The sequence below is a fragment of the Podarcis tiliguerta genome, assembly GCF_965153285.1.
Source record: "Podarcis tiliguerta genome assembly, chromosome: 13".
Classification (NCBI taxonomy): Eukaryota; Metazoa; Chordata; class Lepidosauria; order Squamata; family Lacertidae; genus Podarcis; species Podarcis tiliguerta.
Window position 1 is genome coordinate 33849740 of NC_139546.1, and position 54811 is coordinate 33904550.

The following is a 54811-nucleotide window of genomic DNA, read 5'->3' on the forward strand; positions in this document are numbered from 1 at the left end:
AAAATACCTGGAGAGGATTTGCCTAACAACTGGAGGGTGAGAAAAGAGAGAAAAATGAATGAATCTGGGTGCTGCCATAGAAAGTGTCCTTTCCCTAGCGGCCACCTGCTGAGAGGGAAGGAGGGAGACCCCTGGTGGTCAGGCTGCAGTCTTGCATGGTCCATTGTTTAATACAGTGGTACCTCAGGTTACAGATGCTTCAGGTTACAGACTCTGCTAACCCAGAAATAGTACCTCGGGTTAAGAACTTTGCTTCAGGATGAGAACAGAAATTGTGCTGCGGCGGCAGCGGGAGGCCCCATTAGCTAAAGTGGTACCTCAGGTTAAGAACAGTTTCAGGTTAAGAACGGACCTCCAGAACGAATTAAGATCTTAACCTGAGGTACCACTGTACCATATTGGCTCGAATATAAGCTGTACTCCCTCCCCGCCCCCCAATTCTAATTGTGAAAAGTTGAAAGTGCGGCTTATATTCGTGACCTTACAAAAATTGGCTTGGAGCGGGCTTGTCCCCGGATGTTGCCTGGTTTCGGCTGGGCCGGCTCCCAAGATGGCGGTGCAGTGAGGGGGTCCCTGAGAGGGAGCCAGAAGGCGGTGAGGAAGGGAGGAACGTGGGCAAAAGAGTGAGAAGGTATTCTAGGTGGAGTAACAGGAGATGCAGCCCGTGTGCTGGGACTAGCACTATCCTGAGGTGCTGCCTGTCTTTAGCCTGCCAAGGGCCGCGTGAGCCCCATCAGCCGCCGCCTCTCTCATCCCATTGGGGGGCCATGGTGGTGCTGACCCTCTGGAAGCACTGCTGCCAGAGTGAAGGCGCTGCCTCCTTGGCCCCCGCTCCTCCTCAGGTATTGTCTTTTTTTCTTTCCCCTTTAATTTTACAGATATGGCTTATATTCAGGTGCGGCTTATATTTGGGCCAATACGGTAATATCTCTGTAGTCCTCAATCCAAACTTGGGTTTTCCATTTACCAAGCAAGCACGCACACTCAGGATCTAACACAGATAAAGCATAACTAATCTAGGTTAAGTGAAACTGAGTACAGTGGTACCTCGGGTTACATATGCTTCAGGTTACAGGCTCCGCCAACTCAGAAGTATTACCTCAGGTTAAGAACTTTGCTTCAGGATGAGAACAGAAATCGTGCTCCAGCAGCGCGGCGGCAGCTGGAGGCCCCATTAGCTAAAGTGGTGCTTCAGGTTAAGAACAGTTTCAGGTTAAGAACGGACCTCCGGAACGAATTAAGTTCTTAACCCGAGGTACCACTGTATTATGTATTCTTTATGTAAGAACACATGAAAGGGTTTGCTAGATCAGATCAAGGCCCAGCAGCCTTTTGCAATAATCCCAGAAATCAGCAGGGACCTTGGTGGTCCATCTTATATTAGTCAGTTGGCAGGTACTCATACAGTTTGCTTGTCATTTCTTCCCTTAAGACCCTTTCCCCCCCTTTATGAATAACTCCCAAGACTTGCAATTTAATTTTAAAAAATCTTTTAATTCATTGCCACACACCAACAAAAAAACTGTAACTTCACAGTTAACAGATCAGAAAAGATGTATCAAACTTTTTTTCCCCTTAAAAAAAATTATAAAATGGGTAATTTGATTTATATTAAAAAAGTACAGAAACTATTGCATCGGTAAGGGGTCAATTGCATAGAAAGAGACATGTGAATCAACTTCAACTGTTAAGACAGCTGCCGCCACCCTTCAAGTTACAGTACAAGGCTGGCTTCATGGCAGCCAGATGAGATTGCTGTTGGCTATACCCTCCATTGGGGCCTATTACCCTCTGCTATGCTCCAGGGCTGTGGCTCTCTTGCAGTGTATGCCAAAACACAGAAATACGCACTGTTAAATGTTTATTTCCCAATGAAATAACACGGCACTCTGCAGAGATACAGAGGGGGCAAACCTGCTGACAAATTCTGAGGCCTTGCTAAGGGACTTGTGTCTCCCCTGTCTCAACGACATTATCACTTCACCCCCCTCACTCCCTCCTGAAACAAAAGCAGCCATTGCTGAAGGCCTCAGGTCAGCCTGAAGCAGATTTTGTAGGAGGGTGGAGTAGGAGAAGGCTGACCCACTGCTGTTTGCTGGCCTGGTCGCTTTAAGGACCTCTGCCAACAGCTCACCTCCATTTCAGAAGCAGGTCACCGCTCAGGAGAGACTGATTTATGCCACATTTGCAACATACACTTAAAGTAATGCTATGCCACTTTTAACACACATGGCTTCCCCTAAAAAATCCTAGGAACTGTAGCTAGTTAAAAGCACCGAGAGCTGTTTGGAGATGTGTTTTCCCCCTCACAGAGCTACAATTCCCAGAGTTCCCTGGGAAGAAAGATTGTTAAACCACTCTGGAAACCGCTCTGAGGGGAATAGGTTTCCTAGCAACTCTTTAACTCTCAGCACTCTTAAACTACAGCTCCCAGGATTCTCTGGAGGAAGCTGTGGCTGTTCTAACATGATTTAAGAGAGCTTGAAATGCATAGTGTGGGCCTGGTCCCTTGGCACGAGTGCCTGCCTCCATATTGGAGACAGCCCAGCCAGCAGGACCATTTGTGTGTTCAACTCCTCCACCACCATGAGATTAGCTGGCAAATGTGGACACCCAGAGAACCTCTCAGCAGTTGTTTGCCACAGCCCCTTTGGCACTTGCCCAAAGAGATGAGCAGCAAGTCCACTGGGCACCAAGAGAACAGCTGAAGATGCTGGTAGAAAAAGAGATTAGTCACAAAAAGAAGAAGAAAATAAAGAATGATGCTGGGTGGGGCTTCGGGAACAGAAATACAGGGCAAGACACATACCCAAGAAGGGGGCAAACCCAGGGTCACACACATATACAGGTCTTGGCATATTTGTAATGCAACCCACAATTAACAATCAAGGCTGCAGAGTAGCTGACACAAAACCTATCCAGACATGAACTGCCCCTCAGGTGGTGATCTTTAAACCCAGGAGTTAAACCCTCCAACGTTTTCTTGCACCATTAACCACGCTTCCTTAATACCCCAGAAGCCCTTAGAAGAGAAACAAACAGAAAAAAAAACACACCCCACATATTGAGATTATCAAAGCACTGAAAACCCATTATTTCAGAATCCTCCCCTCCCCAACCTCCCAGTTCAATTCATTTCCACTTCCAGACTCTACAATCCCCATCAAAGCCATGACATCAAAGACTCCAAATATAAGACTTCAGATGCCCATCATCCCAATCCCAACAGCAATATGCATTTTCCTGTCTGTCCCCCCACCCCACCCCAATGGGGAAAAACTCAAGCCCCCCCCCCAATGACGTTACACTCCCGCAAACCCAACCCCTGAGGTAACAAAATCCCCCCTCCCAATATAATTATTCAAGTACATTTGGTTCTCCCTGACCCGCCTCTCCCACACCACTATGGGATATTTCATGCTCCAAATCTTAAACTTCCTCCTCCTCGTTTCCTCACCAGCTTCGCGACGCAACATCGGGCTGAACCAATTTGCCCAATGGCTGTAAAGGAAGATTATTGGGGGCTTCTAGGTGTCATATCCTGCGCCGATTGTATGTGCTGTCAGATATGTGTACAGCTGGGGGTGGGGGAAGGGGTGTATTGGCTGCACCATCACTTTCTGCAGGAGGCACTGTGCGAGTTGTGGGGAACGAGTGACCTTGCGGATGTTGTTGCATTCCTGTCATCAGCCCCGGCCAGTCTTGGCCAATGGCGGAGGGTGATGGGAACTGCAGCCAACAACACCTGGAGGGTTACAGGCTTGCCACCGACACTGCACAGGCCTTGGCAACCACATGAGCCTTTTGCCTCTGCTTATGGAATCACCTAGCCTTCCCTTGTGCTTCACCAGCACACCCTGTTGGCTGAGGGGGATGGGAGCAGTAGCTCAGAACATCTGGAAGGCAGCAATTCAGATACCCAAATGCCATTCTCTGTTGGACCCTTCTTTGCTGTATGCCATCACCCTCCCTTCCCAAGATGGGCTCCGAGAAGCATCGGCTGCTGGAATCGGGGACAGAAGCTTCTTTGCCAGATTTGATGGTCTCCACCAGTATTATCTGGTTCCTCAGCAAAGTTAAACAGTTGAGAAGGCCAAACTGCTCCAGCCATTCACTTGTGCCTTATTTTGAGCCCCTGTGCTTCCTCGAAGCGGGCACATGCACCCAGCTGTCTCCTGGCACCCACGCAGCAGGAGGGATGGCTTGGTGACTGAAAGGTTGCCTAACAAAGAAGAGGACTACAGGAAGCGGATTTTGCCGGTTATGGGGCAAAGCAGGCCCCAAAACCACCCAATACATACCTCAACAGTTCCAGCAACATAGCTCTCTGCCACCCTTCACCCCCTTGTGCCAGACAGCCCTGCACCTGTCTCCATCTGCCATGAACAACTTTCTCCAAAACATCAGGGAAGAAGCTGACTGGTAATGAGTATTTTTGAGAACCCATTACAATGAGCAACTGATGAACTGGAGGAAAGGGGAACAAAGAGGCAGACACCCAAGACTGCTAGGCAAGGACAAAAGCTCTGCCCCCTTACAGTAAGTAGTTAAGTTTCCAAGCACCTGTGGGCAAGAAAGTAAACGCCATGTGTTTCAAGGTGCGCTGCCAGCACAGTAGCACAGGTTTCAGGGTGTTATGTGCTGATATGCAGTCACAATACCTTATCATTGTGCATGTGGGGGAAAGGAGAGAAAGAGGAGAAGCCACACTGAGCCAAATGCCCCCATCACAGGTAGGATTAAGATATTCCACACTGGCACATGGAGTAGGAAGATTTGCCAGAACAGTTTGGTGCTTTTCTTCTTCTTTTCTTTTTGCCTAATAAACCCCTGGAGGACAATTAATCCATTAAAATACAGAACGGAGAAGAGATGAGCAGTGAGATGAGAAAACTCTGTCGGATAGACAGAAACCCAACCTGCAAACCCTCCTCACTTCTTCTGCTTCCTAAGCCACCAAGGCTCTCTCCAGCTTCTGAAAGCTTTTTCCAGGGGACAGAACAAAGCAGGTGAATTTCCTTCTTGCAATGTCTTCGGTTCCACTTGGAGAGCAATTGCTTTCTAAAAGCACTTCTCTTGCTTTCTTGACTTGGGGCATATTATGCATGAGTGCCTCTCTTTAGCACCACCTAGAGTTTTTCTCTAGAAAAACAGATGGATCTGGTAGAATGAAACAAGGCTCTGGAATTCCTACTGTTTTAACAGGTATGGAAGTTTCCTCAAAACAAGGACAGGCAAACAGAAAAACGAAGACCCAACACACAAATCGGTTGCTGCAGAGTCTCTGCCTAAATTCACTTCCTCGGCAGTGCTGATTCTTAGCCGGGTCAGGAAGTTGCCTTGAAATCCTGAAATCCAAACCACTATCATCTGCTCAGACAATTTCTCAAGTTCTGTAGGGAAAGAATTCACTTCTCTCCTCTTGAGGATTTCTCAATCTGCATTTCTAGAGAGTGGTCTTACTTCAGTTTGAGAGATGCCACCTGAGAGAGTCATCCTCTTCTTCAAAAACTGAACAGGAATTCAGCAGCGTCGACAGACCCTCCAGCAAACAAGAACAGCTACTCAAATCCTTCATTTCATAGTCCAGACACACTCCATGTCCTCTGACCCTAAGAGGCACAGATAGGCAAGAAGCAAAGCCAAATAGTACACATTCCTTGGGTGAAAAAAGGGTGTGCACTTAAAAAGAAAAAAAAGGCACCAAGATAATGACAGCATTTGTTTTAAAAGCTCCCCTGCCCATAACAGGAGGGGGAAAATCCTAGCCAATTTTCATTCTTTGATTAGAAAAAAAGAGGGGAAAGTGACTCCCCTGCTTTGTCATCACAATGAAAAGGCCCCCCTTTGGTGGGGGGGCTGAGGATTAAGACATTTTCCAGAAGGTCAGCGAGGCAGTCAAGACACCTGCGGCAAATACAGCGATGGTCTGCCAAGTGGGGGTGCCAAAGTAGGACAGGAGACCTTCCTGGAAGGAAAAGAAAAAAGGATGGCAGTAGTGAGAAAACACATGCAGAGACATGGCACAGTCAGAGGCAGTAAAGTCCCACTAATGGCAACTGCACCACTGACTGGTCCAGCAGGACACTCTTAGCAAGTTCTTAAACTGTAATGCTCTGTGTTGGGAGAAAAGCCCTGTGTTGGTATTTGGATCTGCTCCAATCACATGCAGAAAGGGGCAGAAGAGGGGTACAGTTTTAAACAGCAAAGGGGGGGGGGGTGCCAGCAGACTGTGTTAAACATTCTCTCCACTCACAAGTTACTGCCCTGCAGCCTCTGCTCCTTCAACACCACCCCCACTGGCCCAACCAGGTACTCTTCTCTCCAGCTAACCTGGAGGAACAGAGATCAGTCAAAAGGGGGGGGGGGGAGTATTGACTGGGGTGGGGGGAAGGGCTGCAGAAGGTAAAATCTAGGAGCAAGAATTGCTTGGTTCTTATCACCAAAAAGACATCAACAAAAGACAACATATATTCAGATTTCCATAATATGTAAGCTTTTTAAGGTATGATAAACTAATCAGCGAGAAAGGCAGCTGAAGTTGTTACTTGATAGCCATACTCACTAAACGGGCCACTCAAATCATGCTGACTACCAAACAGCCTTGCAAGGCTTCCCTCACTGTTCACTTTTAAGATGTAATAATAAGAAGAAGAAACAGCAGCACCCTACAAAATTAGGCTGCTGTAAATGAAAAAGCATTGTGGAAAACCAGGAGTGGATTTGCTTGTGTGTTCACTTTTGGTACTGAAAACACAATTCCTGTGCTGAGCTTCATGTACACAGAGACACACTGTTCCTTCATTCCAAGTGTTTTCCACCTGACTGGTATGGTTCTCATGGAAAAAAAACACCAAAACCTAAGCAGATTCTATCAGCCTGAAGTCTGCCCACTCCTAGCCTAAGATTTTCTATGCCCAAAAGCATCACTGTATACTCACCCATCCTCCCTGGGCTTGAATCCAGGACAGGACATGATTCTGGATATATTCCATGGTCCAGCTGATGATCGTCCTTATGAGCTCTGGTAATTTAGTGCAAATTGCCTGCCCAAGGGTGAGGAAAGGGGAAAAGAGGGAAGAGCAGCCTGTTATTAGATGCAGTGAAGGAGTGGCCAGACCAGCCGGGGTGGGGCTGGGAACATGACACACCCACCTTGAGGACCAGCTTGCAAGCGAAGTAAAAAAGAGCCACCACACGGCCCCAGTTGAAGGTTCCGTCTGAGAACATCTCTGCAGCCACTCGGAAAAAAACTTCCTTGGGAGGATACATCTGAACTTGCTCTATCATTCTGCAGGGGAAACAGGATAAGGAGTAGCTCAGGTTAGGCATGCTTCCAGCTGCAGAGAGGATGCTGGCAACACTGAGGTTTCCTCCCACACAAACCACAAAGTGCTTGGGCTCAGTGCAGACTCGGAAAAAGAGACACCTAGCACTGAGCTGAGGCTTCTGTAAAAAGCTAATACCATTTAATAAGTTCGGCACACATGCATCTGACAAGGCAGAAAGTCAACCACAGAGAAGAGATCAGAAAGTCACCCAGCCGAATTTTGCCCTCTAGACTCCAACCCCATCCGCATCAGCAGCAGTCGAGGAGTTGTAAGTTCAGCGACATCAGAAAGACAACCAGTTTCCCCATCCCTACTCCAAAGCAAGATAGCCCACAGTGGGCACCCGGCTTCCTTTGCATGAAATCCCAATGAGAGCATATTAGAACCCGGGTGTAAATGTGCACTCCGAAAAGAGCCCCGGCAAAATTTGAGGATGCCAGAAAAGAAATGCAACCATAGCCAGATGCCTAGCCTATGTTATGAGAAGCGAGGGAGCAAAAAAAACAAAACAAAAACAAAACCCCAACACATTTATTTACAGGTGGAATATGAAACAAAAGCCACCCACAAAGTTCCCCAAAGGGGCAGAAGCACATTCTAATCAGCACCCTGTCTCCCGTTGCAGGAGTGTTTGATGTCCATGAAAAAGGAGTGGAAACACTTCTATTTTACTTGGTCTTGTCTGTCTTCAGAAGCCCCATGCAGTGATGCAGTAAGTTCTCTCTCTAGGCCAGCCTCAAACATTTCATCACACACTAGGGCCACTGAGAAGCAGAAGCCAGGAATGGGTGATGCAGAAGGACAGGGGAAGAGGGAGGAGGTGTCAAAGATGAAAAACAAGCTAGTGTCTCAATAACCACTTGGTGAGGAGGAGAATTAGCCTAGCCTAGCTGGAATCACAGCAAACCCTGCCTTCTACCCCACTTTTGACACTGCGTCACCTGGAGAGGATCTTGCAGGTGTGCTCTCTCTCTGTGCTCAAAGCATGCGAACATACACAGCAAGAGGTTCTTGGAATAGAACTGCATTTTATCTATGCATATCGAGCAGGGGAATCACTTCCAGCTGGCAAGCCAGATTCATTGTGGCCTCTGTGGGTCACATTTGACAGGTGGGTGGGGCCATCTAACCTGTCTAGCACCGGATCTCATATAACATTAGGCGGGTTTGACTCTTGGCTGAAGCAGCACAGCTTGCACTCAGCATCAGATTTAAACGCGGCCAAGTACAAGTCGTGCTGGAAGAGGAAATGGGGAACCTTCCCTGAATAAAAAGGAGTGGTATTTTGGGCAGACGTCCAAATTCATTTAGAATCCCCGGAGTGAACCAAACCCTGGTGGCGAGGTTTACATTCGGCGCAAAACCTAAACAGCATCCCCACAGAGAGCTACAACTTCCAGAAGGTTTAGAAATCCTTCCCTCTTACCAGAGAAATACAGTGATACCTCGGGTTACAAACACTTCAGGTTACAGATTCCGCTAACCCGGAAGTAGTACCTCGGGTTAAGAACTTTGCCCCAGGATGAGAACAGAAATTGTGCGCTGGCATCACGGCAGCAGCGGGAGGCCCCATTAGCTAAAGTGGTTAAGAATGATTTGAGGTTAAGAACGGACCTCCTGAATGAATTTAGTTTGTAACCAGAGGTACCACTGTATGGGGATTTTAGGTCTGTCAGGGGAACGAGGTCTCGTAATAACTCTCAGCTCCCTTAACAAACTATACTTCCTAGGGCCCTTTGGGGGAAGCCATGCTTGGTTAAAGTGGTATAATAATAACTGTACACTGCAGAAGTGGACAAGGTGGCTGCAGCAGGTAGCTTTTTTTTTTGTCGCCACGACACCTTGTATGAGGTATGTCCTCTCCAGAGATGCTCACTGAGTGCATGCTTTAATCTCTTTGCTGTCCCAGGCAAATGTTTATTTTTTGTGATTCAAATAACTTTTTACAGATGATGTTGTTTTAGTGCTCTTGTTGCTTTGTGTTGTTTTTTTAATCCTACCTGCGCTGTTTTAATCCTGCATCTTTCCAGGAGCTTATGGTGAAGGACAGTTGACAAGTTAAACTAAGAAAAAGCAAGTTCCTCTTCTGTACACACAGCCCAGGGATGGGCATTTCCCCTTGCTATCAATAAAGAGGCACAGAATTGGTAGAGGACAGAAAGGCAATTGTGCTTCCGCTGGTTCTACTCCCATTTGCCGATAAACAATACCAGGAAGAAGGGCCTATAACCCTGGTTTCTCGCCCCCACGTGATAGTAAAACGCACCTCTGCAGCTCCATGTTCCCGTCCAGCTCGTCTCCAATTCGGCGCAGGCATTCGCTCAGCTGCTTGGTTTTCGGGTCACAAGCCTCAGACTCGGAGACGCCGAGCTCTGCCATTGTCGCATCAATACGTCCCGAGTCTCCACAGCACTGCACTCGGTCCCTGATAAAGCTGCCACAGGACGCAAGAGAGAGAGATCATAGGGAAGTCTTCAGCCAGAGAGAGCTAAGCCCATTCCCACTACTCCCCAGAGGAAGCCCCAAGCACAAAAGTCAAGGCTTTATGTCCTCCTTCCCTAGAAAGCTCTGCTATAGTAAGGGAACCTGCGCTTCTTCCGATGTTGTTGAGATTATGACTTCCACAACCCCCAAAAGTGCTACTGGGCTGATAAATGCTGGCAGTGTGAGAACACCAGGGTGGGGCACTGGTCCCCCACCACTGCTGTACAAGTGAGCTTCCAGACATTTCCTGCAGATATGTTTCCGTTCTGAGCACTCACCCCTTGAGAAGAACAGTTCCCGTCTGAAGAATCTGATCTGATCTGGAGCCTGGAAGGAATAGAAGCATGATGTGAAAATAAGCAAGGCAGAGGAGAGATGGTCCCTAGGTTTAGAAGGGAAGCCCCCTTTAACAACACCAATCTGAACCACATTTCCGCTTCCCACAGCAACCAATCAGATGCCCCTCAAAGCCCACAAACAGGGCACAGGAGCGAGAGCCTTCCTTTATTATCCTTCTTTATTAAATCTGTACACCACCCTACATCTCAAGTTCCCAGGGCAGTTCACAACAGCAAAGCACAAAATACATAATAAAACAGAAACAAAGACAGAACAATAACACCCCCTCCCACAAACACATTTTAAAAGCCATAGAATGTTAAACAGTCAAATTCCTGGTTGAAAAGAAACATTTTCGCCCGCTACCTAAAGATATGTAATGAAGGTGCCAGGCAAGCCTCCCTGGGGAGAGCATTCCACCAATGGGGAGCCACCACAGAAAAGGCTACCCTCTGGACCTCTCAGGAATCACATGAAGAAGGGCCTCAGAAGATTATCACATGGTCCTCTGGATGGGTTCATTCCTTGAGTGTCACGTCCCAGCAACTAGTACTCAGCAACATACTGCCTCTGGGCACATAGGTTCCATCATAATGAAAAGCTATGTATCCTCCGTGTATTTGCTTTCTTGCGCTTTAAAGCCACAGCAGACATCATCACATCTTACAGCAGTGAAAGGTATAAGTTAATCATGCACTGTGTGAAGCTGTACTTTTTGTCTGAATGTTCTTTTTTCCAAAGCATTTTTTACTTTTCAGTTTAATGGGACAACTCCCTGGCCGCCTACTAGAGAAAACAAGAGCCCCAGATCCCACCTGTTCTCACACACTGGGACCTCTCCCCACTTCTCCTGGAGATGGCAGCAGGAGACTCAGTGAAGCTCAGGAGAAGCTCACAAGACTTTCCTCCTCTACTGCCCCAGGTAAACAAACCCATTTGCCTTTCGTTTCCCTGAGCAGACTCCCGTTTCTCATAAATGTGTTTTTTTACCGTTATGACTAATCATTTGCGTGGCACTTCTTGTTTTTTACTGCTCTGTCATTCATCTTTACAGTGGCTGACTCAGGTGACAGTTTTTGTTTCTCATTTAAAGCTTGAGACAAAAGCGTTGGGCCCAAGACTGAGAAGAGGTCTACATGTTACACCCATCACAAGAAGCTGGCTTGCAGCAACCTTCCAGAGTGATTTGGAAAAAAGCACAGAGCAACTGCAGGCTGATTTTTAAAATCTGGGTCCACATGGCAAGTATATTGTATAGACTGGCCTGTAGTCATTAGCTGAAATAGGATTTGAAGCCACCTCTTGAGTCACCACTTTATGTACAAGATTAGGATGCAGCAGTCTGAGCTTCTCAGCCCCTTTCCTAAATGCGTTGTTTGTATTCTACAGCACATTTACACAGATAATCATTCCACGCTTCCTTAGCTATCCCACCACAGCTCCCCATAAGGCAGCCTAGGCAAACTCCCTGGCCTGAAACCAGACAATTTATCCACTCATCTGCCTGCAGAGAATCATAGAATTGTAGAGTTGGAAGGGACCCCAAGGATCATCTAGTCCAACCCCCTGCAATGCAGGAATTTGCAGCTGTCCCATAAGGGGATTGAACTGGCAACCTTGACATTACCAGCACCACGCTGTAACTAACCGAGCTCACACAGAGCAAAGAGTTGTTTGACTAAAATATAAGAAACCTCCTTTGCTACACTGAACAATTCCGCTACTCCTCCATAACGGTTAAGCCTGACACATTGTTCAATGTGCATCCCTGAACAAAACAAAGCCTGTTATATGCGAGAGCATTTTGCTCACATTCCCTGCTTGCCTCAGCCACCCCCACATGGATCTAAATTTAGGCGGTAAAGTTCAAGGAGGCATCTACTTGCCTTTCATTATATAAATTTACACAGAAGCCCCATAATGCTAAGTTGTCCAGGCACCCCAGAAAACAAACAAAACGATTAAAAGGCAACACAAAACAATTAAGAACATAGGCTTTAAAATCAAGAGGACCAGACACTAGCTGTTTGAAAGGCCTGGGTGAAAGGCAAAAAAGATGGTGTTAGGCAAATGGTGGTGGCAAATGCCACACTTTGTTTGACCAGGGGCACTTGGCTGGTGACAAGGACCACCAACTTGACATGAATGACTCATTTATCAGGGATAACACAAGGAGTTAGATAAACTCTCACAGAGGACAGATCTGCCTACAACTGCGATAGCTAGGTGAAATACCAGCCGCAGGGGCGGAGGGGGGTGGTGGGAGACAATACAGAAGATCAGATCCTTGTCTTCAGACCCTAACTTTTGGGCTTCCCAGTAACAACCAGTTTGCCCACCGTTGGGCTGGAGCGCGGGGTGGGGGTAGGAAGAGAAACAGGTAAGCCTCCGCCACGTGCTTCTTGGCGAAAGGGCAGATTTAAAAAAACAAAAACAAATCTGAAATAAAATCGCCCCCCAAATAATTATATAAATAAATGGAGTACAGCTGCATGCCCTGGCATGCCCACGGACTTCACTCAATGGGTGGACCACTACCGGAAGCGGGATGCTATAACACACACACACCCCGGACCCGCATACCCCATGGTCAGTGCATAAATGAGCAAAACCCTCATTTAACTCCGTGGGGGTTTAAGTCTGAGCAGACATACAGAGGGATGGGCGCTGGGTGGGTTCTCTCTCTCTCTCTCTCTGATCCACCCAGATTCTCATGCTCTCCCACTAAAGAAGAGGCTTCCCGCCCCCGCCCCCAATTTGCAGTGCTTTGCCTCTCCCCATAACAGCCTCCTCCCCATACCTCGGGCAGGTTCACCCCCTTTCCGCGGTGGGGGCTCCGGCGGCTGCTGCTCCTCTTTCCCAGGGCCCGCCGCCGCCATCTCTCCTCCTCCACAGCCACCCGGCTCTGCCCAACCCGCGGCCGGCAGCCTCCCTGCAGAAAATCACGTGACGTAGTATATTTAGGAGGGGCGGATATATAGAGCAGCGAGCGCCGAGGGCGGGAGAGGCCTGTCGCCGGCCACGTGACGGGAGGCAAGGCAGCAGAGAGGCCGAAGGGGCCGGAGAGGCTCGCGAAGTTTCCGGGGTGGAAGGACGTGGGGTGGGGGTGAGGGGTGAGGAAGGAGCGCATAGAGTTAGAAATAGCGGTAGAGGGATACATGCAGGGCGAGCTTCCGGTTCCAGGGGGGCCTTTCCTTTCCCCTCCAAAGACAGACCTCCCCAGCTCTAGAGATGGGTGGAGGTTTTGGCGGCAGCGGTGTCCGTAAGAAAGAAGGCAGTGGCGGAGCCAGGGCGGCTCATAGTCTTTCTACCTCTGGATTTTGTTTGGTGGAGGTTTTCTCCTCTGATGCTGAAAATAGAGACTTGTTGCCTTTATTGAGGAAACAGGCTAGTCTCATCTGCAGCACTTATGGCTAACATTTATTGGGGCATAAGGCTCTCTAATCCGGGTTAGAGGGAGCAGTGCTTCCCCCTCCCTAAAAAATACTTAGGGGTACTCTTAAAAAGCAGAGACATCACCTTTCCGACAAAGGTCCGTATAGTGAAAGCCATGGTTTTCCCAGTAGTGATGTATAGAAGTGAGAGTTGGACCATAAAGAAGGCTGATTGCCGAAGAATTGATGCTTTTGAATTGTGGTGCTGGAGGAGACTCTTGAGAGTCCCATGGACTGCAAGAAGATCAAACCTATCGATTCTTAAGGAAATCAGCCCTGAGTGCTCACTGGAAGGACAGATTGTGAAGCTGAGACTCCAATACTTTGGCCACCTCATGAGAAGAAAAGACTCCCTGGAAAAAATCCTGATGTTGGGAAAGATGGAGGGAACAAGGAGAAGGGGACGACAGAGGACGAGATGGTTGGACAGTGTTCTCAAAGCTACCAGCATGAGTTTCACCAAACTGCGGGGGGCAGTGGAAGACAGGAGTGCCAGGCGTGCTCTGGTCCAGGGGGTCACGAAGTCGGACACGACTAAACAACAACTCTCATTTTCTTACTCATATTGAAATACTGCCCTTCAATGAGGCCAAAAAACTTAGATTCACAAAATGTTTGGGGGTATGCATACCCCTGTGTCCCTCCAGAAAAAAAGCACTGGTTATGGCTGTGAGAGAGTAGCTGTAAGCACAGTGGCCTTTGTCAGCACAACAGGCTATGATTTTTAAAAAGGGGTTGTATTGGTGACTGTATTGGTCAGTTGGAATCTAATGGCATCATCTGAAACATTAGCAGCTGATGCATCTGCTCATCTTCCAAAGTGATCTATGCCATCATCTGCCAGCAATACCCTTCTGCGGTCTACAAAGGACAAACAGCAAAGTCTCTCTCTCTGTAAAATAATAGGAAAGGCTCTTTGTGAAATAATAAAAGGACACCAGGAACAGCATTATCCAGAAAGCATTAGAGGGATATTTGAAACCATACAGGACACTCTTTAAATGAGCTTAATGCCACCATCCTTGAACAAAGGAACTTAAAAACGAGACTGCAACTTGAAACTGCTGGGCTACAGTTGGAACAAAGGTGTTTTTTCCTCTTATACTACACGATCCAACTATACAATTCTATGATCTACATGTGCTTATTTGCTCACCACTGCCAGGATGCCTATTATCAATAATTTTTTGTGTGAAAGGTTACCATTAATAAGGTAATTATTACAATCTGTACATTATTTCTCCCACCAAATGAAAATATACTGTATTTCTGTAACTAGAATAACCATGCACCTGATGTAGTGAACTGTAGTCGAAAAATTATGCTATAACAACAAAACTCTTTGTTGTTTTAACATTTAGGAAACATTTGAGAAACAAATGGAGCAACTTGACTTAATAGTTGATTCCCCCACCTCCAGAGTTGAGATCGTAGGACAAATACTTGTTTCTACTAAATAGCTTTTATTGAAAAGAAAAAAACAAACATTCTTTAAAAAGTTGTTCTCCTGTGTATGACTCACTTATGAGCTACAGCAAGCTGTGCTCCCCTCGTCTTGTAAGAAACTCAAACCCAACCACCACCAACAATTGGTTCCTTGCTTTGCTTGAACAGAGAAGTCCCAGAAACAAAATAACTGCATTATAAAGTTCATTTACTGAACCATTTACATGAACCATCCTCATGGAGAATAGTTTAAAAACAGTCTACTGACTGCTACCTTTTAGCCTTGAGTTACAAAATCCAACTGAGTGTTGAAAAATTACTTGGCACAGTCTATTCTTGCACTCAGAACCAACCATAAAATGTCATCCCTCCCCCCTTGCATTTACAACAGTGTAACTTTTAAGACAATGTAGACCACATGGAGTTTTTCTTTAGTCCTGTATCTCATACCAGTCTAAATGCTCAACCAATTTCTTTCTCAACATCACCCTTAGTCGGGTTGTGGGAAATACTGACTTCCATTGAGGAATTTTGCTGACTCCTGCCCAAAAACATGTAACAAGCAGATGCTCTTTCTTGCAACTAAGAAAGAGATATTTACTCAGGCCAATAACTGTACAGGCTCAGCTGCAGATGCAGAGCTCAGGGTTCATGAGCAGGATGAGAAGTTTAGAACCGGACAGAAGCAACCAAGATGTCCCAACGAGTTTCCATGCTCCACCTGCCATGTTTTTAAGGACCCAGCATGGTGCACTCACTCGTAACACTTGGCTCACTCTTTGAGGTCGGGATTGCAAATGTGCACTCTTTCAGGGTGGGTTGGTCTGTTCCTATCAGTGAAGGTGCTGCCTGGTTCTAAGCGACAAAACTGCACCTTCCTGTTAGGGCTCCTGTTCAGTTGTTACTGCCTCTGGCTTAACCTTCAGCTTTGGCTGCTCCAAGCTCACAGTTCGCAGGAAAGTTCCCTCGCTCCCTCTTCCCAAGTGCCTGAAGTTGCAGTGGAAGGAGTGATCCCTTCACCACCAACTCTGGTTCCCACTATTCAGCCCCCGCCCCCTGTTGCTTCCTCCTCCTGCATCAGTCGGCAAACCCAATCCTGACCCTAACAGTACTGCAGGGCTCTTGACAGAAACTGGCCCTGGAAGAAGGGCGTTTTCATGCCAGTAGCAGCTGAGCTTGAACCATCTTCGGGTGAGAATGAGCAATATGGCACCCAAAGATTCATCAGGGAAAAAAATAGGTCCTTGCCCTCAAGAGGCTTACAATAGTGGGTAAAACAACGGGAGGGAGAGAGACATGGGATGAATGTGAAGGAGAGCGGGTGGATCCTATAACTGAGTCAATGCCTCATCAGATCTCAGGCTTTCCTTTACTATTGGAATCCCGAGAGTTGTCACTTTTAGCCTCTGGAACATGCGTGGCCTTCCAAAATCAAATTAACTTCAGCTCTCAAATGTTCCTGCGCCATCATTTTAGTGGAGGCACTGCAACAAGGCATCGCGATTCTAGCGAAGGGAAATGGGGCTCAGTGGCAGCAGTGAAAGCCACAAGGTGTTCTTTAAAAACAATTAGTAATCCAGCAGCTTTTCTTGGATTGCCCCCACATCACTTCTGAGCTCCTCTTTCATTCGTCTCTTTCATCTCCTTGGTTGCGGCAGGTGTGAAGGAGGCATTGGGGCCAGCTGCATGAAAGTCTTCATGCTCACATCGCTTCCCCCCCCAAAGCTGCACCAGCCTTGTAAGCCATAAATAGCACACTGGGGGTGTGGGTGGGTGTCTAAACAAACATGGTCGCCGCTATCAGAGGCTGGAAAATATAGCCAATGGTCAGGAGGATCGAGGAGCCGGAGCAGATCAGATGTCCTCCACATGGTACATTCCTGCTGGAAGTGCCTCCCGTCAGTCTTGCCCATCTTCTGCCTGGACAAGCAAGTACCCGTTGCCTTGGTGTTCAGTATCAGCGGGGCTCTCTCTTTCTGCCACCTCGTCATCATCCTCAGTGGGTACAGGCGCCATCACCATGCCAGACCGGCTGCCACGCTGGGCAAACCAATCCTTCAAAAGCTGCCGGAGAAACATCACTGGGATGGGGAGAGCAGCCAGAACAATGAGGCCTACGAGGAGGCCCAGGGCCCAGGGAGGGTATTCCAGCATCTGCTCCTCTGCCTGGCAAGGGAGACAACCAAGAATTATTACTGGTTTTCAAAACTGAAATTTACTATCAACCGTATAGGAATGGAAATTTAGTGGGCCCATCTGGACTCTGAATCAGGCTTCTCTCAGTACAAGATGCACTAGGCCTTCAATGGCTGCACAGCCAGAAAATGTCCCCATCAGCCCTTGTCTTTGCTTAGAGAATTGACATTATCAGCAATATGGCCTGTGGTATTAAAACAGTTCTCTTTTTGAGCTGAGAAAAGGTTCAGGAAGGGACAACCAAAAAATGATCTAGGGGTTGGAGCAACTGCCCTATGAGGAAAGGTTACAAAAATTCTGTAACATTTAGCGAAAAGGCAAGAAAAGGGGTGTGGCAGGATGGAGGTATATAAGTGCATGCATGATATGAAGAAAGTGGGTAGGGAAAGATTGTTCTCCCTCCCTTGAGGCCATCCAAGGAAGATGACTGTTTCAGGATTAAGGACAGAGAGAAGAAATATTTCTTCACACTGTGCATAGTTAAAACTTAAGAATCTGCTCCCACAAAATGTAGTGATGGCTTTAAAAGAGGATTAGACAAATTCATTGAGGGTAAGGCTGTCAGTGACTACAAGCCATGGAAACTATGATCTACCTCCACTGAAAAAGGCAGTATGTCTCTGAATATTAGTTTCAGAATCACAAGGGGGGGGGGAGTGTTGTTGTGCTGACATCCTGCTTGCAGGCTTCCTATAGGCACCTGGTTGGTCACTGCGAGAACAGGATGCTGGACTAGATGGGCCACTGGCATGATCCAGCAGAGCTCTTTTCTTACATTGTTAGGCCAGTTGGGTCTCATGGTTGGCTTTCCTAAACTAACCCAGAGCAAAACCAAAACACTCTTCCAGATCCAAATGGTATGGAAAGATAGTGCTGGTAATGGAAGACCTGGTACAGTGGTACCTCGGATTACAGATGCTTCAGGTTACACACTCTGCTAACCCAGAAATAGTACCTCGGGTTAAGAACTTTGCTTCAGGATGAGAACAGAAATCGCATGACAGTGACGCGGCAGCCCCATTAGCTAAAGTGGTACTTCAGGTTAAGAACAGTTTCAGGTTAAGAACTGACCTCCAGAATGAATTAAGTTCTTAACCCGAGGTACCACTGTAATCAAGTGTAATCCATCTCTTTAGGAAGCTTGTCTGCTATTACTGAACAACTCAACACATGTTCAAAGAGCCAGAGGGCTGAAAAAAATACTGCATTTGTGGATTAAAGCAGGGTTTCCCAAACATGGGTCTCCAGCTGTTGTTGGACTACAATTCCCATCATCCCTGACTCCTGGTCCTGCTAGCTAGGGATGATGGGAGTTGTAGTCCAACAACAGGTAGACGCCCAAGTTTGGGAAACCCTGCATTAAAACTTTAAAACCCCTAAATCTTGACTCTTCAGCAACCAAGAAATATATCACCATTACTGTTTTGTTACAGAGAGTGGAAAAGAGGCAGTGGATTGGAGAAGGTCACCTAGTGAATCCATGGCAGTTTTCAGCCCGTGACTTTCAGATCCAAATCAAAACACCTGTTGCTTAGGATATGCAGCAGAAGCACCCATGGGGACTATGTGCAAGTAAAGTCATTGCCACATCTGGGTACAGAGGGTACAGCTTGATAACCTGTTGGTGGAAGTTGGGGAGCAGGACTCCGCCACTCAGTCCCCTCTTGCGCTTCACCCACATTGCCACTTTTATCCCCTTCCTGCATGCACAAAAGCTCACAGTGATGTAGGCTTTAGGGTCCCACAGGACTCCTGGTTCTTTATACAGTGGTACCTTGGGTTACATACACTTCAGGTTACATACACTTCAGGTTACAGACTGCTAACCCAGAAATAGTACCTCGGGTTAAGAACTTTGCTTCAGGATGGGAACAGAAATCGTGCTCCGGTGGCGCAGCAGCAGCAAGAGGCCCCATTAGCTAAAGTGGTGTTTCAGGTTAAGAACAGTTTCAGGTTAAGAATGGACCTCCGGAACGAATTAAGTACTTAATCCGAGGTACCACTGTACAGTGGAGCGGTCCCCAGACTATGCTTACTTTTTTAAAATGAAAAGCGGCAGGGGCAGCTGCTATTGGTCAGAAACCTGAAGGGATGCGACTAGGTGGGGTGGGCCTCTTACCTTTTCTCTATTCCAGGCCTGGTAGGTGGGCCAGTTCATAGCCATGTTCACCAGACTCGCTAGCAGCAGGCACAGCATCGCTCCCAGACTGACAAAGCGCCACATGTAGCTGTAGATCCTCCAAGGCCGCCAGCCCAGCATGTCTTCTATGTCACTTAAGAACCTGCGGATGAAGGGAAAAGGATCAAGATGGCAGACGAGGCACCTCAGGTGTTAAGAGACCCCGGAAGCACAGGGGAAGAAGAGAAACAGGCTCTGCCCAAAGCCACAAGGTAGACATTCTCTCCCACCTGCCCACCCCTCCCTTGAGAAAGCAGGGTAGAGAATTACCTGTCTGCTCCGTAGATCCAGGCCACGGCAAAAGCTTCAAAAGCCACAACAATAAGCAGGGGCAGGGTAGCCGAGTAGTCGTCAAACATGGACACAAAATAGCTGCCAGACCGTTGCACGAAAAGCAGGCCCAGCAGGAATCCAATAATACAACACAGCACTGTGGGGGGAGAGAAAAAGGAGAGCAGGTTGGCTTGGCTGGACACCTGCTGGACCGCAGGGGCCCCGGTGTAGTGGTCAGGCAGGATTGCTATGAGGAATTATGAAAAATGAAGAAAGCCATTGTGTCAGCAGTGAAAGCATTGCTTTGACTGGCTTTGAGTCATTGACATGACTTCTCATCAATCCCACAAGCCTCTGCCACATTTTCTCTATGCCTGACAGTCACGTATAAAGCATTCTATACAGACCAGTTGCTTCACCAGGCATCCTGGGTACATAAAGATAAGGAGGTAGCTTTGATGTAGCTTTTTTTAATCTTTAGGTAGATTTTAGGGCTAGGAAAGACTTTACGTGAAGGTGATAAAATGCCTGTATTTCCTGTTTCCTGCCTGTTTATGACTTCTGGGGTTTGCTAAATGTATTCCTCCTTGGCTCCTGTTTTATTTAGCTTGAACATGTATGCATGCTCAAATAGGAAATAGATCTTTGTAGTTAAGAGGCTATGATCTGACTTTGTCCCCACGTGGGAATTTTTTGAAATGATCAGAGGAAATCTGATTGGTTCTTACAAACGCTGTGTAAGTCCTTTGGTTATTAAAAACGCCTGGGCCAGGGAGTGGCATGTGCACTTTCTCCCAGGTCTTGCTGGTCAAGCCTCGTGTCTTTTGTATTAATCAGGGTCCAGTCCTTCCTTTGCCTTCAGAACGCAGCACCCCGGTCTAGACAGGAGACACAGGGAAATATTACAAGAACTTCATAAACTGAAAACTAGTGTTTGAGTTTGTATTTTTCCTCCTGCCTGCCAGTCCCCTTTCTTTGAGCGCTGTGCCTTTTAGATAGCAATCCCGAGGGCAGGGACTGCCTTATTACTAACCTTTGTAAGTGGGAGCCTTTTTCAGCTAAAGAGACGGCAATTACTTATTTGAAGTCTTTTTATTGTGCCTTTGTTGTTGTACCTTATTTGATGTTTGTTTTCCTCTGTCCAACACTACAGAATTTTGTTGTTTTGCAAAATAAAACCCATCCACCTCACTCTTCTGCCCCCTGATGGATGTTGTTCCGTCTCTTGGTTTTGGGTTCTGCCCTACCTGTGAAGAGGGTCCGCCGGCGCTGGAGGCTGTGGAAGTTGTCCAGCAATGGAGTGATGATCCCTTGCATGTTCCCCAGCATAGTGCTCAGCCCCAAGTTCAGCAGCATGAAAAAGAACAGCACCGACCAGAATGGGGAGGTTGGAAAGAGGGTCATGGCCTCCGTGAAGGTGATGAAAGCCAGTCCTGTGCCTTCCACATCCTGGGAGTTTGAAAAGAAGAAATATCTGGGTATCAGCCACTGAAATGGGCAAGTGACAAGCTTACACCTATCGGAAAGAAATACCTAAAACCTGGGCAATCTGCCATACAGGAAGTAGCAGTTTGTGGCACTCCTAATTGAATAGCAACAGGGACTATGGCTCTGTTCATGGCATAGGCCACGGTTTCTCCAACCTGGGTCTCCAGCAGCTTTTGGACTACAGCTCCCATCATCCCTAACCACTGGTCCGGATAGATAGGGATGTTGGGAGTTGTAGTCCAACAACAGCTGGAGGCCCATGTTTGGGAAACCCTGGCATAGACTAAGGGTGTGGAACATGTGACCCTCCAGGTGTTGTTGGACTCCAGCTCCCATCAGCCCAAGCCAACATAACCAATGGCCATGGATGATGGGAATTGTAGTCCAGCAACATCTAGAAGGCCAAAAGTTCCCACACTAGGTTTATGGGGCGTCATCTATTTAAGTGCTCACTCCTTGGTTCGGGTTTTGTTTTGAAGGCTTTCCCCCTGTACCTTAAAATTGACTCCAGGAGGCTTTGTGATTGACACAAGGGCCAGCCAGCGCTGTACAGAGCTCTGCTTTGAGAAGCTGGTGAGGCAGCTTCGTGATTGGTTGCCCTTGCGCCAATCAACCCAGTATACCTGAAGAAGCATCTCCACCCCCATTGTTCTGCCCGGACACTGAGGTCCAGCTCTGAGGGCCTTCTGGCGGTTCCCTCCCTGTGAGAAGTGAGGTTACAGGGAACCAGGCAGAGGGCCTTCTCGGTAGTGGCGCCCGCCCTGTGGAACGCCCTCCAGTGTCAATGAAATAAACAACTATCTGACTTTTAGAAGACATTTGAAGGCAGCCCTGTTTAGGGAAATTTTTAATGTTTGATGTTTTTAATAATTTGATATGTTTTAATAATTTGATATACAGTGGTACCTCGGGTTAAGTACTTAATGCGTTCTGGAGGTCCATTCTTAACCTGAAACTGTTCTTAACCTGAAACACCACTTTAGCTAATGGGGCCTCCTGCTGCCGCTGTGCCACCGGAGCACAATTTCTGTTCTCATCCTGAAGCAAAGTTCTTCAGAACTATTTCTGGGTTAGCGGAGTCTGTAACCTGAAGCATATGTAACCTGAGGTACCACTGTATTATTATTATATAATAATAATATTCTTTTGGGAGCCACCCAGAGTTGCTGGGAAAACCCAGCCTGATGGGGGGGTTTAAATATACTACGACTATGATGATGACTATTTAATAATAATAATAATAATGATGCAGATCTGGCTTCTCAAAACAGAGTCCCTCAAAGGTGACTTTTAAACACTTTTAAAAACAACTATGAGAGTTCAGGCACAGCTCATACATGCCTCATTCACACAAACATAGCTCGCCAGCCATGAATTGTGGTCTGCTTGATCACCCTATGTATACAGTGTGTATCTGTGTGTTCGTAGTGTGTGTGTGTGTGTGTGTGTGTGTGTACATACACACACACGCACACTTCAATTCCAGGGAAATTCACTGAGTCCCAAACATGTTGCCACACTAGGCCGGAGGCTACATTTTGACTGACATGGCACAAGTTATGCAAGCCCATCTCTTGCCCCTCGGACACAACCCCAAAAGGCAGCTGCTTCTGACGGCTTTCCCCCCTTTCGCAGCAGCCCAGCCTGCCGTCCTTCCTCCTCCCCAGTCACCTTGTTCATCTCATCCTCTGTGCGGCAGTCACTGATCTTCCACATCTGCAGCCACTCTGCTGTGTCGTTCTGAAGACCCTGATACCAAGCGCTGTACTCAGCAGCCGAGAGGTCAGAAAAGTTTCCAAGGTGGGGCAGCGTGGCAGGGAGGGAGCCGTTTGATGCTAGAAGAGACAAGGTTTTTGTATTCCTGGGGGGAAAGAAAAAGAATGGCAAGCAGCGAGGCCATTAATCAGCAATTACTCCAAATCTGAAAACACAAAGCCAACTAGCTGGGTAGAGCATGAGACTCTTAATCTAAGGGTTGTGGGTTTGAGCCCCATGTTGGACAAAAGATTCTTGCATTTGTGGGGATTGGAATAATAATAATAATAATAATAATAATAATAATAATAATAATAATAATAATAATTTATTATTTATTATTTATACCCCGCCCATCTGGCAGAGCTTCGCCAGCCACTCTGGGCAGCTTACAAACAAATATTAAAATACAGTAATACATCAAACATTAAAAGCTTCCCTAAACAGGGCTGCCTTCAGATGTCTCTTGTGATCCCTTCCAACTCTACAATTCTATGATGTGGTATCCCAGGGCGTCTGGTGCCCTGGACTATGATCCGTCTCCAAGCTTGCTCCTTCCATCACGGAAGGCAAGCAGGAATGTAGTCAACACACAATTTCCGAGTCTCTTCCCTTTGCTCCTCTGAAGGACGGAAGCTTGGGAGCATGTAATGAGCCTTACTCAAACTGAATGGATCCCTGGGTGATGCCAAAATAAGTTTCAAGTGAGTGAAGAAGAAGAAGAAGAAGAAGAAGAAGTTGTGGGTGGGGATGACTGGTTTGTTTTTGTTCTTGCTTTTATTATGTACAGCGGTACCTCAGAGGTGACATACGCTTCAGGTTACAGACTCCGCTAACCCAGAAATAGTACCTCAGGTTAAGAACTTTCCTTCAGGATGAGAACAGAAATCGTGCTCTGGTGGCGCGGCAGCAGTGGGAGGCCCCATTAGCTAAAGTGGTGCTTCAGCTTAAGAACAGTTTCAGGTTAAGAACGGACCTCTGGAACGAATTAAGTACTTAACCTGAGGTACCACTGTATTTTGTGTTTTTTATCTTGTATTTTTATGTTGTCAACCACCCTGACATCTGCAGATGAAGTGTGGTATACAAATTTAAATAAGAATACAGTCGTACCTTGGAAGTCGAACAGAATCCGTTCTGGAAGTCCATTCAACTTCCAAAACGTTTGGAAACCAAAGCGCAGAAGGTCCTGCAGCCAATCGGAAGCCACAGAAGCCTTGTTGGGCGTTCGGCTTCCAAAAATAGTTTGCAAACTGGAACAGTCACTTCCAAGTTTGTGGTATTTGGGAGCCAAAACATTAGAGAACTAAGCTGTTTGAAAACCAAGGTACGACTGTAATAATAAGAATGGAATGGAATTTCTCCAAAACAGCCCTCTAAATGGCCGTGGATGGGTAAAATTCTGAAGACTATGGTTGGATACAATCCTAACTCAGCAAGGGAGCCCCTCCAGGAATTCCCGTATGTGTCTGTGTCCAGAGCTAAAAGTGGGTTGGGGGGAGCAGGACACAGGCAGGCAGCTACTCACCTCTCCACACAGTCCTGTGTGATCATGTTGGCACGGAAGCCCAGCACGGCAAACACCACAAGTGTGGCCAGCACTGAAGTAAGGAAGTTGATCCCAGACACCAGCAGCCCGTCGATGTGGCAGTTGTTGTGGCGCGGGTTATAGCTGGAGTAGGCAATGATGGTCCCAAAGCCCAGTCCCAGGGCAAAGAACACTTGGGTGGCTGCCTGGCGCCAGACCTGCATGTCTCTCCAGATGGACAGCTAGAGGTTGGGTAAAGAGGACAAGGGTACAGGATTCATCCTCATGAATTCATCCTCAGAAAAGGAGAGGGGTTTTTCCAATGGAAGTAAATACTGGCAAATTAGAACTTGTCAGGAAGTTTGATTCTATGCATTTAGGCCCAGATCAAGATAATGGTCTCCTCTCACACAACAGGTTTTACCACCTTTGTCTTATTTGTGCTTTGTCATCTTAATTTTGCTTTTTTTCTTCATTTCCCATTGCCGCTCTGGCAAATAGCCACTGTTTGTTTAGTAAACATTTAATTTTTACATAGGAATTTCACTTTTCACAGTGATTTACCTCCACTGTTCACATTTTTTCCCACTCTCTATGCCCATATATGCACCTACTTGCCAATGCAAGGCTAGTACTTCATGCATCTGATGAAGCAGTCACTATCTGGCAGGAGTTTGCAGCCCAATCCTATGCATGCTTGCTCAAAATGGGTTTCACTTGTAAGTGAGAAGGCCGAGTACTGCAGGTGTCACAGGATTCGTTGCTGTTCACCTTCATCCTCATGACCCTTCACAACCTCTAACCTGAGACTGCTAGAAGTAGGTTTATAAACTCCATCTCAACCTAACCAAGATTTGCATTACCCTACACAAAGGCAGAACGATCTGCGTCCTGGATTTCTTAAAGAGTGCCTGCTTATGAACTTCCTTGTGAATGAGGTAAGAGAGGCCCTGTAATGAGCTCCGTCATATTTAGAAGTCAAACTGGCCTTGGCTAGAAGCAGGAGCAACCTGACATCCGCCATCTGGAAGCTGTGGAATATGTTTCATGGGCTACAGGTTTAGCACCTTCCCTTCTGTCATTCTACAAGCAGGTTGAGACACCCTGTTCTCAGGAAGGGCCATAGCTCAGTGGCAGTGAGTGCATCTGCTCTGCCTGGTTCAATCCTCTGCATCTCCAGGTAGGGCAGGTAGAGACTCCTGTCTGAAACCCTGGAAAGCCGCTGCCAGTCAGTATAGACAATGCTGAGACAAATGGATCAATGGTCTGATTCAGTATAAATTAGGTTAAAAGGTAAAAAGTAAAGGACCCTGGGACAGTTAAGTCCAGTTAAAGGCAACTATGGGGTTGCGGCGCTCATCTCGCTTTCAGGTCGAGGGAGCCGGCGTTTGTCCGCAGACAGCTTTCCGGGTCATGTGGCCAGCATGGCTAAACCACTTCTGGCGTGACAGAAACCAGAATGCATGGAAACGCCATTTACTGCCACAGCGGTACCTATTTATCTACTTGCACTGGCGTGCTTTCTAACTGCTAGGTTGGCAGGAGCTGGGACCAAGCAATGGGAGCTCACCTCGTCATGGAGATTTGAACTGCTGACCTTCTGATCAGCAAGCCCAAGAGGCTCAGTGGTTTAGACCACAGCACCACCAGAGTCCTATGTTCCAGCGTTTTCTATATGTATTCATTAATCTATTACTTGCAGTGATGTTGCCTTTTCTTTTGCTGACAGTTTTGTTGCGTTCTTCCACTGGATTATTTTAAGCCAGTTTTTAATTGTTTGGTTTGGATTCGTTTCACTGTTTAAACACGTCTGCACCACTTTTCTGCAGTAGTATGGAAGTTTTGTAAGTAAACAAGTGAAATAATGCTAACCCTGCGGTTAAGCGCTTGGGTGGGGGGGGAATAAAGGGAATTTGCATGCAGCAGGGGAAGTGGGCACACGTGTACGAGAGTGTTCTTCCTTTGCACAGGGCTCTTACATTGGGCGTGAACATGATTCTGATCCCATCAACCGCTCCTTCTAGCAGCAGCGCCCGTACGAGGAAGCACAAGAGGACCACGTAGGGGAAAAGAGAGCTGAAATACAGAACCTGCAAAGGAGATGGGGGGGGGGGAGAGAAAATCAAAACCAGGGACTGACAGCCTGTTTGTGGTGAAACAACCATTGGTACAAGATGCCGGCATTTCATTACCAAGTTCTCCATCCCAGGTATTTTGACATTGGGACCAGTAGTGGACAATCTTAGAACCATGTTTATGGATCCTGATCAATCTGAAGGCAAAGCATGATTTTAAAACACTATTAATCAGAGCAGGAGTGGGGAAACTTTGGTCCACAAGCAAATACTGGCATACCAGCAAGGTCCAAGTTGGCCATTTCTTCCAAACCCAATGCACCTGTACAATGGCTGATGTCACTTGGTAATATCAGCTGTGGGGCAGCAGTGCTCAGCAGGGAGCCGGGTGCGGCTTTGCAAGTACATCCCATGTGGGGAATGCACTGACAAAGTAGAAACCTGTGGACAATACAGTGGTGCCTCGCAAGACGAAAAGAATCCGTTCCGCGAGTCTCTTCGTCTAGCGGTTTTTTTGTCTTGCGAAGCAACCCTATTAGCAGATTAGCGGATTAGCGCTATTAGCGGCTATTAAAGGCTTAAGGGATTAGCGGATTAGCTGCTAAAAGGCTATTAGCAGCTTAGTGCCTTAGGAAAAGGGGGTGGGGAGCGAAAAAAAATCGCAGGAACTTGCAAGACATTTTCGTCTTGTGAAGCAAGCCCATAGAGAAATTTGTTTTGCGAAGCACCTCCAAAACGGAAAACCCTTTCGTCTAGCGGGTTTTCCGTCTTGCGAGGCATTCGTCTTGCGGGGCACCACTGTAGTATCAAACTTTCTGCTGCTCAGCTAGTGAGCAGAGGGTTCTCTCCTGCTGGTGTTGATGAAGCAAAACACTCCCTCCTACCCAGGTCAACTTTTGATGAGAGGGAAAGTGCCCTCGCAACTGACCTTGCCAGAGGACTTGATGCCTTTGATCATTGCCAAGCACACAAGAGCCCAAGCGGCAAAGAGGCAGCCAGTAAGAGCCGGGTCAAGGCCTCCGCTCTCGTCCAGGGAGTTGGTCACATGCAAGGCCTTGCGGTACCAGAAGTAGACGGTGGGAGAACTGTGGCCACACTCCGTTTCTAAGATGAGGACAAGGACACACAGAGACAGAAAGACAGAGAGGTGCAAAGGTTAGGGGCAGAGTGTCATTGGTGAGGCTTATTTGACAACAAGGAGCTGAGACTTTCGTGTCACTGGCCCAGTGCTGTGGAACATTCTGCCAATTAAGAGATTTAGCAGGCAACTTCTGTTTCAATTTCTAAATGCCTGCTGGAAACTTTCCTATTCCATCAGGCCTATGCAGGCAATTAAAAATCCAGCTTTCCAAAATAATTAGCTTATTTCTGATTTAAACATTTTATATGGTTTTTATTGTGTGGTTTTATGCACAATTGTTTGTAAATCACTATTATTTTTAATGAATAGCAGTATATAAATATTCTTATAAATAAGGTAACGGGACAAAATAATCAAGCCCCTCTCCTCCCTTTTCCCATCCATATTTTGGTATGGTTAAACTGAAGATTATGGGGTTTTTCAGGACAGAACTGAAAAAATATTAGTCTGGCAAATATATATATACAGTGGAACCTTGGTTCCCAAATGTCTTAGTTGCCGAACAACTTGGCTCCTGAACGCCGCAAACCTGGATGTGTTCTGGTTTGCCAACCTTTTTTGGAAGCCAAACGTCTGACGTGGCTTCCGTTTGAGCACAAGAATCTCCTGCAGCCAATCGGAAGCTGTGCCTTGGTTTTCGAACAGTTTCGGGAGTCGAACATACTCCCGGAACGGATTAAGTTCAAGAACCAAGGTACCACTGTATCTCAAGTTCATCAGCACTTCCTGACAACCGGGAGTACATTTTGTCTCCGTTCAATGACATCAAGGCAGCTTAGCCCTGCCCCCTCCTCAAACCTTCCAATCCCTTACCTGGGGCAGTTTGATTGGTTGCTGCTGGGCAATCAGTCCAAGGCAGGGGTAACTGGAAGGAGTTAGCCAGATAGAAAAGACTCCATGCAATGATGACATTATAATACAGGGCAACAAAGGAACAAACCTGAAGAGGAAGAGGAAGAGATCAGCGTCCTTCTCACTCCATCCCCAATGGGCACTGACACAGCTACCTCAGGGGAAGGGGCAGCTCTTTAGGGTCAAAGAACATATTAAAACACATTTTTACGTCATGCGTTCAAAACTGGTCTCCTCTCCTCCCTTAAAAAAAATCAGGCATGGGGGCCCACTGATCTGAATTGGGTTAATCATATGTTTGGAGGGGGGGGGAGCGCCTTACATTTGCCTCCTGAAACTCCCTTGTACCCAAAAGATGCTATTTACAGCAAATAGCACCTTCAAGTACATTTTTTGGCAGGAAAATTTATTGCCCCTTCCTTCCAAGAATTTTTTCCGAAAGAAACAGATGTGGTCTAAGCATGTTAGTTAAAAATATTTTTAATGAGAAGTGTCGTTTGATCCTTAGGATCATATTCCCAGCACTAAAATGCAGCTGCTTCGGGGGCGAGATACTGGAGATGTTTAACATGTCTATCCCCAGGAATTTAGGGCAGGATGTTAACTGCAATTGGCAATTATCTCACTGGCACTTTAATCTAGGCAAGGCAGAAGAAGGCTGAGGGGAGAAGCCCTTCGCTCCACCAATTCCATTACTCGCTGCCATCTGGATAATTAATTTGTGGAATTCTCTGCCACAAGATATAGCGGAGGTCACTAGCTTAGGTAGCTTTAAAATGGGATTAGACAAACTTGTGGAGGACTTGTCTATCAATGGCTATCAGCTGGCATGAGGGCACAATAGAGCCTCCATGCTTGCAGAAAGTCTACCTCTGAATTCCAGTTGCTGGCGGAGGGTGGCATTAGCAGCAGAGGGCTATCTCCTTCACACCCCCTCTTATGAGTATCCAGTTGGCTGCTATGGGAAGCAGGCCGTGGGACAAGATCAGGGCTGAGGAACTGGTGTCTCTTGAGATGCTGTTAGGACTCCAATTCCCATCAGCCTCAGCCAGCATGGCCCAACAGTCAGGAATGATGGGAGCTGTATTCCAGCAACACCTGGAAGGCCACACGTTGCCCACTCATGACACAGACCAGCAGTGGGAGACCCTCTGGCCTAGTTAGGCCTCCCCATTTGGTCCAGGAGGCCATTTTGTTAAACCACACCCACCTGTCTTACACCTGTCTTCATTTAAGTCAAGTGTGGGGCAGGTAAAAATGGGGCAGGTCGAGGTTTGAAGGCATCGCTGTGTCTTCCAGGCTTTGTGCCTTTGGCAAGCGCCGACAAGCAGCTGATTACTGGCATTTGCAAAGCCCCTGCCTGACAGCAGGCCTTCAAAGTCTGTTTGCAGGCGCACTCTGGATTAAAAATTCGCCTACAAACAAATTTCAAAAGCAGGCGCACTGTGGATGCGAATCAGCTGACTGAATCCAACAGCACTTCTCTGAAAGGGCTTGTTCCCATCAGCTGTTCTGTGCTGAGAACGAGCCCCTTTGAAGTTGTTACCCAACACCATAATGACATCAGGTGATTGACAGGTGGGGGTGCCCACTCACCTGTCAAAGTTGGCTTGGGGGGGAGGGAGAGGCAGTGCTCCAGCCTGCCAGCTGGATCCAATTCCACACCCCCAATATAGTATAAGAAGAGACTGATGGGTGAGATTCGGGGTGAGCGAGCTCAAAGGCAAAAGGTTTTCAGAAGTGCTGCCGGAGGAACAACTCACCATGCAGCTGGCGAAGCCAATGCCCACCAGGCGGGGGCTGATGTACTTCCAGACCCCAATGCTGCCCTGCCGGATAATCTGCCCAGCCGCCAGCTCCAAGAAAAACAAGGGGATCCCAATGATGAAGAGAAGCAGCAGGTACAGCAGCAGGAAGGCACCTGGCCAGGAGGAGACAGACACACACGGCTACAGCATCCAAGCAACACTGTGCTCCCAGACCCCCCCAGCAGTCTCCCCTGATTCCACAGCCAGTTACCCCCACCCACCCCGAATCAGAAATAATTTAAGGGAGGAAACAGGTGCTCCCATGAAAGAGCATTAGAGGTCAGCTGGTTGTGGGGTGAGCTCAACTCCCCCCCCCCCCAGACACACAAATACGGTCTGTGGCAAATTCCCATTGCCGCCTCTTCCTACTCTCCTCCCCACCCACAAGTGGATTCCAGTTCTCTCCCTGTCTGAAGCGCATGCCATGATTATGCAACCAAATATTTGGCTCTTTCAAATAAAGAGGGAGGGGGTTGTTTTTCTTTTTAAACACCATTGCTTAAACACGTTCAAAACTGTGGTTTTTTGGGGACTGGCACAAGGAAGGTGTTTTCGGGATTGGTACAAGGGCAGCACTGTGAAAATCCAGTTTCTGCCACCTCCTCCCTGCAGAATTGGGTTCTTCCATCCAAAATGGCCAAGGCAGCTGTACACACTTCCATAGCAGGCTCAAGCTATGCAAGTTTGTTTTGTAAGCACAGCCTGGCTGTTACCTGCAACACAAGACTGCCCCCCTTCCCATTTACCAGCTGCTGCTCACAGTGGCCAAGAAGTACCTAAGACCCGGGTATTGCGTTGGTGTATTGCAGGAGAAGCTGGCATGGTAGGGCAGTTCAGTGGCAGTGCTGAGGTTGCTACTTCATTGTCACACAAGTCCACTTTGGGCCCCCAAATGCCTTGGGCCTCAGCACCTTTGGAATTTAAGCAGGCAGCCACTTATGGCAGGGCCTTCTCTGTGGTGGCCCCTGCCATGGCCGTTTCCATCTCCCATACCCTTCTAATAGTGATCTGCTTCTTATCTCTTCTCTTCTATGTGCATCACTGTCAAGGCTGTAACTGCTTTTCAGTTTGTGTGCTGGGGTGTTTTGCATGATTTCTAAGTTGAGATGTTCAATGCCTTGAAAGCCCAATGATGCAGAAAGGTGACACATGCATTTAAAATAAGGAGAAGTTAAAAGGCACAGGTACCCTGCTACAAATGAATGAAAAAGGGGACAATCTTGCTCTACGCCAGCCCCGAGCTTGCAAGAAATGCCTATATCCACTTACCTCCCCCATTTTTATGGCAGAGGTAGGGGAATCGCCAGACGTTGCCAAGCCCAACCGAAAATCCAACCTGGGCCAGGATATACTGAACTTTGGACCCCCAGGCCGGGCGGGTATCAGGTTCATCAGTGAGCAGATCTTGATTGAATTCGCCTTCGGCGTTTGCTGCAGATTCGAGGTCCGCTTTGGATTTCTCCATTGGTGGACGGATGTGATACACACACACAAATTGTGCACACGGCTAAATCCTAGGGCCCTTGCACAATCACACGCCTTCACACTTGTCTGTCCACAATTATGTCACACCCTAAAAAAGACTCTTCTCCTGCAACTAGCACAGGCTCACGTGTACCATGGGACCAGGGAAACAGAAAGTGAACTGCTAAAAGTGTATACACTCCTTGCACATTAAGCAAATCTCTCTCACACTCCCACAGATGTGGGCATTCGTGTGTGTCAATTAACACTTAGCACACAGAACTTTGGCCCTCACACTGTTGTGCGGTCGCAGATGCACATGCCTACGAAATTCTCTATGGGATTGATGCACTGAAACACGAACTAAACTCACACACATCACTCGATCAGTTCATGCACGCACATACGGACAACCCACTCATACAAAGAGGGTTTCTCACTTTGCCCTTGCGTTGTCTGTGCCTACCCTCAATCACAGCCAATTAAAAGAGTTTGGATGCTATATGCATACAAAGATTCACACATGTGAAAGTGGGCGGAGACAGTGTCCTGTAGGCTCCATGAATTACATATGCTACGAGATGCACACACAGGCACACACGCTTGCCGACTCCTCTCCAAAGCAAAGAAGGATTCAAGCCTAGAAAGAGAAGAAGAATCAGAGAAAGGAGTGAGTGTAAGGCCAAAGGTAAGATGCCCAGTTGGAGGGTCAGTTAGGATTCCCCAAACCAGCCTTCTTCCACCTGGGAACTACAACTCCCATCATTCCTGTCAATTGGTTACGCTGGCTGGGAACAGTAGGAGTTGTAGTCCAAAAGAGACTCCAAGGAGACTCCACACCATGGGGTGGGATCCAAAGCTAGTGTTGCGCCAAGCAGAACCACCAAAGTTAATGGGCACGACTGATTCAGGTTCATTCACTTCAATGGGCCTACTCTGAGCAGAATTTCGGTCAATATAAGCGCATTGCATTGTGTATTGACTTATAATTACTTTGTGTCTGGAAAATGAGAAGGAAATGTAACAAACTGAAATGGCAAGATGGACAGAGATTTTGCCTGCTCCTGTGCTGTCAATTCCTCTGGCCTGCTCCCCAGAAACTTTAATAAGAAGTATTTATTACCATGAAATAGGAGTCAGAGCTCTTTGGAGCCAAGAATATCCCAGCACAAAGTGCCTTTCAAACACTTGTTTGGACATCATCTTACCACTCCTGTCAGGGGATTAAAGTTACGTCAAACTGTGTATCTTTCTAGGCCTGGAATTATTCAAATTGGCATAAATGCATTTCATTTAGATGCCTTGCAATTTATTTATTTTTCGGCGCCATCTGAAACTTTGCTTGTTTTCCCTCTCTGAATAAACAGGATGGGTATTTGTGGCTGGGGAAAAAATGTTTCTCAAGAAATATGGATGGAAGTGAACAAGAAAATACAGTTCTCTAGAAGTTGGGTGTGGGTGGGAGCTTCGGGGAAGCTGAATTGAGACACCCTTCCCCTGCCTTAGCTAGACCACTGGAATCTATCTTCACCCCGATCCCTTGGTTTTCTACAGATTATAGGAGAAGTTAGCTGCTGTCAAAATCATTTCAGTGGTTTTCAGTAGCCATGAAAGACCTGAAACTCTAAAAACAAGAATAGAGTTCTCAATGTCTGGATCTCATATTAGCCATAGAGCCACATTTTCTCTAAAGGTAAAGGTAAAGGTACCCCTGCCCGTACAGGCCAGTCTTGACAGACTCTAGGGTTGTGCGCCCATCTCACTTAAGAGGCCGAGGGCCAGCGCTGTCCGGAGACACTTCCGGGTCATGTGGCCAGCATGACTAAGCCGCTTCTGGCGAATCAGAGCCGCACACGGAAACGCCGTTTACCTTCCCGCCAGTAAGCGGTCCCTATTTATCTACTTGCACCCGGGAGTGCTTTCAAACTGCTAGGTTGGCAGGCGCTGGGACCGAGCAACGGGAGCGCACCCCGCAGCAGGGATTCGAACCGCCGACCTTTTGATCGGCAAGTCCTAGGCGCTGAGGCTTTTACCCACAGCGCCACCTGTGTCCCATACATTTTCTCTACTCAAGCACAAATCATACTAATGTCTGGATTTCTTGCCTCTGAGCATCTGGTATTTTACAGCAGGTGTGAAAGCCCTCAGGCATTGGGGCCTAATGTGCCTGTCCAGGCCTTTCTGTCTGGCCATTGGAACTTCCCTCAGGCTCTGCTTCCTATCCTATCCTGACTGTTTTTGTCTGGTTGGAATGTGTCCTTGATTGGTAGATAGATATAGGGGTGTGGGTGTGTGGGTGTGATACCTACAATTGCTTTAACTGTTTTTAGTTAAACAAAGGTCAAATTCACACTACACATTTAAAGCGCTATGATACCACTTTACATGGCCACGACTTCCCCCAAATATTCCTGGGAGCTGTCATTTGTTCAGGGTGCTGGGAGTTGCTAGGAGATCCGTAATCCCCTCACAGAGCGACCATTCCCAGAGTGGTTGAACTATTAATCTCTCTTCACAGGAAATGTTTGGGAATTGTAATTCTGTGAGGGGAACAGGGTCTCCTACCTAACAACAGCACCCTTGGCAAACCACACCTCCCAGGATTTTTCGAAGGAAACAATGACTGTTTAAAGTGGCATCATAGTGCTTTAAATTTACAGTGTGGATGCGGCCTGTTTTGACCAGGGGCAAAAGTGGGTGAGGCAACAAATGTAAATTCTGCTGTTGCATAGTAGGCTAGCTTCTACACAGACTCACACACCACTCTCTATCCTCCATCCGGACGTATAAGAGACCTTATCAGAATTCAGGGGCACATTCCACCCATGGAAAAACGTGCAAGGAGGGCCCTCTTGCCCTGCTGCCGCCCAGGTCTCTGGTCTCTCATCTTTAGGTTAGAGAATTCAGAACAAACAGCCTTGGGCCACAATCTCTGCAAAAGTGGTTGCGACTGCAAAATTTGCAACAAATAATCTCCTCCCCTCCCTTCTTTGTGCGTATTCAGTTACTCTCTCATAATCTGCCCATGCCGTGGGCAAGTGTGGGAGGGCAATGCCAACTTCAGCGGGCGAGCAGGAGGCAATGCCAACGGTTATCATGCCTGGCTCTGCGTAAGCGGTGAACTTTTGTCCGCTGCCCCCCCCCCCTTTTTCCAGCGCCAATGCCAACCGCTCATTATTTCCCACAATAAGGACTGGAGGCTGGACTAACCTTCACAGACATAGTGGTGGCCAAGGTCAGATATGAAAGGAAGGAATGTGTGCCAGCTCACGGAGTGGGGGCAGGGAGAGAAAGGGTTCAGGAAAGGGGCAGCGTTGGCACAGGACAGCTCCTGCCTGCCTATCGGGCAGAGCCAGCCGTCTCCCTGCAAAGGCTCCCAGGCATGGTTTGGCAGAGCTAATTGCCTGAAATTAAGGAAAATGTTTATATCTCTAGGTCTGCAGACTATGCATGTCATGAAGGCAGTTGCCTTACATACAAGACTTTGCATGTTTGCAGTTCTTTCGTTGCGAAAGATTTTCCACATGACTTCCTATTTACAAAGCTCCCAGAGGACGCTGGAGCTGCATTCACACCTGAATTTAAAGAGCATTTATGGCACGGTGACTTTTTCCAAAGCTGGAGACGGTAGTTTGTTAAGGGTGCTGGGGAGGTTTAGCTTTTTGAGGCTTAAACTACAGTTCCCATGGTTCTTTGGAGCAAGCCATGTATGGTGTGTATGCACAGAGATCTCAGGTTCCACCCTCAGCATCTCCAGTTGAAACACTCTCTATTGACAGGGCTAAAGAAAGGTTTTTCCTTTGCCTGAGATCTTGGCTAGGTGGAACCAATGGTCAGAATCCACTTGAGAAGCTTCATATATGATAACAAATACAGAGGATGGCTAAGTATACTCACATGCAGCGGAGGTATCTTATGTGCTCATCTAAGCATGCAACAGGGAAAAAACAGTTTACAGCAGCATGCCCACTCTCATTTTCTGTCCTCTCAGTCCTTGGCTTCTTAAGTTCACAAATTATATCTCCTTGGTGTAGCAATCTGTGAAGGTAGACGAACAGCCATAACTGGGTTGTCCATTCAGACATCACTCCAAATCACAGTTAAGCACAAAACATGGTTCATAAATACATTTTAAGGTGCAGTTTCCAGTTCTATTTTCCCAGTCAATCCAATCATAAACCCTAGTTTTTCAATTCGAACGCAGCAAACCATAGTTAAAATTTCTTAACTACGATTTGGCAGGATGTCTGAATTGAGACACTGCATTTAATTAGATGTGGGAATGCCTAACTTCTACTCTTGTGTGGCTTCTGCGTTGCTGCTTATCAGATTCCAGCTTTGTTTCCCAAATATACAATTTCAGCAACAAGATTTTGCTACTTTTTCAGTCTTGTCTTAAGGCTAGAGAAGAATATCAAATGATAGATAAACTCAATTAAGTCTGACAACACAAGATGTTTTATATCACTTAACTGTGATGTAGAAATAGCTGCACCTGTGAACTCACTGAATCCAACAAAATCCCCACAAACACACATTTAATTCTGTGGCATAAATAAAACACGTGTAGCTGCATAACAGATCCTCTGAGGCAACTGTGCAGAAGGGGCTGCTGTTAAATAGCTGCCGCTGCACGTACTGAATTGTGCAATGCTTGCAAGTGGCAAACTGTGTGTGGTTTGCCTCAAGGTTTGTTGTTTCACAAAATGGAGTGAGGAAAGATGCTGCGTCCTTGCCATACATTTAAAGCACTTTCCAAGCTCAAAAGAGCCCTGGGAACTGTAGTTTGCTAAAGGTGCTCAGAACCATAGTTGTCTGAACCTACAGTACACAGCCAAAAGCAGAAAACTAGCACATGGGAAGGGGGTGTGGGAGTTCGTAATCCTTTTCCCATGTGCCATTTTCCCACTAAAACACAAACACACACAAAGCTTTTTTTGGAGTGGGGATGCCCCGCAAGGAAAAATACGTACACACGCACACAGGACAATGTTTCTGCTTTAGTTTGCAGCCTCCACAGCTACATTTTGTCAAAAGTTGGAGATAAGCTACGCATGACTGAGAACGACACGTAGCTCAAGCCTCGCACCATGCCAGGATCTTGCTTTGTGAGGTGATCTATGTTTAAACAACTGGGCATGGCCCTGGGCCATTTGTGAGCATGTGTGCTCACAACCTTCCTGAGAAGGAAAACTCGAAGAAGCCTCAAGCAAGCAGGCACTGAACTTGTTCAATCGGCCAAACTTACGCAAAAAAGGGTCTTCCAATTTACATGACCAAAAGCTTGCTATTAACTTCATTGGAGGTTTAAAGGAATCTAACTGAACTGAGGTTCTGCTGTTTCTTACTGCATTATAAGACCTGTAACTTGTGGTTGAGCTTGCTTTTCCCTCCTCCCTCCTTTTCTTTTTCCTTGTGTGTCACATCTTCTTCGGTTATAAGCCTGGGGGCATGGAATGCCTTACTATTAGCGCTGAGGAGGAACAGATGGCCTAGCAAGCCTGTGCTAGCTACTCCTCTTCCCATCACACTCACTTATTTGCATTCCCTCTACCTCTAGGCTAGAGGAAGAGGAAGAGGCAAGTAAGCAGGAATGTTGAAGAGCAGGGATAGGGAACCTATGGACCTCCAGGATATTTTTGGACTACAAATTCCATCATCCCTAAACATTGACCCTGCTGGCTGGAGCTGAGGGAAACCGGAGTCCAACAAGGGCCACAGGTCGTTCCAAGCCCCATCTCTGCTGAACAGAAAGAACAGTAGCAGGAGGAGGCCCCTGGTCTCCAGTAGGCCTCAGACCAGATCATGGACCTCAACAGGGGCCTGAAGGGATCAACCCTGGTTCCAGCCCTGTAGAAGACTGAGCTGCATGGTCTTGAATCAAATCAGCGATGAAAGACCCCAGTTGCATGTGAGGGGAGGGAAAGGGGCCACTACCACCGATTGTGCAAAAATGTGCACAAAAACCTCACGGAGATACACCGTATTTATTTATTATTATATTTGTTAGTTGTTTTTCTCACAAAGTGACCCAAAGCAACTTACCGCAGCTGAACAGATAAAACAGATCAGGACTTGGTGTTCTCAGCCAACTAAAAGAGGCCACAATTAAGGGCCAAAAACTTGTGTAAAGAAAAAGGTATTCACCTGGTGCCCAAAAACAGATAAGGGTGGCGCTGGGCATGTCTCCCTGGGTAGAGCATTCCACAAGTTGGGGGGTCACCACTGAAAAGGTCTGATCTAATTAACTTGGTAACATACCCTTTTGGTTTAAATGTATTCTGAAAATCCTACAAAAAGGAGACAGTTGTACTGTAACACGACTGAAAAGCGTGACTTTTACTGAGTAAAAAAAAAACCCAGGGTCCTTCCCCTTATGGGTTGTGTTTGGCAAAGTCATTGGGCAAGCAACCAGACTTCTGCTCAAGCAACAGAACTTCTCCTTCCGTCTCCTCTCCCTGCAACTCCTCAAATCTGCTTTGGGGTTCCCGCGAACCCTTTGGGGGTGCACGGGAGAGGGAGGAGAAGGAAGAGGGGAAGTTCAGTTGCAGGAGCAGCCTGTCGTTGTGCAATGACTTCAGCAGATTCCTCCCCCTGCCAATATTTCACAACCTACTGAGAGCTGAGGATGGAGCAAGACACAAGCATCAGACCCCACTATCTCTGAATGCAGGTTACCACCAAAATAGCTACAAGGCGAAGGTACAATCAGTACCAGCTCTCATCACGTTTAATTCTTCCCATCTTGTTTAATTCCTTCTTTCTATCCGGAGAGAAAGGTCCTTACCTTGTTTGTTGTCTTGGAAGTCACAGTTTAGGGCTCAGGACTGTCTGCCACAGCACCGGGTTTGCTCCTTTAGAGAAGAGCAAAAACACAGGCAAACATGAGGAGCTGGTCTCCCCAACACGCTCAGCGAAGGCATGAGGAGGGAGAAGGATAGCACCCACCAGCCTCACCCCACCACATTGACGTTTGCACCACAAAATCACATGAGAAAGCTCTCCAAGTTACACAAGACCTTACTTTATGGGTCATTAAAAAAAAAGTGCTAACTACCATCTTTTGACCCACAGGTCATAAAATCATCACCTGTTTACCTGAGGCAACCTTGCGACAAGTATGGGTGATCCCAGCAGCTAGTAGTCAGATTTCACAGACCTAAACACAGGTCATTGAAACAAAGTTATGTGGGCAATAGGTTAACTCTCAGCAGGTGGAAAGGGAAGGTGGGGTTGGCAGCCCCCAACAATGTACACTGAGGGTTTTTTTTATTGCTTTTTATTGCGGGTTTTAGTCATGTAATCTCATTTGTACACCACTTTGAGAATTCTTTTCAATCAAATCGTTTACATTTTTCCTAAATAAAATAAGTAAATTTTGTAGCGTAATGCAACAGATCTAGAGTAGCGACAGCCAGAATGGTGTTGGACTGGAAAGGCAGGCTAGAACTGAGGAGAACCAGGTTCAAATTCCCCACTGGGCCACGAAGCAGCTCACTCTCTCAACTCTTTCTGAGCCTCAGCTACTTCACGGGGTTGTTGTGAGGACAGAAGATGGTGGTGGTGGTGGGATCCATTTGGGGTTGCCAAATTTTGGCCTCGCATAGGGCGCCATTTTACAAAAGACTGCCAAAGTATGCCGCTGGATGCAGTACCCTGAGATGCCTTGAGGAAGGATAAATATGCAACGTCCTTGAAGGGTGGAATAAGAATGTAATAAATAAAAACAAATAAATATTTAATATTTGGGGCATCACTCTTATATATTAAAGGATGGGAAGAATACACAAACAGAGCAACGAAACATAGAACAGGATATATTCTTTGAGGCGGGAAATAAATGTGGCCCTCCAGACATCTCTCTCTGGCCCTTCAGACTCTTCCCAGGCTACACCCCCTCCCCAAACACACTCTCTCTCCTGTGCAGAAACAAGCCTACTGCACAAGGGCAAACGTTGATATCAATTGCCCCGCCCACTTTTGCCTCTAGCCCCGCCCGCCTTGGCATGTGGCCCCTGGAATGCTGCTCAGAAGGGGATGTGGCCCTCGGGCTGAAAACTATTCCTCACTCCCTGCCCTGAGGGAGAGTTAATTTAGCACTCAGAATTGCCAGCCTTCACAGGAGGCCAGCTGGAAGAGGCATGCTCAGAGGTGCGCAGGAGCCTTTAATTAAGGGACTAATTCAATTTGCACCACAGCAGGAGCTGCCTCCGTTCACATGAGGGCGACCCAGCACACACACATACACACTAGAGGGTTTGAAATTTGAAAGAAACCTACCATGGCTTGCTCGCATCTTTCTTCCTCTATTCCTGTTCCAGCAGGAAGCCTGCCCTATTTAAAGTCCCAGAGCCAGGTCCCACCCCCTATTCCCCCCCTCACTCCACAGTTAAGCGTCATGTTACAAAGTGACCTACAAGCCTAGGCACACAAGCCCAGTCCCCACTTTAGAAGCAGCCCGGCTTACGCTTCTCCTTAAAAAGCAAGCGGCAAAAATATATGATCAAACCAAACGTCCCACCATCTCAGGTTAGGGGGCCACATGGTATCAAAACATCTCTCTCCCCAGAACCACCACACTTTAAAAGCTCCTTGAGCTGATCCGCTTCTCGTTCAGTCTAGTTTCTTAAAACTCTGTCACTAGCAAGTGAGGGCTACAGCTCAAGGTCTCACACAAGTAGCCCCCCCCCCCCCCATTCAGCTCTGCAAAAAGAGGTACAGGATCAGGCTGGGTGCTGTGCAAGAGTGATTCGGCAAGCACTTTACAACGCAGTTCTGCACCACCGCTGCAAGGAAGCTACCAGTTTAACCCAACTCTACAGGGTTGCGGTGCGTAGCTACCTCAGTTTATCCTCTCGTTATCAAATTAGAAGATACACAGTCGCCCAGTTTGGATGATCATTCCAGGCTTCATAAACTAGAATCTTGGTGCCAAAGGTGGCAGAAAATAGGAGAGAAGGGAGGAACACCTGGTTCACACTCTCAGCTTCAGAAACCATGGTTTGCGAAACCTTAGATAATTGTCTGAATCAGGCCATCGGCTCAGTTCGGAATCCCTTACAGATGACAGCAATGCCTGGAGGCAAACGGTCAGGTCTGTGTATCCACAGCAGTGCCCTTAGGAGAAACAACCGCTGGGAGGAGCACAGAGAAGAAATGACATGGTGCATCTGCAGTAGCACAACTGGGCGGCTTCTCCTGCCCCAGCTGCAACAAAACATGTATCTCCTGCATTGGTCTCTACGGCCGCCACAGGCGCTGCAGCCTTCCAGCAGCTTGACCTCCCCACCATAGGTCTCATTGTCTCCCGAGACAGATGGATGCCAGCAAGAAGAATCCTGCATACACACATAATGGAAGTGATTGATTCAGCTAAATATAGGAATCCCCTTGAAAACCAATTATACCTTAGAACTCCATATGACTTCTGTTCAGGGGCAGCTTCTAACGGCACCCACATCTATGGGAAATCAGAACACACCCACCCTCCAGCCAAGGGGCCTCTGGGCCAAATTCTCTCCAGTGCCAGGGAAAGCTCTTTCCCATCTTCTCGTTCCCATCCTGGGCACACCTTCCACTCCCTGGGGACTGGAGCTTCTCCACCCTTAACCCCAAACCACACATGCGGCTGTGTGGTGCATTGTGGGAAGGGCGTCCCTGCTCTCATACGTATGCAAGAACACACGGAGCCAAGAGTCAAGAGCCAAACTTAGACACAACTTAAACCCACCCTTCCCCAAAACCATTTGGGGAGCGGAGAGTGACAAGGACCCATAGTGTACCCATCTCCCCCTATGGCTAAGGGCTGTGGCTCCCCCTATGGCTAAGGGCTGTGACAGAGCACATGCTTTCACCTCAAAAAAGGCCCCAGGTTCTGTCCATGGCACCTCAGATAGGGCTGGGAGAGACCCCTGCCTGAAACCCCCAGCCACTTCATGTAGGCAACACTGAGCTGCTCCTCAGTGGCCTGACTCATGGTAAGTCAGGTTCATATTTTCCATATGGGGGGAATTTCCATCGGAGAAATACAATAACACACACGCTACCTGTGCCTAAGTCCAAATTGCGCCCCATGCAGCAGCTTTTAACCACATCTAGTTTGCCCCCAGCAACCCAAAAAAAGACCCCTGACTCACACAACTCCTGAGTACTTATGCTCACCAAATCCCCGGGTACGCACCTGCAAACACAGGACTTCCCTGCCTCACACAAGCCCTATGCCACCCACGCCATTCTCTCGCATTATGTGGCAGCGAGCACTGAACCCTAACTGGCCAGAAAGGCAGACACTCTGCACATGCTCAGAAGAACTCATATAGTAATATTCTTAGCATTTCCCCCCGACTAATACTCTATGAGCTGGTTAATGATATACACTTCTAGTCAATTTAGATAATAACAAGTGACTAAATTTTTTCCTATAGGTAAAAGCAACAGTATTGAGGGAAAACCCCACTACAGTATCATTGTTTTGATTTTTCCAGTTAACTTGTGCGTGAGTCATGACAACCATCTCAAAAGAATAGGCACTCCCACCTTGTGGGTGTGAGAGAAGGTGGCAGTTCCTTCCAGTAATTAGCTTGCTACTTGTATTTTTTTATACGTACTTTTCTTTTCTTTTTACTGGTGTGTTACATTCCTATCTGGCCTTTCTTCCAAGGCACTCAAGCAGTGCACAAAGCACATCCCCACGTTATCCTTGCCTTGCACAACAGCCCTGCAAAGTTGGTTAGGCCGAGAGAGAGCGAGAGAGCAACTACTACTAGCCCAAGATCGGCCAGTGAGCTTTGCAGCCAACTGGGGATTTGAATCCAGTATTCCCAGTAAGACATTTTCACTACTAATTCACAGCGACTCTTGTGTCAAAAACAGTCAGTTCGTTGTAAAATCCGAATCCTAATTTAATCAGGGATGTGCATGCTTTTTTAAAAAAGCTGATTAATATACTGTATAATGAAGTGGAAACCCTTTACACATTTGCCTGTATTTTTATGATTTACTAATTATATTTCTATACCACCTTTATCTTCCAAGGAGCTCAATGTGGTGTAAATGGTTCTCCTCCCCCACACTTCATCCTTACAACAACCCTGGGAGGTAGGTTAGCCTGAGAGACAGAGAGTGGCCCAAGGTCACCCAATGCGAAGATTTGAATCCTGGTCTCTCCCAGCTCTCAGAATGACACTCTTAACTGTTAATTTTCTGCTGCACTTGGTAAAAGTGATTACAGGCATTGCAGCCCAAATTATTCACAAGTTTAGGGACTGAAGATCAAGGAGGTGTCCCAGGAGCCAGAGATCAGATACACACTATGTGTATAAACATCCCTAATCCTTGTCTCCGTTTACCTTTGGAGCCTAGGGACCCTTTCCGCACCCATGCCAGCTCCTTCTGGCCACATCTACTCAATGCCACTTTCAGCATCGGCGTAGCCAGGATTTTTGTTGGGAGGGCAGAACCTCAGTTAGCTATGTATTTTTATTTATTTTTTATTGATTGGGGGCTAGCTGCCCCCCCCCTTATACCCCGGCCACCTTGCAAACTCCCCGCCCCGCCCCCCGCGCGCATAATTCTCTATTTGTTTTATTCTCTTTATGGCACCGAGCGGCCACGTCTGACAGCTGCGTGACAGGCAGCAGCCCAACAGGTGATGCGCAGCGGTGGGAGGTGGAGGAAGAAGCTCATCAGCGAAGGAATGCTTCGTCTGTTGTTCAGCTGCTATTCCCGCCACATGGGTGCTGGGCGGACCTTCTCCTGCCCACCTTAAGCAGTCTCCCCTCCAAATCGCCACCACGCTTCTCCACCCCCCTCCCAGATAAGAGGGGGGGTCCCCTCGCCCCCACTTCTCTGTCCCGGGGAGTTCCCGATCCGCTCCCCATGTCTCCTTCGCCCCCTTCCCTGTCCTGCCTTCTGGGAAGCCCCCGATGCTTCGCCTTGGGGTTTGATCCCCCTAACCCAATTCATTCCGCCCCCAATCTCGCCTCCTTGCAAGCGGGAGGGTCCCCTTCCTCGCCGTTCCTGCCCAGACCTACCAGCACCTCGGGGTGCGATCCGGACGCGTCCGTTCCGTCGTGACACCTGGAGAACAGGCGAGGGAGCTCGGAGCCTTGCAAGCGTGGCCACGTTGCATCAGCCAAGCTCCCCCCGCGTCCAGAGGCGGGCAAAAAAGCCTTCCGACCCCGCCCAACGCCTCGGCACCGCCTCTCGGGTACTGCCGCTTTCGAAACCGCGCTGGAGGCCGCGAAAGATGGAAGATTTCTCTCCGCAACCCCGCGCCTCTTTCACACATGCACGCACACACGTGTCACGCGGCAACGGCAGAGGAATGAGCACATGCCGTACGACGTTCATCCTGGGTAATGTTTGGGCATAAGAACACCCGCAGGAGGAAGGAGCACTCCGTGACGTCCAGGGAGTGGACTACAATTCTTATCATGCCGGTAGGGCCTGATGGGAGTCCTGTAACATTTGTATACGTGCTGTGCCGCCCTTTTTCTCCGGTAAAAGAAGAGGAAAGGGCAAGAAAGAAGGGGAAATCAGGATAAAAGGCGCGGGGGTGGTGTGGGGAGGAAGACAGGAAGGGAGAAAACATGAAAGAAAAGAGAAGTAAATTGATGTGCTGCAAAGAATGGCAGAATAAGAGAAGATATGTGCACGCGCATATATGCTGGTTTTTACGTGCACACACGGTTATGAATATTGAAAGGAAAAGATTCCCCTTTATTTTCATCCTTTCTCATCTGTTTCTTTCAAAGGAGCAGCATGGCTCCTCAGAAAACTCTAAGTTCGGTTGCACAAAAACTTTGTTCCTGCTGCACAGATGTGTCCAGCTGATGATTCATTGTTTTGACATTCTGCCCTTCCTCCGATTAGGAGCTCGTGACAGCTAGCAGTATTAAAAAACAACAGAACACACAGTAATAAAAACATACTTTAAAATCATAATCAGCTTCAGCAGCAGCAATGGCCATAATACCAGAGAAGCGGACACGGAGCAATGGATCCAAACTACAAGAAAGAAGATTCCACCTAAACATTAGGAAGAACTTCCTGACAGTAAGAGCTATTCGACAGTGGAATTTGCTGCCAAGGAGTGTGGTGGAGTCTCCTTCTTTGGAGGTCTTTAAGCAACCTGACAACCATATGTCAGGAGTGCTCTGATGGTGGTTGGACTCGATGGGCTTTGTGGTCTCTTCCAACTCTATGATTCTATGATTCTATGACCAGCCCTGAAAAAAACTATTTTCAGTATGAACCAAAAGCAGTAAATAGAAGTGTAGGTATTCTGTTTCTGCTATGGAGGGCAGTCAAATAATGAGGGAGTTCCACAGGTGGTGTGGTGATGGGGGCACCACCAAGAATGACCTGCTTTGTGTAAATGTCCTCTTAGATGTTGGATGTTGTCTCCTGGATGGGACAAGAAGTAGGACTTCCTCTACCCTAAACAGAGCTCCTTGGGTTCCAGGTCATTTAGGGCTTTATATGCAGGTCCCTGCTCCTGCCAACCTAGCAGTTCGAAAGCACGTCAAAGTGCAAGTAGATAAATAGGTACCGCTCCGGCGGGAAGGTAAACGGCGTTTCCGTGCGCTGCTTTGGTTCGCCAGAAGCGGCTTAGTCATGCTGGCCACATGACCTGGAAGTTATACGCCGGCTCCCTCGGCCAGTAAAGCGAGATGAGCGCCGCAACCCCAGAGTCGGTCACGACTGGACCTAATGGTCAGGGGTCCCTTTACCTTATATGCTAACAGCAAAACCTTGAATTGTTACTTCACTAGCAGATACGTAGTGCAGAGCTTTAAGAATCAAGTGAAATGATCCATACTTGCTGTTCCAGACCACCTTCCAGAGTTGCCCACATATGTTAATGCTGTTACACTGCTCTGGGATTTCTTGATTCAAAATCACGTTGAGTTGTATCCAAACATATCCAGAAACTTGAGATTAATTTCCAGAAAGCTGCTTCTTCATCCCGGGAACCACTATGCAAAATTGGATTACTGTATCTTAAGAGTTGTCCAAATGCATAGGAAACAGATAAAACATCTTTTTCCAAAAATTATTTATTTATATCATATTTTATCTATTTATTACACAGTATATTTTTTCATTACAGTTGTATTCCACCTTTCTTCCAATGAGCTCAAGGTGGAATGCATGGTTCCTCTCTTCCCATTTTACCTCCCTGTGTCGTAGGGGAGTCGGTAGCCATATATGTTCGTTTCTTTTTTCTGTGAACATAATGTAATAATTGCATTTCTTTAAAATTAAAAAGAAAAATGACGGCGGATGCCAAATCCAGTTATTAACACCCCGCATAATGAAACAGATAAGAAATGAGCGAGTTCCTTGTGGGCATTAAGCTCTGTACAGGTTGGACAGGTTTCTACACAAAGGTATTCCAAGCCAGGTATTTAAGGCTATCCGTAGTGGGAATGTGGCTGGACTTGCTGGTTAACTCTTTTTTTTTTTTTGTTTGGAAATATTTTATAAGTTTTCCAAAAATAGCAAAAATAAAACGACAGCAATACAAATTCAAAACCAAACAGAAGAAATTGATTTCCCCCTAGTCCCTTCCTTGGTTCCATTATTTATCAGCATTCCACATGTCCATTGTAAATTTAAAAACCATTAAAATTACTTATTGTCCATTCATAACAAAATTACACGTAGTCCTAGAACCCTGCCAATGTATTAACTTGTGTACATTGCTTCTGTATATATGCAATAAAGTCCTTCCAATCTTCTTTAAATTCATTGTCGTCTCTTCCTCTTAGTTTCATTGTCAATTTTGCCATTTCAGCATATTCCAATAATTTAACTTGCCAATCTTCTTTGGCTGGGACACCTTCTTCTTCCCAATGTTGTGCTAGTAGTATTTGTGCGGCCGTAGTTGCATACATAAATAAGTTCTTTTGTAATCTTGGTAGGTCCACTCCTGTAATACCTACTAGGAAAGCTTCTGGGTTTTTTTTTAAACAAAGGTTATTTTAAACATCTTCATTTCATTACAAATCATTTCCCAATAATTCTTTTACAATCCCACCCCATGTGAAAAAATGTCCCTTCTGTTGTTTTACATTTTCAACACTTGCTTTCTTTAGCTTTGTACATTTTTGCTAATTTGACTGGAGTTAGATACCACCTTTACATCATTTTCATATAATTTTCTTTAATCGCCACACATGCTGTAAATTTTATCTCACTCTTCCATAGTTTTTCGCATTACTCCATCTGGATATTGTGTCCCACATCTTGTGCCCATGCCTTGCTGGTTAACTCAGTTGGTTAGAGCATGGTGCTGATAATGCCACCGTCACAGGTATGATCCAGGTATGGGTGCATGTTTCTGCATTGCAGGGGGTTGGACTAGATGACCCATGGGGTCCCTTCCAACTCTATATTCTAACATTGCAACCTGTAGTTTAGGCTGGCTAGTTTACGCTTGGCAGGGATTAAAATTTAGCCCATGAGGCCATGCCACACAAACCACAGACACAATTAAAATGCATCTTGTACCTTTGAACACAATGTTGGTAAGCTGGGAACCATAATAAGCAGTAGGCACTAGGGCCAATTCATGGACTGGGCATTCTGGCAAGCTAATGTTGGTTGGAGATATATGTATAATGTATTTGTTATTTATATAGAATGCTTTTAAAACATGTAGCAAACTTCTGTTCTTTCCGTTTCTTAAAAAACTTGGTATAATAAAGCCGTGCGGTTTCACTACCAATAAGGTAAAAACAGTTCCGCTATCAATAAGCTTGATGTGAAGCCAATACGTCCTTTGCAGCTGCCTGGCAACCAGAACAAAACATTCGTGTTTGTTTGTGCGAGAGGGATTTCCCTTACAGAGGGGGTAAGAAGCAGGTTAGGTCTAGCAGATAAGCAACCTGGACTCTGCTACCCACTTTGAAACTACATTCACAAATGTTCCCATGCATGTGAAGAAGAACAAATACACTGCAAGCCTGGATTTTGGCAAAGAAGAATGTTGCTTTCAAAATCCTGTGGGTTTCTGGATTCTGTGGGATAGGACTGTGCTTCTAAAAGGCAGCTCTGTCCTAAGGAACAATTGCAGAGAAGCCAACTCGGAGAAGGCAGCCGCAATGGCAAAGGAGGATTGCAATTGCAGAATTGCAGTTTGTAAGACTGCAGGAAAAACATCTTTTCTCAAGCCTCACCTTGTTTCTATTTTTGCTTGTTATGTGGATCTCTAGCCAGGATCCTTTGCATGTGCAAGTATCCCTCCATCCCTGCTTTGTGCGTGGATCAGGGGTGCCGACTTGGGCCCCAGTTTATGGGTGCCCAGCAGCATGCATGCCGTGATGTCATGACGTCATGTTACATTGCACGGTGCAGCAGTGTTTGGAAACCCCAGAAGTCGTGTCCAGGGCCCCGTGGTAAGGGTGCCAAGCACCCACAACAATTTTTTGTGGGTGCCCGAGCCCCCAGGAGTTGGTGCCGGTGGTGTGGATTAGGATTAGGGCCAGCCCAATATATTTTGGCTCCTGAGACAAACCACAAAATGGTGCTTCCTCCCCCAAGAAAGAAGGGGTGAGTGAAGATCTGCATTGGGAACAGGGGGGAATAAAGAGCTGCACTGGGAACAAGGGTGGGAGGAGACCAGCAGTGATTCCTGTTTGCCAAGAGACCACTGTAGAGGTGGCATGGAATGGATGCCAAGGAGGCAGCAGATCTGGACCATAAGCCAGTGTGGTGTAGTGGTTAAGAGCTGTGGACTTGTAACCTGGTGAACCGGGTTCGTGTCTCCGCTGCTCCACATGCAGGTGCTGGGTGACCTTGGGCTAGTCACACTTCTCTGAAGCCTCTCAGTCTCACTCACCTCACAGAGTGTTTGTTGTGGGGGAGGAAGGGAAAGGAGATTGTTAGCCGCTTTGAGACTCCTTTGGGTAGTGATAATGCGGGATATCAAATCCAGACTCCTCCTCCTCCTCCTCTTCTTCTTCTTTGCAGCATAGCACAACTGTAATTGCCACCGTGGCAGCAGTAGCAGGTGATGCATTTCTTGGAGGCCAGATCTGCTGCCCCAGGTGGTCGCCTCACTTTGCCTCATGGATGGCTCAGCTTGGATTAGGGTTAGGATAACTATTCAAAATGTGATGCTTCCTCATGTTTATTTGAGCTCTGGAGACTTATTTCTGTCAGATGGTGTGGTATCTTCAGTACATCTATATGGAAAATAAAATATTTCCTCACAGCAAAGAAGTCTGTGTCCTTTGCCTGTCCTCTCGCACCTCGCCACTTAAAGTTGACGAGTTAAATTTTCAGTGAGGCCTACTTGCCAAAGCTTTCATATCACCTTACCTGTCTCTATCAGTTCTGCAACGTGGAATAGTCAAACTGGCTGCACTCATAAAACTTAATATAGTCTTTTGAAAGCAGCTTGTCGTTCTGTTCATCCGAAATATTTAACAGTGCCTCAGCAGGCATCATTAATTGGTTTTGCTTTGTAGCTTGCTCTGTTCAACTAAACACCGTCCTCCAAAATTTTAACACCTTTCTGCGGGACCACCACATAAGAAGTTAAGTTCCTTGGGCTGCAAACACAAATTAACTTTAAAAAGCACATTCCAATCACATCCCTTGAATAATTTTGGGCACTGTAGTTTACCCCTCATAGAGTTACCATTCCCAGCAACCATTAATAAACTACCATGCCCAGAATTCTTTGAGGGAGGGGATGTGTTTGGAATGCGCTTTAAAGGCAGCATAGTGTCCCCTCACTCACAATCTGCGTTGCTCTGTTTTGCTATTTGGGTCAGTTTTGAAGGTGTGATACACTACCTATGTATAGGTTTTAAAAGATTTCCCCTCATTATTCTCTGCCTTCCAATACCTGCCACATTAACTTCCAGCACCCGGCAACAGAAGCACCTGCTTCTTTAAAATTAAAAATATTATTTGCTTACAGGTGGGTGAGAGTGTGTCTTTGTTTTTGCTTGGTGCTGTCTGCTTTTGTGTTATCCCCTTCCTCATGCCCATGTGAGTAAATACTCTCTCAGTTCTTACCACCATCTCGAGGATCCATGCTTCAGAGCCAGGGTTTGGACCACAGCAGTGTCTTAAAGCATAGGATCTTAGATCTTAGCCGGTAAATGCAGCTGTGTTTTGTGATAACATGGTTGTTTTCTGTGGCTGGTGGGTGAAAAACAGGTGGATACATAATGCATGAGCCTGACTTTGCATCACAAAGCTCTGGATACTTGATCTTCATGTAGGATAACACGGGATTAAGATAATAAGGCAATGGTAAAATCTCTCCTCAATAAACACTCCCTGGTTTCGGGGTATGAGCTCATGAGAGATCTGAGGACCAGACACAGAGGCCTAAAAGTCCACATGCAGCCTGAGATTCCCCACTCGTCTAAGTGTAATACTTCAAATGAAAATACACCTGTCAGTGTGTAGAGATGGGCTCACTGGTCCCAGGAGGTGGGGGACAACAATCTGTCTGAAGTACAGTTGACAGTGTGGCTTTTTTCTGATATGATTTATGTCACATTTTCTAGAACAACTGTTGCTCAGCAGCACTGCTGTATGGGCGACATTTCCAGCTGGAAGGAACAGGAATACAGTTGGATTTACATAATACTTTTTGCCCAAAGATTGTGTAATCAAATGAGACGGTACTTTTATCCTTCTCCAAAGTAAATACAGTTTTGATCTTCAAAGTGCTTGCCGGACAGGGGAAAAAAGTAACCATCTCAGGAAAGCCAAAAGGAGCAAAATGAAACAAAACCCGATTGTTTAAGGAACTTAAAACAACAGCTGTGGGGTTAAGCTGCCCAAAACCTCAAAAAGCCGCAGGAAATATAGAGAGAAATGCTATTGTGAAGGGGATCTCAGTAATCTTTGCTGCTGAGAGGAGCGGATTCTACTGTGAGCTGAAATAAAGAGTGGGCTGATCATTACATGGCAATGGGGGGCTCCTCAGATGAGCTGTGTATTGAGCATTCATCCTGATTTGCTTGCACAAAGCTGTCACAGAGGTCAGACTCTGTCAGGTCTTTACTGAACATTTGTTCTGATTTGTTTGCAGGGAGGTTATACGTCAGCAAACTGCTCACCTCCTGATGCCTACAGGAGGCCCCTTCGACATTCCACACTTTTCAATGCATTTCCTCATCAATTTCTTAACTGCAAAAAACTGTTTCTTTTTCAAAGTGATTTTGTTGTGCTAGGGCAACAGAGCGCTTTAAATATGCAAACTTGAATTTTCTAGTGTGCGCTTGACTTCCTCCTGCAAAACATTGACCATTTGGAGGTGCCCATAACGATGATAATTTACATAGTGCCATGAGTCATTAGTGTGTCCTGGCATTTTACAGAGTACTAGAGGGCAGGTCCCTCCCTGCCCCAAGGGGTTTACAATATATATTTCTTTTAAGCATAGGCGGGGAGAAATGCTAAAAGTGACTGTTTCAATGACATGTACTTAAGCCAGAGTTTCCCAAACGCCTGAGTTCATTGGCCCCTTAATATACTTATAAAGTTGTGTTCACTCTGGAAACTGTAGTTTATCCCCCCCAACAATTCCTTTAACAAACTACAGTTCCCAGGATTCTTCGGGGTAGGTGGAAAATGTGATTTAAATGTGCTTTTGTCATGAGCTGGCTGGTTGACTGTCAGGAAGAAGAGGATCCTGGCATGGGATGTAGCTGGGACTAGGACATACCAGGGCAAGCAGGGCATGGGGAAGGAAGTACTTACAGGGTGACGGAGGATGGTGAGGGAATGGGGGTCAATGCACAGGAACCAGATCAGCAGGACCCATCACCAGAGCGAGAGGGACCCCTGTCCCCACAAACATGGCGGGTTCTGAGGCGTAGGGAACAGTGGGAGTGGCACTCTAGGAGGCTGAGGCAGGCAAGGGCCCACAGCTCAGCTCAGAACAGGTGAGGGTCACCTGCCTCATCAAACCCAGATGCTTCCACCAGAATGCAAAGTACAAAGGGAAAGCAGAGCTGAGATGCAGTGTCTGCTCAACTGCCCATATTGATGAACCTTGGATTGGATTACGCCTGGACCTCTACTGAACTGTGCTTTGGGTTTGACCCTCGACTGTGTATTCTGACTGCTGGACTTCAGACTTGGCTACTTGGATTGACTCTGAACTGCGTTTCCTGGACTTTGTTTGTGTGGATTGACCCTTGGGACTTGGCATACTGACTTGCTGCCAGGTAAGCTAGGGCTTCAGGACAGCTTTGAACGTAGGGTATGTATGCTGCTAAAATTAACTAATTGCACCCACTGATGCTCAGCAGTATCTGCAGAAGAAATGGAAGACCTTTGAAGTGGTTTCCCCCCAATATTTCAGGGTCAGTAGCAAAAGTGTTTCAATACAATGCAAAGAGTAAACCCCACGATGAGCTTGTTAAACTTTAAGGGCCTCTCTGATAAGCTGAAAAGGATTTCCCCCCTTTTCTCCTTCCCTCCCCCACCAAACCAGTTTCCTCATTTTAGTTTTGTTCTGATTGTGTTGACTTTAAGTTCAAAATAGTAATAGCAGTGATGATAACCATGAAAAAATATATATGCGGGGATCAGGAATCTCTTCATTCTCATGTCCCACATTGCCCGTCCTGATCCATCGATAGCTTGCAACTAGGTAAGACGCAGACATGAACACAGACCCAACCACCTCGGCTCTGACACTACTCAGACGAGCTCTGCCAGTTCCTCAGAGGAGGATCCATTTGGAGCACAAGCAATGGATCTCTCTTTCTCTCCTAGGCCCCATCTGCACTATACTTCTAAAACAAGATCATACCACTTTAAACAGTTATGGCTTCCCTCGAAGAATCCTAGGAACTATACTTTGCGGGTGCTGAGAGCTTCTAGGAGACTTCACAGAGCAGCAGTTTCCAGAGTGGTTTAATAGTCAACCTGTCTTCCCAGGGAACTCTGTGAGGGAAATAGGAGTCTCCTAATGACATCCTGTGCCCTTAACAAACGGCAGTTCCTAAGATTCCTTGGGCGAAGCCATGGCTGTTAAAAGTGATGCTGCTTTAAATGTATGGTGCGAATGGGCCCCCTCATTCTCAGGGTCAGCCCTTCTGCCAGGTAGAATTAAGCAGACAGTGGTAGCTCCCCAGCTGTTGTCCTGTTGGAGGACAGAGTTGTGGCTGCTACGTGGCCTGCCCTGAGACCGCCAAGTTAGCCTGCTGCCCCCATTCAAGTACCAGTCATGTGAAATCTCAATAATGTGGAAATTAACAATTAGGAAAAGGTTGAGGAAATGGAATAAACTGCCATGTGAATGCAGCCTATATTGTTCTGTCATTTGTTGTGCAACGCTTAAGACATGGCCTAAGCAGTTCTAAGCCTGAAATGATTCAGCAAAGCTGCTTGTTAACAGACCACAGTTAATTTTCCAGTAAACTTGTTTTTAGCAACGATTAAAGAAATGACATGCATTCTTAACATGCTGCCTAATCCTGTGAGTGCTTACTCAGTAGAGAGTCCCACAGACTACTTGGGAGTGTAGCCTTAATTAATTATTTGTACAACATATTTAATTTCTATGGAAATGGAAAGCAGAAGGAAGTTCCAACAGAGAGAAAGATGTGTGTGAATTATACCACGTAGGCTGAATGAGCTCAAAACCACAGTTCATCTCTTGGGTGTTTAAATTTTGCATTTAAATTTAAATTTTGAATTTTCTCTAACATCCCTTCTTTTGTACCATGCTCTGTGCTGCTGCTGCTGGTGGTCATTATCAGTACTATCAAAATGAATGGTGATTAGTACTATCAAAGTGAATGGAGGCTTACAGGTTAACAGCAATAAGGTGGTGGTGGTGGTGATGATGATGATGATAATAATAATAATAATGATAATATATTATTTATACCCTGCCCATCTGGCTGAGTTTCCCCAGCCACTCTGGGTGGCTCCCAATCGAGTGTTAAAAACAATACAGCATTAAAAACTTACCTAAACAGGGCTGCTTTCAGATATCTTTTAAAAATAAGATAGCTGCTTATTTCCTTGACATCTGATGGGAGGGCGTTCCACAGTGTGGGCACCACTACCGAGAAGGCCCTCTGTCTTTTTCCCTGTAACCTCAGTTCTTGCAATGAGGGAACCGCCAGAAGGCCCTCAGCGCTGGATCTCAGTGTCCAGGCTGAACGATGGGGGTGGAGATGCTCCTTCAGGTATACAGGACCGAGGCCATTTAGGGGTTTAAAGGTCAGCACCAACACTTTGAATTGTGCTCGGAAATGTAATTGGGAGCCAATGCAGATCTCTCAGGACTGGTGTTATGTGGTCCCGGCGGCCACTCCCAGTCACCAATCTAGCTGCCGCATTCTGGATTAATTGCAGTTTCTGGGTCACCTTCAAAGGTAGCCCCACGTAGAGCGCATTGCAGTAGTCTGGAGTAGTCTGCGGGAGATAACTAGAGTATGCACCACTCTGGCAAGACAGTCTGCGGGCTGTATAACAGTGCCCCCAGCTCCCAGCCCCTCTAGACGGTCCAGAAGGATGTTACGGTCAATGGTGTCATTGATGGAATCCCTATTTGTCTGCAACACTCATGAAGGGTGGGAAAAGCCCCAAATCTCTCCTTAGAAAAAAAAAGTGTGTCCATGCTTCAGATTCAGGTTTCCGTACCACAGCAGTGCCGCAAAGCAAAGGTTTATTTACCTTGGGTGTTGTGAGCTGATAGCCTGGTAGCTCCGCAGTGGATCTGGAACGTCTCCATGTGAAAACTACGATCACGAGGAAGCTAGGAAGTGGAGGAAAGTTGCTGCAACCCTGCAGAGCACTGGGTCTTTATTCAGCGTGGACAGTGACTTGAGGAGCAATTAACTTGCTGGTAGATTTGGGTGTCCCCATGTGAAAACCAAGTAGAGCCCTCCCCCTGTACGATGGATCTGTCCCCCCAAAATGCTGGATCTATAATTTTCGCCATGCAATGCGCAGAAATTGGTTTGAGCTGTGACTCTAGTATTATTTCTCAATATAAATTAACGTGCGGAGATGCGAGGCAT

General features: G+C 46.8%; 2 protein-coding genes and 1 long non-coding RNA gene across 7 annotated transcripts; 1 reads left to right on the forward strand and 2 right to left on the reverse strand.

The window, feature by feature from the left end:
• Positions 1 to 1473: 1473 nt before the first annotated feature.
• Positions 1474 to 13109, reverse strand: BAX (BCL2 associated X, apoptosis regulator). Its single transcript, XM_083411510.1, has 6 exons — positions 12955 to 13109; positions 10094 to 10142; positions 9598 to 9765; positions 7156 to 7291; positions 6942 to 7046; positions 1474 to 5968 (listed from the first exon to the last, which is right to left on the reverse strand). Exons 1-6 carry the CDS (start codon positions 13031 to 13033, stop codon positions 5867 to 5869), a joined length of 639 nt encoding a protein of 212 aa, XP_083267636.1. The 5' UTR covers positions 13034 to 13109; the 3' UTR covers positions 1474 to 5866.
• Positions 13110 to 15031: 1922 nt separating this feature from the next.
• SLC6A16 (solute carrier family 6 member 16) lies at positions 15032 to 44766 on the reverse strand. Of its 5 annotated transcripts, XM_083411416.1 has the most exons (15): positions 43826 to 43944; positions 38581 to 38647; positions 35691 to 35831; positions 35004 to 35197; positions 31599 to 32433; positions 30285 to 30442; positions 28483 to 28609; positions 27457 to 27632; positions 26433 to 26543; positions 24454 to 24695; positions 22842 to 23031; positions 20930 to 21131; positions 19680 to 19839; positions 19350 to 19512; positions 15032 to 17200 (listed from the first exon to the last, which is right to left on the reverse strand). In XM_083411416.1, exons 5-15 carry the CDS (start codon positions 31792 to 31794, stop codon positions 16934 to 16936), a joined length of 1992 nt encoding a protein of 663 aa, XP_083267542.1. In that variant the 5' UTR covers positions 31795 to 32433; positions 35004 to 35197; positions 35691 to 35831; positions 38581 to 38647; positions 43826 to 43944; the 3' UTR covers positions 15032 to 16933. The 5 variants fall into 5 exon arrangements, with proteins under 5 accessions (XP_083267542.1, XP_083267538.1, XP_083267541.1 ...); XM_083411412.1 differs by lacking the exon at positions 35004 to 35197 and having other exon boundaries at positions 43826 to 44766; XM_083411415.1 differs by lacking the exons at positions 35004 to 35197; positions 43826 to 43944 and adding an exon at positions 42401 to 42421.
• Positions 44122 to 46543, forward strand: LOC310663554. Its single transcript, XR_014504526.1, has 2 exons — positions 44122 to 44233; positions 46285 to 46543. It is a non-coding gene; the product is annotated as an uncharacterized lncRNA (long non-coding RNA).
• Positions 46544 to 54811: the final 8268 nt, after the last annotated feature.

Bases quoted from the DNA above. Each gene is read 5' to 3' on its own strand.
- BAX (XM_083411510.1), bottom strand. From the start codon at position 13,033: ATGGCGGCGGCGGGCCCTGGGAAAGAGGAGCAGCAGCCGCCGGAGCCC. The intron at 7,292-9,597 runs GTGCGTTTTACT...TTTCCCCTGCAG, and splicing joins GGGAACATGGAGCTGCAGAG to AATGATAGAGCAAGTTCAGA. The intron at 5,969-6,941 runs GTGAGTATACAG...TTTTCCTTCCAG, and splicing joins TTCAAGCCCAGGGAGGATGG to GAAGGTCTCCTGTCCTACTT.
- SLC6A16 (XM_083411412.1), bottom strand. From the start codon at position 31,794: ATGGAGAAATCCAAAGCGGACCTCGAATCTGCAGCAAACGCCGAAGGC. The intron at 30,443-31,598 runs GTAAGTGGATAT...CCTCCTGGCCAG, and splicing joins CTGCCATAAAAATGGGGGAG to GTGCCTTCCTGCTGCTGTAC. The intron at 28,610-30,284 runs GTGAGTTGTTCC...CTTCCTCTTCAG, and splicing joins TTGGCTTCGCCAGCTGCATG to GTTTGTTCCTTTGTTGCCCT.